We start from the raw sequence: 72,089 nt of genomic DNA, 5'->3' as shown, positions 1-72,089 counted from the left end.
GCCCAAGGTCACACAGCTAGTAAGTGTCAAGTATCTGAGACTGGATTTGAAATCAGGTCCTCCTGAATCCAGGGCTGGTTCTCTATTCATTGCACCACCTAATTGCTCCAAAGATGACATTTCTAATGGAGTATTGCGGGTGTGTGTATGTGCGCAGGCACATGTATGTATACGTATAAAGAAATGGATATATGCCACTCAGATACATATATTTATGTGGTAGTGAACATACATATATGCCCCAGTGATGGTTAAATGATGTTGCCAATGCCAACTATCTGCCAGAAAACAAAGCCAGCATATAGATTCCTTAAAACAGGACAAAAGGAAACACCAGCAGCCTGAATCTGACAGAGCCAACAGCCTGAGTTTTAAATCTCAGTGTGTGACCTTCGCCTCTGGACCTCAGTTTCCTCATCTGAACAATGAAGGAGGTTGACCATATGACCTCTCAGGTTCCTGCCACCTCTAGATCCAATGGTGCTATGACCACCAATATGGTGGAATTGATCGATCAATCAATATGCCAGGTGCTTGGCATCCAAGAACAAATTAACCCTTGCCTTCAGGGGGCTTACATTTAGGTACATGCACACATAAACAAGTACATGCAAATAAACACGAGGTGATATTTTTGGACTAAGGGCACTAGCAAATGGGAGAGGAATCGAGAAAAGCTTCATGTAGAAGGCATTTTGGAAAGCATTACCTATGGAATAAAGGAGCATATGAAATGTTCTTTTCCTTAGCATTTTAGCAGACACAGAAACAGCATCTCAGACCCAAACATTTCCTTCTATTCACGCAGCTATGCCTTAGTTCAGCCTTCATCACTAGATTATTTCAACCTAATTGGTCTTCCAAATTCAAGTCCCCCCCCCACTCCAATCCATCCTACACAGCTGCCAAAGTATTTTTCCATAAGTAGAGATCTGACCATATAGTGACCACTGACTTGAGTCTAGTGACTCTCTTTCTCTTCTAAAATAAAATAGAAACTCTTCTGTTTAGCTTTTAAAGCCTTTCCCAACCTGGCCCCAACGTCTTTCCAGCCTGAGTATATATTACCCCCTTCTCATGCAACCAAACTGGTTCTCTCTCTGTTCCTCACACAATTCACTCCATCTCCCATCTCTGCATTTTGCACTGGCCACCCCCCCCATACACTCCCTCCTCCCTTCCACCTTATAGAATCTCTTTAAGATGTGCTCAAGAGTCACTTTCTACACTAGGGGAATTCTTCCCTGACTCCCACACACCTCCACTATTCTGTACTTACTTATAGCTCTTTTCTTTGTTCTGTATGTCTTTATACCTGTCCTTGTCTTGTCAGCCCCTTAGAACATATACTCCTTGTTTCCTTTTTCCCGATGTTCATTCCATCAGTTGCAATCCTTTACAACCTAATGTCTAATGTGAAGGCATTTGCAGATCCTATACTTGATTGACTGCATGCTGCCATGGGGCATGGGGAATAGAGAAGGGGGAGGGGGGGGAAGAAAATTTGAAACTCAAGGGACTGTGGAACTGAAACTTGTAAACTAAAAGTAAACAAAAGAATTAATAAAGACAAAAATTTAAAAAAAATAAAACATATGCTCCTTGAGGGTAAAGGAATTGTTTCATTCTTTATTTCCGCAGGAAAAAATGTTGATTGATTGACCGATTGATTGATTGGCATGTACCAAGCCCAGCTCCTAAAAAGAGAGCGTTCAAGGCTGGACGCGTCGGGGCAAATGAGGCCGCCAGAGGCAGCTAATCCCGGGAGACCGAGTTCTTCTAATTCCTGACTACAAAAACTGGGAGTCCGATTAATTTTAATAAAACACACAAACCTGATGGGGGGGAGGGGCAGAAATAAGTGCACCCCCTCCTCCTTCGCCTTCCCTGTTTGCCCCGGGCTCCTGCCGTAAGCCTAGGTAAGCATCTCCCCACCTTCTGGTCTGGGGGCAGCTGCTTGGGGGCAGTCTGTCTGGATACTCTCTCTAGTCTCAGTAAAGGAAATGTGTGATTGGCTAGAAGGTCGGAGTGGACGGGGACAGGCGTCACTATCCCACCCAATCTCCCCCCTCTCCATTGCTGACTGCAGGGGGATGGGAGATGGGTCTGGAGAGCCGGCTCGCTTTATTTCCAGGAATTCTGTCAAAACCTTGCGTCTCATTTCCCGACGATTTGCTGCTTTTGTGCTTGTCAAGCTTTCGGTCCCCAGACAGGCATTATTTTTTCATGACGGATGAAAGTTCTAAGAGCATATTCTGTAGAAGAGTGGAAGGGATGAGGGGGGGGGGGGGGAGACAAAACTTAACTTAAAGAACTTTTTAAAGACTCCTCCCCTCCCCCTCCCCTGCTACTCCCCTCTACCTCAAATACTGCCTTAGTCTCCCAGTGAGTGCAACTGGGATTCCAGCTGGAGTGAGCTGGAATTGAACCAACTGTTGAATTTTTAGCCCATTACTTTGTTTTGCAACAAAAGCTGGACTCTAGTGGAAGGTATTAAAGCCTGATAGTTTCACGGTGTGAAATGGAAACTGTCTTCCCACCAAACATCCGGACCAAATAGTCAAAGCTAAAAGGTCTACCTAAAACCTCTTGATTTAGCAATCAAACAGCGACAACTGAAACATGCTATCCACCTCTAAATAGAGAGTTGATGGATGGCCTCAAAAGGCAGCTTGAAGTATATTTTTTTTTTCTTTAACACGTCAAATGCGGGGAAATTGTTTTGCATGATTATACATATTTGCGATGAGTTTTGTTTTTCTTGCCTTTTCAATGCATGGAGGAGAGGGAGAACGGAGGGAAAAAATTCAGAACTAAAAAGAAAACTTAATTTTAAAAATTTAATGTCAAGGATCACAGTTATTTTTTGCCTCCTATTTTCACATTAGAAACCCTAAGTTGGATTGTACAGGACCAAAAGGAAATCTACCAAATACGGGGATTGGACTAAGTGACCTCCAAGGTCCCTTCCAGCTCTAACTGTATGAGCTGATTATTTTAAACAGAAAAAGATCTAATCTAATAGCCTCTCCTGCTCTTTTTCTACCTTACAGGGCAGCTATAAACCTTGACTTTAATAGAAAGAATACGTAGAGGTTGAATTGTGTGGGAGGACATCTACAAGGACATCTCTTGTAGCTAAATTAATTTAGCTGTTAGTTCACTTATTTGGGTCTCTGGCAAAAATGTGCAGGCAAATCTCTGGTCCACAGGACACCTAAAAGGGGGGAAAAGTATTTGGAAAGTTCTTTTTGTGAAAGGGCACTGATATTACATGTTTCTCTTTATCATTCCTAGTGTCACTGGTGATACTTGTGGTGGTAGCCGCAGCAGTAGTAAGAGTAGTAATATTTATATGTCTATTATGTTACAAGTAGTAAGAATAGCAATATTTATATAATGTCTATTATGTGCCAAGCACTGTACTAAGTGCTTTACAATTATTATCTCATTTGATCCTCACAACAACCCCGAGGAGTAGGTACTCTTATTATACCCATTTTACAGATGATGCTAACAGAATTTAAGTGATTTGGCCAAAGACATACAGCTAGTAAATGTCCGAGGATGGATTTGAGTTCATGTCTTCCTGACTGGAGGCCCAGCACTCTATCCCCTGTCACCTAGCTGCCCCGCTAAATAAAAATAGGCAGTAGGGGTGGAGGGAGAGCAGAATAGTTGAAGAGTATAGGAGCAATGAATATTTCTGGGCTTCAAAAACTCATCTGTATAATGAAAGGATAGGGCTAACTGGACACTAAAATTGCTCCCAGCTCTATATTTGTGATCCCATAATCCTGCCTGTTAACCCAGTTGAGAAAGAATAGTGTAGTGAAAAGAGGACTAGACTTGGCATCAATAGAACTCAATCCAGATTCTGCTTCTGACACGAACTGCACTACTTTGAGCAAATCACTTCACCTCTGTGCCTCAATTTCCTCTACTGAACAATGGTAATTTTAATTATTTAATAATGATACTATTACCACCTGCCATTCTTACTTCACAATACTATTGTATGGACTACATGAGATAACATATGTAAAATACTTTGCTAATCTTAAAGTGTTACAGGGAGAAATATATTTCACTTGAAATAATTGAATCAGATTGAAAGCTGATTCCTTTTAAAGAACTCTGATTTGGAATTTTGATCTAGTATTTAATCTAGTATTTGATCTAGTATTATATAAGAATAGCTTAAAGACTGATAAGCATTGGCAGAAGAAATGGACATTCATCTGTATCTTTCCTGGACATTATCTCATTATAAAGAGAATATATGTGTAACTATGTCAATCACCTTTGGGGGAAGGAAAGGTCTGGACCTGTGATTTTACTGGCAGAAGGGACTCTCAGTATGCAAACTCCCTCCATTGTTAAGGATCATCTGTAATTTGTAGTCTTAGAGGGTAATCTGGGGGACCAGTAGGTTAAATTGCTTGCTTGGTGTAATACAGCTCCTAGAATTATTGCATCAGAGATATAATTTTAACTCAAGTCATTTTTATTCCAAAAATATCCCTCAAGTTACTACCCCACACTGCCTCTCATTAATGCTTATTAATGATTTCACCTCCTAATTTTTGTAGCAAAGAAATTAGTCAAACAAGTATTTCTAAGATAAGGAAGAACTCCCAGAAACTTAGAATCATTGCAGATAGAAGTGGGTTTCCAGGGAAGATCATTTATTCCTTCTCTGAAGAGGTTTAAAATGTCAATGGATACTCACCTGGCTATAATGATATAGGTCCACACTTCTGTCAGAGACTGGGATTTGGGATAAATGACTTCAGGAGGTCCTATCGATCTTATAATTAGATGGACTCACTCTAAGGTGGCATGGCACCTACTATTGGACTCTTATGGGATGCCAAGAAAATCTGGGAGTGGAATGTCTCAGTAAAGAGATAAGCCTATCTCTTTGACACTCAGTTAAAAATATCTTTTATTAAAATTCCAGTAATACAACTTGCTGTTTTCTCATAGAGAGGTCCTTAAGGCATTTCTCAGAACTTATGTTCATGTTTGCCCAAATTTTGTATGGTGTCCATATGTTATTATCTGATGCCATCAATTCTACAGCATATTTCTCAAGGGTACTACTGGTTCATTCCAAATAATGGAAAATGCCAAACTAATGTTCTAAGTAGATGTAAAACACTTGTGGGCTATTATTAATGGCAGATTGACATTTATCTTACAAAGCTTTCAGGCATTTTTAGAAAACATGATTAAAGCCCTAGTGATTAATTAACATCCAGTTCTGTTGACTGCTTTGCAATCTATTCTTGAAATCCAATTTACATCTTGTGCAATCTTCACCCACCAAAGCCCACAGGTCAAATTTTGAACTAGTACAGTTATCTTGGACTAAATTTTCTGGACTATGTGGTTAATGATCTTGGCTGTCTGTTAGGGGCAAAGAATATGGGCTTTCAGAAGCCTTATTTCCAAATAGTGTTTTAGTCCTAAGTGAATTACAAAGATAGCATGAATGAAACTGAATACTTTCTGCTTGCCTTTTTCCATAGATGTTACCACCAAGCACCAACTAAATGGAAGTCTATAACAAAAATCTCTCTTTGTTTTTTGCCATGGTTTTTGTTTTGCCGTATATGGATCTAATTCATTTGTTAGCTCTCATTTTTAATAATAATAGCTCACATTTATATTGCATTTTATTGTTTACAGACTTTCCTCTTAAAAATTCCTTTTTTTCCCCCTTAAGGCTAGGTCTCCCTATATCGCCTAGACTAGAAGTGAAGCAGTTACTCACTGGTCCATCTAGGTGCTGATTAGCACAGAAGCTTTCACCTGGGGAGGAGGGGAGGGGTCCAGCCTTATTGCCCCTCCCAGGGGGCTTACAATAGCCCAATTGCAGCTCAGAACTCCCAAGGTCAAGAGATCCAGCAGCCTTAGTCTCCCGGATAGCAGGGATTATAGGAATATACCACCACTTCTGGCAAGTACCCTCTGAGGTAAGTGATGAAATATCATTACCCTTATTTTAATAATAATAAACTTGAAGGCCAAAGAGAGGAAGTAACTTGACAAAAGTGACATAACTAGAAAGTTGCAGACCCTGAACTGGAAAGTTGGCCTTCTATTTTCACTTTTCACATGCTTTCTCAGTTCTCATTATTAGCATAACTGGCCAAATCCTAACAGTAAATATGGGGTGTTTAGAGTTTCAAGAACCAGCACTTCTGGTGTGAGGGCTTGCTGAGCCCTTTTCAGGATTGCTCATCCACCTTTGGTGTCCACCTGTCACCCGACTCACATCTGTGACTCCAAGAAGAGGTAGCAGGGGCATCAGCAAAACCATCTTGGCAGATGGGCTAAACCAGTCTGAGGTTAACTGACAGGCCTCAGTGAGTTAAGAGAATGTCTACCCCAAGCTTGGAAAGAGTCCCCCTGGGAGAATGAATGGATGAGAACAATTTGTTCCAATGGCCAAGAAGATGGCTGAAGCAGGTGCTGTGGAGTGCTTAAAGCTTGGTCAGATATCAAAAATGCCAAGGTCATCCCCTGCATCCCAGGCCATTTCCAATCATCTTAACTAGAACATCTTAATATAGTCCTGTCACTGGACTTGGATGACTCTGGGAGAAAGAATGAGGTTGATGACTCTGTCCAACTCTGTGTCACTTAAATCCAAATCATGAGCAAATGGAGACATCACCTGAGATATCATTGGTCCTCTTTAAAAACAAAGAACAAACAGCACCAGTGAATAAGAATCCCTCAGCACTTAATTAAGCAAGACATGTTGTTTGTTTGTTTTTAGTGCCCCAATCTATCTATGGGAACTCTACAAACAGTTCAACCAATATAGTAGAAGTTTTATTGACCAGTGCTAACCAGTTTGACTAAAAACTTAGGGGATTTAACCTGGAAGGGAGGGATCTCTATAATGTCCAACATCAATTTATTATTTTTTGTCAATCTTCAACTTAGTTTAATGTTATATGAAGAAGACCTGAGAGTTTCTATACTTCTGAAGGGAATTTTCATAATCTTGAGGAGATTATCATAAGATCATAAAATCATAGTTTTAGAACCAGAAGAGACCTTAGAGGTCATTGAATCCAACATCTTCATTTTAGAAATAAGGTGATTGAGGCTCAGAGAGATTAAGTAATTTACCCAAGATCACACAGCTAATAAATATTTGAAGTAAGAGTTGAATCTGTCTTCCTGACTTGAAGTCCAATGCTTTATTCACCATACCATGCTGCCTTACTGATAAGATCTACCTAAGTATTTGTTAGTATATAAGAAATTTGTCCCAAAATTCATTATTGAACATAGAAATTTAGAATATTTTTATCAATCTATAAGTTAAAAATGAAAAGTAGGGGGGAAGAGTCAAGATGGTGGAGTAGAAGGAGGTCCTCCCCATGGCTCCAGTTTCCACCTTCCCCAATTCATGTAAAAGGGGACTCTGAACAAACTTTGGACCTACAGAACCCACAAAATGACACAGAGAAGCTAACCTCCCACTGAGGACAGCCCAGCAGGCCAGCAGGAAGTGGCCAGTGCAGCGCTCTGGGAACCCAGCCCAGCCCCACTCCAAGGTTTTAGCCTCAGGGCGGGTCTGACCAGCCGTCGGCTGGAGGGACCCCAGATTACCAGCAGCTATGGCAGTCCAGAATTATCAAAACATAGATGCTAAGGACAAAGTGAGAGGTCGGAGCACAGGGGACTTTGGGACCCAATAGTTGGAAGTGTGTCGGCTTTTGCCCCTTTGTCGAGAAGCTGCTGAGGACTGCAGCACAGCCCCTGCCATGTGAAAGCTTCAGCTCCTGGCCTGCAGACTGTAGGGGGACCAAGCGTCCAGTCTGAGGGGTAATCGCTCTTGCTTTAACCTGCTTGGAACTGGATTGCAGTCTAGGGTGGAGGTCCTAGGATGTGTGTCCAGCTTGCCAGAGCATGTGGAGGCTTCAGCAAGAGCACCCAACTAATACCTCTGGCAGCTGAGAAAACCCCAGCATTTGGGACGAAGCTCCCCTGTCTGGTAGCAGAGTCCTACTGTGGCAAAAAGCCCAAAAGTCAAGTAATTGAGTGGCAACATGACCAGGCAAAGGAAACAAAGCAAACAGAAGAACCCAACATTAGACTCTTATTTTAGGGACAAAAAGGATCAAAGCATGGAACAGGAGGAAGACAGTGAAGTCAGAACTCCTGCACCAAAAGCTTCAAAGGAAAATACAAGCTGGTTACAGGCCATAGAGGACCTTAAAAAGCAGATAAGAGAAGTGCAGGAAAAATTGGGAAGAGAAATGAGAACAATGCAAGAAAATTACGAAATGAGAGTCAACAGGCTGACTGAGGAAAATCACACCTTAAAAAAATAGACTAACTCAAATGGCAAAAGAGGCTCAAAAAGGCAATGAGGATAAGAATGCCTTAAAAAGTCAAATTTTCCAGATGGAAAAAGAATCTCAAAAGCTCACTGAGGAGAATTATTCCTTCAGAACTATATTGGAGCAAATGGAAGCTAATGACTTTATGAGAAATCAAGGTGCTGTTAAACAGATCCAAACAAATGAAAGAATAGAAGGCAATGTGAAATATCTCATGGGGAAAACCACTGACATGGAAAATAGATCCAGGAGAGATCATTTAAAAATTATTGGACTACCTGAAAGCCATGATCAAAGAAAGAACCTAGAAATCATCCTCCAAGAAATCCTCAAGGAAAACTGCCCTGATGTTTTAGAACCAGAAGGCAAAATAGAGGTTGAAAGAATCCACTAATCACCTCCTGAAAAAGATCCCAAAAGAAAACTCCTAGGAATATTATAGCCAGGTTCTGAAATTCCCAGATCAAGGAGAGAATATTACAAGTAGCCAGGAAGAAACAATTTGAATATTGTGGAAACACAATCAGGATAACCCAGGATCTGGCAGCTTCTACACTGAGGGATCAAAGGGCTTGGAATATTATATTCCAGAGGTCAAAGGAGCTGGGATTAAAACAAAGAATCACCTACCCAGCAAAACTGAGTATCATGTTTCAGGGGAAAATATGGTCATTCAGTGAAACAGAGGACTTTCAAGCATTTTTGATGAAAACACCAGAGTTGAATAGAAAATTTGACATTCGGATACAAGAAGCAAGAGAAGCATGAGAAGGTAAACAGGGAAAAGAAATCATAAGGACAGGAAAATGACAAATGCTGGAGAGGATGTGGGCAAACTGGAACACTAATGCATTGTTGGTGGAGCTGTGAACTGATCCAGCCTTTCTGGAGAGCAATCTGGAACTATGCCCAAAGGGCTATAAATACTTTCATACCCTTTGATCCAGCAATACCACTCCTAGGGTTATATCCCAAAGAAATCATAGAAATGCGAGAAAGACCCATATGTACAAAAATGTTTATAGCATCTCTTTTTGTTGTGGCAAAGAATTGGAAATTAAGGGGGTGTCCATCAATTGGGGAATGGCTGAACAAGTTGTGGTATATGCATGTTATGGAATATTATTGTGCTATAAGAAACGGGGAGCAGGCGGTCTTCATATTTACCTGGAGAGGCTTAAAAGAACTGATGCTGAGTGAGAAGAGTAGAACCAGGAGGAATTTGTACACAATTACGGACACAACATATGTGTGATGACCAACTTTGATAGACTGGACTCTTCTCAACAATGCAGGGATATAAGTCAATCCCAAAAGACGCATGATGGAGAGAAAAACGTGCATCCAGAGAAAGAACTAGAAAGAACTAAATTTATATCCAGGTGGAAGCAAAATACCTGATCTTTTTTGTTCTCTTATTTGATTTTATGTCCTCTATACCATTTTGCATCCCAGCTGGTACAATCCATCCTTATAACCTGACCATTGTATAATGTGAAAGTATCTACAGATCCTATACTTGATTATAAGACGCCATGGAGGGGAGGGGAGGGAGGGGGACAAAATGTGAAATTCAAGGAATTGTGGAATTGAATCCTGTAAATTAAAAGGAAACAAACAAATTAATAAATTAAAGAATTAATTAAAAAATTAAAAAAAAGAAATCATAAGGAACTTATCAAAGTTGAACTATTTACATCCCTACAAGAAAAAATAATAATTGTAACTGATGAAATTTTTCTCAGTATGAGAATAGTTGAAGGTAATAGAAAAAAATATATACATACATATATACATATATATGTCTATATAGGGGGATATATGGGAGTATGAATACATATATGAGTGTATGTATATATGTGTACATATACATATATGTAGATAGAGGGCACAGAACCAATTTAATAGGACGGGATGATACTTAAAAGGTGAAATTAAGAGGTGAGAGAGGAATATAATGAAAGGAGATGGGGAGAGACAGAATGGGGTAAACTATCTCATATAGAAGAGGCAAGGGAAAATGGTTACAATGGAGGAAAAGAATAGGAAGGCAAAAGGGAATGGGTCAACCTTATTCTCATTGAATTTGTCTTGGGGAGGGAATGAAATACACACTAAATAGTGTATCTCACCCTACTGGAGAGTAGGGGAGAAGGGGATGAGAGGGAGGATGATGAAAGGGAGGGCAGGCTGGGGGGGTAAGGAAGTTGGAAGCACCCACTTTTGAAAAGGGACAGGATCAAAGTAGAGAATAGAACAAGTGGGAGGTGGTATAGGAGGGAGGGAATTATAGTCGGTCTTTCACAATATATCTACTATGTTAATGTTTTGCATTAGCTACACATGTACAACCTATACTGAACTGCTTATCTTTCCAGTAATGGTGGGTGACAAGGGAGGAAGGGAATGAATCCGGAATTCAAAGTTTTAAAATCAAATGTTTAAATTTTATATATATATATATATATATATATATATATATGTATGTATATATGTATATACTATTATTAATACTATTTTACATATAATTGGGAAGTAAGATATACAGGCACTGGGACATAGAGATCCACCATGCCCTACTGGAAAAGTCGAAAGGGGTATGGAAGAAAATATGGGAGAGAGCAGATTGGAGGAGGGGATATCCTGTGGGACTGCTATTTTGAGGCACTGGGTAGGAGAAAAACGGGGAGAAAATTTGTAACTCAAAATCTGGCACAAATGAATGATGTAAATGAGAAGTTAATAAAGCATTTGAAAAATGAAAAAAAAAATGAAAAGTAACATGTTCTACCAGTTAAGATAATTTGTTTTCAGATAATGTACTTTATGGGAATGGGAGTACATTGGAGGGTTTGTTGGGAAGTATCTGTTATGTCAAAACAACATGTGTCAATAAAAAAATAGTCATTGTTATCAATCAATAAGAAATTATTAAGCACTAATTGTAAAGGTTGTTGAGTTGACATCCTTTGAGATGACAAGTTTTATTTGAAAGAATTTGACTCACATTCTAATTTTATACCTTCTCATGAATGGCACACTAATTTATCCTCTAGCACCTAGAGCAGACACCAGTAAATGTTTGTTAATGATGATGATGATGATGATTAACTCTTCTTTTGTCTGATTTGGTTTTATTAAGTTACTGTAAATTTCACTGAAGGTAGGACCAAATATCTTTGTTAGCAACTATTAACACTAGGGAGAAATTATATCCGGCTGGTTTTTGAAGTTGAAGTTTTATAATGCCAAAAATTTAGCATAAATTAGCTGAGACAGAATATATCATTTTAAAACACTTTATAGAATTTTAATGGAAAAAATAAGAAAGTGGAAAAATCAGTTTCTTGGTTGTCTACTCTGATGTCTATTAGAGTGAGGGTTTTGCAATTTCTTTAAGAGATGCCATGTTTAAATTGAGGGTATACCTATCAGTTTGGGAAAGGCTAAACATGTTGTGTATATGATTGTGATGGAATACTATTGTGCTATAAGAAATAACAAGCAGGATGCTTAAAAAAACTTGGGAAGACTGATGCAAAGTGAAATCAGTAGAACCAGGAGAACATTGTACCCAGTAACAGCAATATTGTATGATGATTGACTGTGAATGATTTAGCTAGACTCAACAGTACAATGGTCCAAGACAATTCTGAAGGACTAATAATGAAAAATGCTATCCCCTTCTAGAGAAAGGATTAATGGAGTGTGAATACAGATTGAAGCATACTTTTTTACTTTATTATTCTTGGGGGGTTTTGTCTGTATTTTATTTTGCAAAGTGGTAATATGGAAATGTATTACATGTATAATCTATATCAAATTGCTTACCTTTTCAAAGAGGGGAGAGGGAGGAAAAGAAAATGAAACAAGAAAAATTTTAAATGACCATTAAAATTTTTTTTGTTTACATGTAATTGAGAAAAAACAAAATTTAAAAAAATGAACCGTTAAGAGTTTTAAAAAGAAAATAAACAAAAGGTGGAAACAAAAAAAAAGAGGTGCCATCTTTATTTCAGTGTAGTGCTCCTAGAGATTCCTACACTCGTGGTCCTGACAATGGTACTATAATTTTCCCTCAGCCTTCCTTCCACCAGATCCATTCTCTTTAAACATAGACTTAACATTTTTTTTGGAAGGGGGAAGGTAGGGCAATTGGGGTTAAGTGAGTTGCCCAAGGTCACATAGCTAGTTTTTGTGTTAAATGTCTGAGGCTGGATTTGTACTCAGGTACTCCTGACTTCAGGGCCAACGCTCTATTCAGTGCACCACCTAGACACCCCAGCATAGACTTAAATTTTAAAAAATCAATCTCTTTTTAAAAATCACTCGTGGACCTCTTCAGCTGAGTAATAAACCAAAGGATAGAGTCAGTGTCCCCGACTTCTGTTAAAATATGTCTTGAAAGCTAATTTGAGATAGATCAATGCCAACTTGGGAAAGAAATAGGGAAAGAAAAAGAGAATTCATGGAGAGAATCCATAGAGGAGAAGAATCAATCCCTCTCCCCTCTTTGAGGTATATATATATTTTTTAAGCAATTGGGGTTAAGTAACTTGCTCAAGGTTACATGGCCAGTTATTTTCTGGGTGTGGTGCTGAGTGTCTGAGCCCGGGATTCGATCTCCAGGTCAATCCTGACACTGGAGCCGGTGCTCTTACTCGCTGTGCTACCTGACCGCCCCTGAGGTATATTTTTTGAGGCAATTTGGTATAGATTATACATGTAAAAAGCATCAAATGAACTGTTAAACCAAAGTATTTGTAGGTAGTGTAGTCTGCATATGTACAAATGTCTAATTTTTAAAGTATTTTGTCCAAACATCCTTTTGAGAAGTGATTTTGATATATTATTACCATACTGAACTGTGGATGACAAACCTATAGGTTTCTTTGGTAGTTTTCTCGTCTGTGTAAGGGATGTGGTTTAACTACTTCCCACAATTCCTTAACCCATTTACAGATGGATCACCACTTTCTATCTCTGGATGCAAAGTTTAATGGTTCCAGAGGTAGAGTGAAACTGTCAATATGCCTCCTGGCTTTTAAAAGAAAGTAAAATAGAAACCTTATGTTTGAAAATCAAATTTTTTAAAAATGCTACATAATGTTGAAAGTATTTGCCACAAGAGCTAAAGGAGATGAAGATGAGAGACATTATATGCCTTCCCAAGGTCACACCTAAACTAAAAGCCTACCTATAAGATGTACCCACATCTTCAAACAGGTTGTATTCTCAGCCCTGTCTTATTGCTTTCCATGAGTACTTGTTGTATGTCTTTTGCTTTCAAAGAGGACCAATGACATCACAGGGCTGAGTCTTGCCTGTGAATTGAATGTAAGTGAGGTAGAATTGCACAAAGTCAGCAGTTTCACTCTCTCTCTCCCAGAGTCATCAAAGTCCAGTGGCAGGAGGAAAGTCAAGATAATGGCCTGGGATGCAGTGGATAACTTTGGCATCTTTGATATATAACCAAGCTCTAAACACTCCACTGTATCTGCTTCAGTAACCTTCATGAGCATTAGAACAACGTGTTCTCATCCACCCATTCCACCATGGGGTGTCTTCACATGCTTGGGGTAGATATCCCCCTAGCCCACTAAGGAGTTTGAGGCCTGTCAGTTACCCTCAAACTTGTTTAACCCAGCTGCCAAGATGGTTTTACTGATGCCTATGCTACAGCTTCTTGGAGTCACAAATATGAATCGGGTGACAGGTGAACACCAAAGGTGGATGAGCAATATTGAAAAAGGTTCAATGCCTCAACCCTGAAAAGCCCTCATACCAGAGGTGCTAATCCTCCCTGAACATCCCATGAATAGTACTGATTATAAGAAGGGCAACTCCCTAGAACAAAGAGAAAATGTTCCTTTGTTGCAGAGATGGAAGACTATGGATATGAAATATAGCATATAATATGAGATTTGGTGTATATATTGGTTAGTTTCCTTGAACTTTTTCTTTTTGTAACCAGGAATGGCTCACTGGGTAGGGGAGGAGGGCTATATTCAGAAATTAAAATGATATAAAAACAAAAGTGATAAAAAATGTTTTGAAAAGTTTAAAAAGAAAAGGAAGGAGAGAATAAAGAAATATGCTCTATGAGACACTCTCCCAGGAAAGGAAAAAAGGAATAATGAAAATTGTCTTGCTAAATATACAGTATAAGCAGAAATAAATGGCCATTCACAATATACTGTGTTCAACTGGGATTACTGTCAATGGTCTCTAGGTGGCAGAAATCATCCAGTAATGTAGACAGACACTTTGATCTATGTGTAATATTCAGAGCAACTGGGTAGAGCAGATAAGAAATGAGTTATTCTTAGTTAAGGGAAGGGTCTCTGGAAAGCCCAGATCCACTGGAAGTTCCTTGAGGTTTAAAAAAGAGAGAGAACACTAGAGATGACCCTATTTCAGTGACAATAGTATCTTAAAATCTATGATATGGCAGAAAGAACTCTGGATTTGGAATCAGAAAACCAGAAATAAAAGTCATGCCTGACTTCCTCCTGGGGAAATAAGGGATAGAGAAGGTAGCTGTAGGAACTCCAGACATAGAAAAAAGCTCAACTTATAGATAACTTAAGATGCCTATGTAGGACTTCCTTTATGATTAAGTTTAGAAAAGTTTTCTACCAAGACAGAGGAAACTGAGTGCAATCTTTAAGACCTGACCTTGCCATTTATTAGCTTTATGAGCTTGGGATAATCAGTCTCCTTGAGTGTCTGTTTTCCTCATCTGTCAAACGGGGATAATAGCTACCTACCACACTGGACTATCAGAATTATTAAATTGAAATGATTGAATTGGAATGAATATGTAATATACATTTGTATCTATATATGAAAGCATGTTGTGACCACAAAGCACTATATAAATATGAGCTATCATTATAAATCAGCAAGAAATATTAAGTTTGGTGTAAAGATGAAATCATGGTACAAAATATGGGGAAAATAATTTTATTAATTCACATTGATGTAGTAATTTGCAGTTATAAAGTACTTTAAATATAGTATTTCATTTATGAGTTTAATCCGGGAAATTCAGTGCCTATCAAATAATGTTTATTTTAAAATCATAGTATGAACTGTCAGTGATGGAAAGGAACAATTCCAGATCCTGGGACACCTCCAGATATTTCTTGCCTCTGGAAGTGAGGGAATTGGCCAATATGGCTACTAAGTCAGGCTTCTTCTAACTCTAAATCTATAATCCAATGATTCAGGTCTGGGAGCATCACAATAATGGAGCTTCCTTATCTAACTGTAACTTTTCAGAGGACAGAACTTATCTAATACTCCTCTTGTCTAATGTCTAAGTCAAAAGCAAAAAGGGCTTTCCTTTCTCTCTTTTACTTTAAAATAAAGGAAACTCATTACATTTTATTTTTTTAAACTTACTAAATCTTTATTGTGAAATATATGTAGTAGATCATTTTAAGATGCAGAGATATTCAAATGGTGTGACTTCTTGCACGTATACATGAACACACTCTTTTTTCTATATGAGTAAGGTGACTCGGGTAGATATATGATTCCACAAAAAGACATATGTTCTCCTTCCCATCTCTCTTCTCCCCACCCTCCACCACAACACTATGCCTTATCAGATAGAGGGTGTGAAAAGGTAGCCCTGGGGAAGGCAATGGACAGCTACACAAGCAGGCTATAATTCACACGAGCAGGGGCCTGCTGATCTTTACTTGCCATTGACATTCTGCGCCCAGTGCCTGGAGGTAGAGATGGAGAGCTGGAGGCACTGTCATCTCCCCAGTGCTGGGAGTCAGAGCTTTCTGAAACTCTACAAAGGAAACTGGTTTTGCGGCTACCTGGGTGAGACCCTCCTTCTGCTGAGTCAAAACACTCTCTTGTTCTGTCCTTACTGGTCTTGCAGTGAGTAGTCAGGTCTATCAAGGACCTGGTTGGGTTCCACAGACTCTGGGGCTGCTCCCCAGGACGAAGTGTGAGCGAAGGGCAATTGGCAAGGTTGCACATCTGCGGTCTGCAAACAATGTCCCCCCTGCTGAAGGAAGATCGCGGGTGCTGTCCATGGTGCTGATGTTTGCACTGTTGAAAGCGCTGGATGCAACAATCAAGGTCCTGGGGACTAACAGAGCTGAATTGGAGCACTCTAAGATGCTGATCTCTCCTGGACCAATTCTTTTTGCTAGGAAGGGGTGCTCCCTCAGTCTGGTTGTGCTGATTAGGTTGCCAAGCTGGTTTGTGTTCTGTATTATCAATACCAATTACTTGTTGCTCTGGCCAGATGTGTTGAACAGGCTGGAACAAAGGAATGCTCTCATGCAATAAAGAGTGAGTTATACAGGGCTGGGTCACTGAATTTCGATTCGAATGGCAGGGTCCCCTTTCTGTCTCCCTGCTAGACCCTCCATATAATGCCTTCATGATTTTCCTGATTCCCAGGTGAAATATTTCCAAAATGTTAAGGAACAAGGAGATAGCTGCTATGCTGTGCATGAACAACATGAAAATGGTTTTCTCTGTGGGCCTGGACACAAAGCAGTCCACTAAATTGGGGCAAGGAAATTGACTGCACTTGTAAAGGGGATGCATTTGGAACCCATAGAGTATATATTGTCCTATCATGAACCCTACTTCCAAAACAGATCTGGTCAAAATATGCAGTATATAAGTACGTAGCAGGCATCCTTTCAGGGGCGCCTTGTATACCTTCCTCTGTTCTTCTAATTTCCTCAGTTCCCTCTCTATTCTTTGGTACTCCTCCTGGTCAATCTCAGGTTCCTCCAGCTGGGCTCGAAGTTGTACTTTCTTCCTCTGCCTTTCCTTTTCAAAGGCCCTGAGTCTATAAAGTGCATGGCCCATGTACACCAGAGAGGGAGAAGATACAAAGATGATCTGTAAAACCCAGTACCTGATCAAAGAAATGGGGAAAGCACCATCATAGCAGATGTTGCTGCAGCCAGGCTGTTGGGTGTTACAGGTAAACGCTGACTGTTCATCATCCCAGACATCCTCTGCTGCCACTCCAAGCACCAGCATACGGAATATGAACAGGATGGTCAGCCAGATCTTCCCCACTAGGGTTGAGTGGAAGTGTACTTCTTCCAGAATGCTGCCCAACAAGTTCCAGTCTCCCATGTTAAAAATACTTGTGTCTGTAACACACATAAATTCACAGAATGACAGTACTCACAGAGAGGCAGCATGCAATAGTAGAAAGTGTAATGATAGGCAAACATTTTCATGGTCTCAAATACCACATAGAATGTCAAGATCTGTTCTAGTTCTAATATTTTGTGATTTCTGATTATTGAAACAAGCTATTTGCCATGTGGAGGTATATGTCATTATAGAACTCTTCAAATAGGAGAACTACTAGAAAATTTATTTCTACAAATATCCTAGCATTCAAGGCCCTCTGAAATCTAGTCCAATCTACCTTTTCAGATTGCATCATGAACCTTGCACTTTGACTTTACTAGAAAATTTGCTTTACCTTCCACATATTCCTGTTTCTGCACTATTGATTGCTAAACTCTCTATCTTTGATGCCTTCCTTTATCTGAATCCTACCCACTCTTCAAAAAATTTAATTCTCACTCCCTCAGTGAAGTCTTCCCTGAATACCTTACAGCTCACAAACCCCTGACATTACTGTGGTCAACATCCCTCATTTTTAAATTATTGCATACCAACTCATAGAATTAGTTATCTTTTTATCAGTATTTCTAGTCTCTCCAACTAAGCTATAGATTCCTTAAGGGCAAAATTGTCATTCTTCTTTGTATCTTCCATGGGACCTAATACAGTGTCTTGCAGTTACTAGGTACCTGCCAAATATGTGTTGATTAATTTTCCCCTTCAGACTTGAGCTGCCTAATTGGTTCCATAATTAACATATTCATTAATCAGGAGGGGAAGAAATATAATAGTTTCTTAAGTATTAGTGACAGTTTTTATGAAAAGGCTAATGCTACTAGGAAATAGGAAAAAAAGAGTTTGCATAATTGGAGAGGCAATGGTCTACATGCCTGTAACTTGGAGTAGTATTTTATTCTTTAATTTATTCTCTCCCCACCTCCAAACATATCCAAACAGAAGATTTGGATGCTGGTCCCAGCTTTGTGACTAACTGGCTCTGTGACCATAAGCAAGTCATTCCGCTTTTCTGAGTTTCAGTTTCCCCATCGGTAACATGAAGAAATTGCACTAAATGACTGAAGGTCTCTCATGCCCAGGTCAGAATAGCAGCACAAGTAGTATAAGTATATGGAGCCACTGAAAGGAACAACGGACACAAGACTGGGTCAGTGGAGATGTTTTAGTAATGGAAGCTGTGGAAGATTCATTGGCCCATTCCAAAGAGATGGGAACATGCTGTGTTTCTCTGGAAAAATTATGAAGTTTGAGCAAACTCAATGTCTGTAGGAGATGTGCTAACAAAGTTTTGGCTAACAAAATCTGCTAAAATCTAAGAAGGTGAAATTCAATAGGGATAAATGTAAAGTACTACACTTGGGTTCAGAAGACCAACTTCACAAGATCAAGAAGACAGGACTAGGTAAAAGTTCGTCTGAAAGAAGACAGAGGGTCTTCATGGACTGCAAGTCAATCATGTAATAATGTGACAACTTAATCTCCTTTGCAGCATCATCCATTTTACACTCCCTCCTGTTCTTTCTGTATGCTCTCTCTCACATCTGTTTCCATGTCATCTCTCTGCAGATGGCTCCCAAATCTAAATGTCCAGCTTTCATCTCTCTCCTGAACTACAATTATGCATCTCAAACTGCCTGCTAGACTTCAGATGGAAGTCACAAAGGCATCTCAAATTCAATATGGCTAAAACAGAACTCATTATCTTCCCCAGGAAAATCTACCCCTTCTCCTTTCTCTATTTCTCTTGAGGATACCACCATTCTTCTAGTTACTCAGGTTCATGACCTAGGAGTCACCCTTGACTCTCTACTGTTCCTCTCCATCCTTTTATGTTTAACAAGTCCAGAGGCAGCTAGATGGGGCAGATCACTGGGTCTGGAGTCAGAAAGAGCTGAGTTCAAATCTACCCCTAGACACTTACTAACTGTGTGACTCTGGACCAGTCAGATAACCACTGTCTGCTTCAGTTTCTTCAAACATAAAAATAGAGATAACTATAGCACCTACTTCTGGGGGTTGTGTTGTCATAAGAATCAAATGAGATAACATTTTAAAAGTACTTAGCCCAGTGCCTGGAACATAATGGGTGCTTGTTTCCTTCCTTCCTGTTAATTCTACTTCTACATTGCATATTCATCTCCTCTCTATTTACACAGCTAACAGGCTGGTTCAGGTCCTTCTCTCACCTGTACTATTGCAATGATCTTTTCATTGGTGCCCCTGATCCTAGTCTCTTTCATCTTCAATTCATCCTCAACACATAGATTTTTGAGAAATTAATATTCTTAAAGCACAAATCTGACCATGTTATTCCCTTGCTCAAAAAGCTTCTGTGATTGGGGTGGCTAGGTGGTGCAGCAAATAGAGCACTGGCCTTGGAGTCAGGGGGACCTGAGTTCAAATCTGGTTAAGTACACTTGCTAGCTGTGTGACCTTGGGCAAGTCACTTAACCCTAAGTGCCCTGCTTTCCCCCTCCAAAAAAGAAAAAAAAAAACTTCTACAGTTTCCTAGGATAACATGCAAACTCCTCACAATCTTACTGCCTTCTATCATTATAAATTGATGTCACATTGCTTCCCTTCTGAACTCTACATTCCAGGCAAACTGGCTTACTTATCAGTAAGATATTTCATCTCTTGCCTTTATGTCTTTGCATAGGCTTTCTTCTGTGCCTTTCCTTATGACCACCTCATAAAAGCCCCTTTCAAAGTACACTGTCTCCTACAGAGAATCTTTACCAAATCTCTCCAGTTAATTGTCTTCCCTCTCCAAAAAATAATTATTTTGTATTTATGCTCTCTACATATGTATGTATGCATTTATATGAATATCTGTGTATACGTATACATATACAAGTATATACATACATGTGTTATATGTAACTGTCGGCATGTTTTTCCCAAAAAGTTATAAACTTCTGGGGACCAGGGAATGTTTTTTTTTCTTTGTATCCCCAGTGCCTAGCACAGTTTGTGGCACATAGTAGGCACTCTGAAAATGCTCACTGAATTGAACATTGCAGCCAAAAAGAAGAACAAGTGCAATTTTAGACTTCATTAAGAAAGGTACAGCATCCAGAACGAGAGAGGTCATGGTCCCACTGTGCTCTGAAATACTGTGCTCGAGTCTGGACAACATCGTTTGGGACAGACATCGACAAACTGGAGCATTTCCAAAGGAGTGGGACCAGGATGGTGCAGGGATGAAGATAACACAGAACAAAGAACTATTTGCAGGGGTTCTTAACCTGGACTCTGTGAACTTACATTTCTTTTAACAGTTTGATACCTATGTTTCAGTATAATTGATTTCCTTTTAAATTATATGTATTTTGTTTAATACATTAAAAAATGTTATTCTGAGAATGGGCCCATAGGCTTCACTGCACTGTCCAAGGAATCCATAACACACACAAAAAAGGTTAATAACTTTTACAGGAACCAGAGATGTTTCACCTCAAGAAAAAATGACTTATGGAGGGATATGATGGTTGTCCTTAAGTATCTGAAAGGTTGTCATGTGGAAGAGGAAACAAGCTTGTTCTGCTTGAACAGAAGGCAAAATTAAACTCTATGCTATGCATGAAAGTTGCACAGGAGCAGACTCAAATTTAATCTAAAGAAAAGCTTCCTAAACAATTGGTGCTGTCCCAAAGCAGAAGACTGTGACTCCTCAGGAGATATTCAAACACAGACTAGACCTTCGTTTGTAGGTGATGTAAAAAGGATTCCTCATCAGGTACAGGTTGAACCCTATAACCTCTGAGGTTCCTTCCAGCTCTAAGATTCTAAGAAATTTCCAAGGGGAAAAAGATTAGAACAATCCATAGGAAGGAGAATTTCTCTATGCTCTCTGAAGTCAAAGTAATATAAACTATTATCTTGAGAGACTTAAGCATAATAAGAAAAAGATACAGAAGAAAGAGATAGAGAAGCAGGAAAACACCACAAAGGAATACAGGAGTTGTAAGAATAAATACAAGAATCAAGGCTACTTCCTCTTTCCTTGCAAACATATATTAACTTTTTTCTTTCTTTTTTCCTGCTCTTTTTTTGGGGGATGGGGGGGTGCACAGCTAATATAGGCATTTGTTTTGCATGACTATTTATAGTGGGGTTTTTTTGACAGTTTTTATTTTCTTGCCTTCTCAGTGGGAAGTAATGTGATATTTTTTCTTGAGGTGAAACATCTCTGGTCCCTTTAAAAGTTATTAACCTTTTTATGTGTGTTATGGATTCCTTGGACAGTACAGTGAAACCTATGGACCCATTCTCAGAGGGGATGGAGGGATGAAGAAAATTTAGAACTAAAAAAAAGGAATTAAAAAAAAATACTATCTAAGCAGTTCCATTTTTCCAAGAGGTCTTGAGTAAGGAGAGCTGTTAATTTTGTAATAAATAAAGGATCTCTAACTGGAAAAAAAAAAAAGTTCTACATTCTCCCTGATTAAGTGAAAGAAGGTAAAGCGACTCTTCCCTTCCAAAATCCAACTAGGATTCATAAGATAATAAATTTAGATATGGAAGGACCTCAGTGGTCACCTAGTCCAATCTCCTCCATTTAACAGATGAGGAAACTAAGATCCAGAAAGGCAATGTGACTATGTGTGATAGAGATTTATGAACAGAGCACCAGCCCTGGAGTCAGGAGGACATGGGTTCAAATCCGGTCTCAGACACTTGACACTTACTAGCCATGTGACTTTGGGCAAGTCACTTAACCCCAATTGCCCTCCAAAAAAAAATAGAGATTTATGGGTTCCACATATAATCTTTTTTTTGTTCTTTGTATGGTAATGTTCATTTTTGTTAATATTTGTCAAGTTCAGAAATAACAAAAAATAATTTAAAGGAAAGTATTACCAATCTTTGAGTCAGAAGATCTGGGGTTGAGTCCTGGATTGGATTCTTTCTAGCTGTTAACCTAGGTAAGTCATTTAGCCTTTCAAATTCTCATTTTCCTCAACTGCAAAATGAGATTCATAATGCCTCCATCTTGCAGAGTTGTTCTGAGGATAGAGTGCTATAAACTTTACAGTGATATGTAAATGTGAGTTATTGTTATTAGAATCATCTCTGGTTATATTTTTAATATTTGAAGGGCCAAGTGAGGTTAAGAATTTGATTGGTGCTATAATTTATTACATGCTACCTGCCTTCTCTCTAAGTATTTATGTCCTCCCCAAGGAAGACATTCACTTAGAACATCCTGGTCCTTTGTACTATAATTACTTTAGGTGATTTTTAAAAAATTCATTCTTTGGTTTATCAAAAGATCTCCAGAGTGACAGGACACATTCATTTGGAGAAAAGAATTAACATTTATTTTTGGTTTTGGTTAATATTTTGTTTTCACTCACACTTCCCAGCTAATACTCAAACTACAAAATACAGTCCCCCCCCAAAAAAATAAAAACCAAAATATTGGTTATTAAGAGAAAGGAAGGGGTGGCTAGGTGGCGCAGTGAGTAAAGCGCCAGCCCCAGAGTCAGGAGGAACCAAGTTCGGTTCCAGCCTCAGACACTTAACACCCACACAAAAAAAAACTAGCCATGTAACCTTGGGCAAGTTACTTAACCCCAATTGCCCTTCAAAAAAAAAAAAAAGCAAAAAAAATTTATAAAAAAGAGAAAGTAAGGATATGCCCTTTTCCTTTGATAGTTTGATACTAATATTGACAACTGAAATAGACTAGAAATGTGCTGCCTCTGCATGGTGACTTTATTTACATTGTTGTAGTCATTGTAGTTACATGCTATTTTGATTCTTTTTAAAATTATTATTGCCTTTTTTTTGCACCAGAATCATTTCCCTTTAGCCACTCTTTCCTTGCAACAAAGAAAAACACTTAAGCAATGCCCACCAACAGAATTTGATACTTTATACCAAATTCTCTGTCTATAGCATTCACCTCTCTATTAAGAAAAGTAGTACATTGATTTATAATGAGCATGGTGATCAAGGGTTGTGTGTTTCTTTTTGCTACTGTACTGGAAGGGCCTGATCAATATGTTTCTTCCCCAGGTCAGTTGATAAAATCACAGGAGCAAGTAGAGACAACAAGGTATTACCTAACATGTTAAATGAAGTATATATACCCTGTGTATCCCTCCCATTCCCTCAATCCTTTACAAAATGTGAAATTTTCTCTGATGGAAGTATGACAGTTTGCCATTGGCTAGCCAAAGATTAGCTACCCTGCCTTCTATCTAAGTATTTATGGCCTGTCCCTGTTGGACTTTAAAAAGCCAGCCTGCCAGATGTGGAGACAGTTGAAATAGAAAAGTTTTGTGGCCTAGCAGCAAAGAGAGGAGCCTCATATGGAAAAAGAAACTCCTGAAAGGGAGTTAATCTTTTTGTTTCTCTTTAGACATCTTTCTAACTGAAAACAGTGTGGAGGATTTCCCTCTCTTCTTCTTCTCATCCCCCATCAGCTCTATTAATCGAGCTATTTGCCTAGTAGCAGATACTGCACCCAGCAGTGAACAGGTTCAAAGAGTCAAGGAGAAAATGAAGGAAAGAAGCTTTGAGAAATGTGACCCTTGGCAGCAGAGAAGAATCAGCTGTGGACTGAAGAAAGAATTAGCCTCGGCATTCAGGAGGCAAGTTGCAGAGAGGAGTAGCCCCGGAATGTTTTATGCAACCTTAGTAACCGTCTTTGCTTTGAGTTAATTGTATCTTCTAGCTGACTATTAAAAGTAAAAATAACCATAGTGTCTTGTGAGCTAAAGCTTCAAGAGTTCAAAACCAGTGAACCTAAGCAGCTAGTAGTCACCTCCTGCTTGGACTCAACCTGTGAGTTCCAAATTAAGAAAGTAACCCAGAGCAGGTACTACACTACTAGCCCCCACCACCACCGCCAAAAGTTGTTTAAAACATTAGCTGATTTTATTTTCAAATTAAAATTCTGACCAATTCCAACCATTCTGGAAAGCAATGAGCAATTATGAGAGAAAAGTTACTAAACTTCATATCCTTTAACCAAGGAATTGCACTGCTGGGCTTATATCCCCAGAAAGCTGAAGACAAAAGGAAGAGTCCTGTATATGCTAAAATAGAAATAGCTGCACTTTTGTGGTAGAAAAAAAAAATAGAAACAAAGTTCAATTAGAAAATGGTCAAATTATGGTACATGAATATAATAGAATATTATTGCACCGTATGAAAAGATGTCTATAAAAAATTCAGAGAGACCTGGTAGAACATATGATCTGATGCAGGAAAAGCAAGAAGAATCAAGAGCATGATAAGAATTTTAAAAGGGAAAAAAAACCAAACATGGAAAGACATAAGTGTTCTGGTCAGTACTGTGACCAATCATGACATGAGAGGATTGATAATGAATCGTGTCTCTCTCAGTGGACAATGACATATAAGTTGTCAGACATGGGCACTGTGTGTTGATTTGTTTTGCTTAGCTGAATTGTGTTGCAAGAAATGGTTTTAGTGTGTGAAGGAGGGTGATGAAGTGGCAGTCATTGGAAAGAATGATGCAAAAAAGAACATCGATAAAATATTTTTTAAACAGCAAACAAAATGAGTGCCCAATTGTTTGGGGAATGTTTCAATATATGGTGGCATATGAATGTTACTGAACCTTAAGAAACAATAAATGGGGTGGCTAAGTAGTGCAGAGAATAGAGTACCGGAGTACTGGAGTCAGGAGGACCTAAGTTCAAACGCGGCCTCAGATGCTTGACACACTTACTAGCTGTGTGACTTTGGGCAAGTCACTTAACCCCAACTGCCCTCCAAAAAGCAAAAAAAAAAAAACAATGAATATGAGGAATTCAGAGAAACAGAAGATTTGTATGAACTGACACAATAAAAAAAAGCAAAGCCAGGAGATCATATATAACTATAAAATATAAATAAAAACATGATGAGGAGGCAACTGAACTCAGAATAAATGCAAGGACTTATAATGAATCCACAGCTCCGATAACCATGTACGCTGAATGCACCCGCTACAGATACAGTTGCTATGTTGATTTGTTTTGTTGGACTGTTTTTCTTCATTACAAGCAAAGATTTTGGGGGTGGGAGTGAGAATTATATATAGGAAAATAATGGAAATGTAAAAAGCATAAAGCCATTCATTTTTTTTTTCAAATGGACCATTTGAAATAAACCCTATTCCAAAGGGCTTTTAAAAAACCTCTCTCCTTACAACAAGTATAATTGTTTAATACTTGTGTTTAATCAATACTGTTTGATATTAATTATCATAGTTGTTTAATCTATACTCATTCATGTGCCACCTGTTCCAAAACTGTGCCCCCCCACTCTCCCAAAGATTCTCCACACAAATTCATTCATTCTACTTTCTAGGTACTTTAAATACTACTTCATCTTTCCAAAGTACAGGGTTTGTCCCCACTTTCTCCTAAGTAGTCCATTCACCAGCTACTTACCTTGTTGGACAAGAAGCACCTTTCAAGCTCTTAGGGTATCATGGTTTGATTATGTGTACTTCAGGCCAGTATATTTGTCCTCACAAGTTCTCTCTGGAATGGGTAGCCTTGAGTTTGGAAGAACAAAGCCATTAAGACAATACAGAAAGGAATCAGCAATGATTCTAAGAACCTGGCTAGCAGGACTATTGAGTACCCAGTGCCAGCACAAAAGCAGTCTGACCAGATGGTCACAGGGCCCCCAGCCAGAACAGTCACATTTATTTTGCCAAGTGAAGTCTAACCCAGCCACCCCCTAAGGCTTTGCATGTCCTTTGGAGACTTCAGCTGTTCTGTTGATTGTTTCTTCATGGACGAAGGACCAAGGCCACTGCTGGCCAATCCCATTTGGACAATTACATTTACTGAAACAAATGAGGGACCTCTCTTTCTATTGGAGTGATGGGGATACTGATTTAGATTCAGTGGCTTTTCTCACGGTTCATTAGTTTCCACAGAAATCAATGCACAAAGATCAATGGGTCATGTCCGATTTCATAGGCAGCTGCATTGTACTAATTGTACTTTCTGAGGATGAACCAACATGCATAAAGCTGGGTCAAAATGAACTCAAGTGATACTCTCACCCAAGGGGTTCTTGCTCATCATTTCTTGGCTTTTGAAATAGGATGAACATTGATGACAGATAAAACAACATGATGGTGATTATGCATTTCTACAGATGATCTCTTGAAGTACCATCTTTGTTTGCAAGAAACACACCTGAGAAAGAAAATCTACTAGTAAAAACAGAGGGCCTTCCTTCTTCAATGGCAATAATCATAGATATTTGGAGCTAAAATAATGACTCTCACATTTATATAACATTTATGTGTAGTACCCTAGTACCCCTCCATACTCGTATTTATAGGTCAAGGTACTCTGTGGGGCCCCACACCTAAAAAAACAACTCATGAAGCCCTAGGGATGAGTTCGTTTTCTATAATCACCCAGAGGACACAATTAGGACACAGCACTTGCCATGGCAATTGGCACATAGTAGGCATTTAATATTGATTGAATAAATGAATTAGCTCAAAGAAAAGGTTGAAACAGCACAGTAAGAGAAGTACTAATGAGACATCTTCCCCATAAACCTGGGACCCATTCATCCATAAATACACCCAATATCAGCAGGAAGAATTGACATGCCTAAAAATCATTAGACACTTCTCACTTCGGGAACAAATGTAGGTCATGTGGGAAGGGGCAGGTAGGAGAAGGGACAATTCACACCTCCAGACCTGTGGGTCTGGAGGCCAATAATGTTTTTGCACTCCTTCAGCTGGTCTTGGTCTTAGAATATCCAATAGTTGCTGCTATTTCCCTGGTTACTTTCTGGCTGAAGTTCATTTCTAGCATCTAACTTAGCTGAAATAGTACAGGGCAAAGACTGTGTAGAAAGAGGATGTAGGGGAAGCAGTAGAACAAAGGGGAGATTGATGGAGCGGGGATCAGTGGACTTAGTTTCAAATCCTGTTTCTGTCACTTAGTACCTATCTGACAGTGATCAAGTAACTTAACCTCTATAGGCCCTCAGTTTCCTCATAGGAAACTGTTGAATTAGATGACCACAAAGGTTTCTTCCACCCCTAAATCCATGTTCCTATGGCCAGGATCCAAATCCCAAATATAGTCGTTTACATATGAGAGGTCAGGCAAGTAATTTTATCTTTCTGGGGTCAGTTTCCTCATATATAAAATGGCAGAGTTGGACTAGATGGCCTATGAGGTCCCTTCCAATTCTACATGTGTGATTCTGATTTTATGAAATCCCTGGTGGCTGTGCATGAAGGAAATGCATCAGAGACTCTCTCTGTCTGTCTGTCTGTCTCACTCTTTTAAATCTAGTGCCTGGAATTCCAGAGAACTCAAGAACCCTTGAACTTAGGTAACTCGCAAACAATGGTGCTGACAATGGTGCTGTCCCAGAAATCTCCCTTCACTAATAGAAGGCTAAATTCTAGGGAATTAAAAATCTGACCCCCCTTCCCTTGAATTCCCTTTCAGGCAGCATGCAAGCATATGGTTTCTATAGTCATGTGCTGCAGTTGCAAGACAATGTTGTCAGTGGGTGAGGGAGAGAAATCCCCTCCCCACACCCCATCCCACAGCACTCAGGGGCACACAAAGGAAAAGCAAGTCATCAACAGCTCATAACTTCCCTAAGAGTTTTAATCCTTTCTCTGGAGCTTTCTGGACTCTTGACCACAGTCAGTTTTCTCATTTTTAAACTCTCAGGTTCTCGTCTGCCAAGTTAAATGAAAAGGGACTGACAGCAATCCATGCCAGTAAGCAAGTCCATGCTGTTGTTCAGTTTCATATTATTTTAGGGGTGTCCCACTCTTCATGACCCCATTAGGGGTTTTCCTGGCAAAAATACTGGGGTGGTTTGCCATTTCTTTCTCTGGCTCATTCTACAGATGAAACTGAGGCCAACATGACTTGCCCAGGGTCACAAAACTAGTAAATGTCTGAGACAGGATCTCAACTGGTCCTCCTATCCACAAACTTTTATCTACAATGCCACTGAGCACTCCTAAGCATAACTTCCTGACACCCACATACAAATGGAACTCAAAACCTAAAAAGGACAAAGTCTGTCATTTCATCAAGTAGACTGGGAAAATATTGATTAGGGGGAGGTATCTCAGCATCCTAGAAAAGAGAGCTGCCCTCAGACCCAAGAAGTCCCGAGTTCAATCTTGCCTGACACACACTCTGCCATGTGATCCTGGACAAATCAACTTACCTCTCAAGTGCTCTCCGCATCTCTCTGAATTTAAAAAGGAGTGCAACTATTATCATCACCATTTTTATAGATTTGGAAACTGAAACCTAGGAAAGTTAAGACTGAGGTCACACAGTAGCTAGTGAGATAGGGAGAGAATAAAAACTTTACTACCAGGATGATCAACAAATCAAATGCAATCACGATTCACATAAATATCCCCCTCTGAACTGTTAGATGGAGCTGGAGAGGGAGAACAGCATGGTGGACTGGAATCAAGATTCGATGTTCAAATTCTTATGATACTTCCTAGTTATGTGAGCGTGGAAATGCTGACATAATTTCCTCACTTCTGACCCAATTTCTTCATTTATAATTCTATTTGTTCTGCCTATGCAATCAGAATTGTTGTGAGCCTCATGGCATAGTCACTAGTGTGGTAAGTTTGAGTACAGAAAGCCTGGGTTCAAATTCTTCCTGTTAGTTATAGCTAGCATTTCTAGTAGCTAGCTTATTAACTATTTGGCCCTGGGCAGCCTCTCTGAACCCATTTCATCTGTGAAGTAAAGGATTTGGACTAGATGAGGTCTGTTCCAGAGCTAAATCTTATGATCCTATTAGATCATGTTAAGTGCTTTACAAATTTCAAAGCAATGTATCAATATTTTGGTTATGGTTATTATTACATTAGATGATCTACCTTCAGAGAGTCTTCAGAAGATCATATGACTATAGATCTGAGGTGGAAGGAACCTGAGAGGACATTCAATCCCTTTATTTTACAGATAAGAAAACTGAGTCCCTGTAATGTAATGCCAAGGAAAGGCAACTTCCTAAGGTTCAGAATACCAGCATAGGTGCTCTCCATTTTATTCAGTGACCAACCAAGAACAGAGAAGATCAAAACATGACATCATTCAAAATACAGCATTTACTAAACTTGATTAAATAATCTCCAAGTACTACCCCACCCCAGGACCTTCCAATCATTCAATCAATTACAAAGTCTCTGTTCTAAATACTTCTCCACCCCTAGGCTATACCTTAATTAAGTCCACCACAAAGCCCCTCTTCTCAAATGGAGATTAGTTTCCAAACATAAGTAAACTACATTCATTTGCTCAACCACAGAACACAAAAAGGTCAAAAGTTCCCCACCCCTGGATCACAATTGAATCTAACCCAGAGTTGCATCAAGTTTAAACACAGCACTTAATACCCAAATGGAGCTCTTTTCTTCATCTTGACACGAGGCAAGTTCTCAGCAATCTTAGTTCCTGGGGAGACAAGGCTTAGCAAGGCCATAAGATACATTGCCAGTCCCTTCATGAATTTATCCTCTGTCTGTAGAACAGTCCTAGAACCCCTGAACACATTAGCAAAGCCCTCTCCCAGGATTTCTGTAAACATACAACAAGAAAATCCTTCTTCAGGGCTTCTGAACCAACAGAAAGGCTCCCAGACCCCTGCAACAACAGCACTGTCCTTCACCAGTGGACAGTATTCACTCTGTCTGCAGGACAGTCTCCAGACCCCTGCAACAACAGCACTGTCCCTCACCAGTGGACAGTATTCACTCTCTGTCTGCAGGACAGTCTCAGGGCTTCTTAGCGAAGAGCCAGGTTCCAGGACTCCTTCAACAAAAGGACTATCTTTCACCAGTGGACAAATCTGGCAAAACAACATCAAAACAGACAGACAAAGTACCAGCAAAACAGCCATGTCTCCTCAGTCCTTGGCAGCTCAGGGGGCAGGTCTCAAAAGTCCAGGGCAATTCAAAGCGGCCACCAGCAATTCTCTTAGTCTCTCTCTCTCCACGAGGTGCTGCTTCCAAAAAGATCTTCCGCCTCTCTCTTGTCTCTCCAAATCTACGTCACCAGCTCCTCCCAGTTCAGGACTTTCTTTTCACATCAAAAAGTCCATCCCACAGGTGGGATTAACAAGCTCTGGGTTTTAACACAATCAATTTGAAAACCAAGCCAATACAGGGGAATCTTTAATTGCCATTACCATCACAGTCCCAAAACCCATTGTTGTTCAGTCATGTCTATGATCTCATTTTGGACTTTCTTGGCAAAGAAGCTGAAGTGGTTTACAATTTCCTTTCCCAGCTCATTCTACAAATGTGGAAACTGAGGCAGAGTTAAGTGACTTGCCCAGGGTCACACAGCTAGTAAGTGTCTGAGGCTAGATTTCAACTAAGATCTTTCTGACATGTTCTATGTAGGGAGGCCTGTGTCTGAGATATGCCACTTCTTTTTGCTTATGGTTTTTTCTCCTTAACTAAGCAACTAGCAGCAAACTGGAAATGGATGAGTCCAAGTGACCATTTTGACTTTCAAAAGGTCACAGAGATCCTGGAAGGATGAGGCGGTGGCTGCAGTGAGGACCAGAGAATAATTTCAGGTGGCAGTACTAGCTGCTGCTGGCTTTTGCCAAGGGAAAAATTAGCAACAGCATAAAGAGACCACTACAAGATCTGCCTTAGTTGTTTGACCTTACAATGCAAGTGCAGAGGTAAAATGTAAAACAGGTAATTAGCAGTTTCTCTAATGCTATTTGTGATCCTATTAGGCTTAGGTACTGGCCTTCCAGGTGAGAGAGGGTTATTGGGTTACTGAATTAGATTCTAATCATCTATAATGTGTGCTGTGATCTCAATAGCTATCATTTTTGTGCAGAAACAAACTTTTTTTTAATATCTATATATACATTATATATATAATGTGTGTATGTACACACACACACACACACACACACACACACAAACTGATTGATTTGATTCTCCTGTCTTTTGTTTAGGGTTAAACTTGAAGAACTGATACAAGCATGGAAATTAGATGAATCATCTGCCAGGGACCAACCCTACTGTATATAGAAAAAAAAATAAATTGGGAAATTTTAGTAAAAAAGCGGGGGGCTGCCATAACTAATTTTGTCTACACTTTAAAATAGGCCTGAGGAAGGGCAGCACTACGCTGACGAGATCACAGAAGTGAATAGGAAAATCTGAATTCAACTCCTGCCTCAGCTACTTACTAGCTGTGTGACCCTGGGAAAGTCACTTAACCTCTGCCCCAGTTTCCTCATCTATAAAATGGGGATAATAACAGCACCTACTTCATAGAGTTGTTGTGATGGTCAAATATCTAAAGCATTTTGCAAATCTTAAAACATGATATAAATGCTAGCTATTATTACAGAAACAGATTTAGAGCTCACAGGTAAATTTTGTGAGAAAACAAGAGTCCAAAGAAAACTTGTGACAAATGATATGGCAAAGCCCTGGTGATCATTAAAGGAGGGGCCTAATCTGGATCACTATGCTCAAGATCTGGCAGATTCTGCCCACATCACTTAATTTTAGAGTGGGACACAAGCACAAATCCCTCCATGAGAAAACCAAGGACAACCACTATGAGAAAATACCTTAGTCTGAGAGACCAATGAAGAGAAGATAAACCTCAAAGAGGATAGTGACCCCACAAGGAATTCAAGTAAAGCCTGATAGAAAACAAAATGCCCTAGTCACAGGAGATGCAGGAGTATCTAGAGGAAATTATGAGATATAGAATGGAAAAGCTAGGGAGGCAATAATGGCACCTGACCTAAAAGACAGGTAGAGAAATAATCTAAGAATTATTGAATGACAAAAATTGTGAAAATTGTGAAAAAAAATCTTCACATTATAAACGAAAATTGCCCAAAATTCTTAGAACCAAAGTGAAAAGAATCCACCAGTCACCTCGAGAAAAAAATCTGCAAATGAAAACTCCTTAGGAACACCATAGACAAAATTCAGATCTTCCAGGTACAAGAAAAAAATACTCAGTTAAATACAGTTTAAAAAGAAATCCAAATACCAAGGATCCACAATAAGGATTACAAAAGATCTACTAGCTACCACTAGGAGAGGAGTTGGAATATGATATTCTAAAAGGCAAGCAATATTTATAATGAAGGACTATTGGATAGGGCATAAAGATTTCAACAAAAAATGTAGCAAAACAGAAACACTAAATATATAATTTACCAGTTATAATATAATAAAAATTATATTCAATAAGGCCCTTTAAAGAACTTGAAAATAAGTGGAGACTAACAAAATTCTGAAGTATTGATAGATCAGATAGATTAAACACAATAGAAAATTTCAAAGGGAATTATAAAAATGAGACAACACATCAAAAATGCATATAACAAAGATAAAACAGTTCTGAGAGGAAAATTTCCATCTCTAAACACTTCCATGAACAAAAGAGAAAAATAACAAATCAATGAATTAAACATGCAATTAAAAAAACTTCAATAACAAGCCAGAATACACAACGAATATGGTATATGATCGTGATGGAATGCTACTGTTTATTCAGTAAAAAACCAGGAAGACTTAAATGAACTGATGGAAAGTGAAGCAAGCAGAACTAGGTGAACATTGTACACAGTAACAGCAATATTGTAACAACGATAACTAACTGTAAAAGACTTAGTTATTCTAATCAATACAATGCTCCAAGAAAATTCCAAGAGATTCACAACAAAAAAATGCTATCCTCACCCAGAGAGAGAACTGATGAACTCAAGTACAGATTAAAGGATATTTTTTCCTCTTAATTTTTCTTGCTTTTTTTCAATATGGCTAATATGTAAATGTTTTACATGATTTCACATGTATAATTGCTATCATATTGTATTCTCAATGGGTAGAGGGGAGTGGAGGGAAAATTTAAAACTCAATTTTTTTTCTCCTATTTAATAGCGTTTTTTGTCCAATTACACATATAGTTTTCAACATTCACTTTTATATGATTTTGAGTTCTAAATTTACCCCCCTTTCTTCCCTTAGTGGTACTAGATTAAAGGGTATGCAAAGTTTTATAGCCCTTTGGGCATAATTCGTTTTAAAAAATGAATGTTAAAATAATTTTAAAAGTATATTTAAAAATACAGTAAAAAAATCTGAAAATTAAGAGATTAGCAAAACCAAAAGTAAAGAGATGAGTGAATTGATAAAAGGTAGCTTATTTTTTTTTTAAATGAGCAAAAGCAGATTAAACAGGTAACCTGATTTTTTTTAAGAGGAACACAGAATTATTCATATCAAAAATGAATGAGGGGAGGCTAGGTGGCACAGTGAATAGAGCACCAGCCCTTGAGTCAGGAGGACCTGAGTTCAAATCCGGCCTCAGAGACTGGACACACTTACTAGCAGTGTGACTTTGGGCAAGTCACTCAACCCTAATTGCCCTTCAAAAAATAAAAAGCAAAAAAAAAAAACGAATGAGCATTTACAATAACTGAAAAATAAAGGAAATTATCTGAAACTATTTTGCCCAAGTATATGTTAACAAAACTGATAACCCAGAGGAAATATATGAATATTTACAAAATATAAAATTCCCAGATTAACAAAAGGAAAAAAAATAGACCGCTTAAGATAATCAAATATCAGAAAAAGATATTGAATACGCCTAGGACCAGATGGATTTATAAGTAAATCCTATCAAACATTTAAAGAACAATTAATTCTAAAACCACATACACTTATGTGGAAATAATAAGATGGTATGATTTCGACTCTCACTTATGATACAAATCATGGTCTAGCCACCTAAACCAGGAAGAAGCAAAGCAGTAAAAGAAAAGTACTGACCAATATCCCTAATCAACCACTGGTGCAAACTTTCTTTTAAAATAACATTATTAGCAAGGAGGGCAATTTGAAAAATAGAAAAACTTGGGGCAGCTAGATGGAGCAGTGAATAGAGCACCGGCCCTGGAGTCAGGAGGACCTGAATTCAAATGTGGCCTCAGACACTTAAAACAAAAAACTAACCATGTGACCTTGGGCAAGTCACAACCTCCCCCCCCCCCCTTCAAAAAGAAAAAAAAAAAAAAAGAAAGAGAAAAACTATACACTGACCAGGTTGAGTTTATGCCAAGAATTCAGGGTTTGTTCAACATAAAAAACACTATAAATATAAGCAATGTTAATAAACTAAATAACAAAAATCTTATCAACATATACTGGATAGGCTTTTGACAAAACCCAACACTCATTTCTATGAAAAAAACAAACTAGAAATCATAGGAATAATTGGACCTTTTCCTTCATACTTAAATAGTCTGTATCTAAATCCAAGAACAAACATATTTAATGGCGAAAAGTAAGAGGCCTGTTCAATAAGATCAATGGTAAAGCAAAGATGCCCACAATCACTACTACAATTTAACAAAGTGCTAGAATGCTGGCTGTAGCAATAAAGCAAGAAAAAGAAATTGAAAGAGTAAGCACAAACAATGAGAAAACAAAATTATTTTTTACAGATGATAGGCTAGTGTACTTAGAGAACCCAAGAGAATCAACTAAAATAGGAACTTTTTAAAAGATGCAGGATAAAAGATAAATCCATATAAATCACCAGCATTCCTACTTATAACCAACAAAATCCAGCAAGAAGAGCTAGGAAGAGAATTGTATTCAAAGTAAATACAGAAGCTATAAAATACTTGTGAGTGTATCTTCCAAGATTTGCCCAGGGATATTATGAATGTAAGTATAATATACTCTTTGCAGAAATAAGACAGATTTGATTAAATGAAACATTAAATGCCATGGATAGGTTGAGATAATACAATCCAAATTTACTTATTCAGTGCTATATCAATCAAAATCTATTATTTTATAGACGTAGAAAAAAATAACAAAATTCATAGGGAAAAACAAAAAGTCAAGAATTGCAAGGGTAACAAAAAAGAAGTGAGAAGAAAGGGTATTTGTACCAGATTTCCTAGTGTACTACAAAACAAAATCATTAAAATGACTTGGTAATGGTCAAAAGAGAGACTGATCAATAGATCAGATACACAACATACAGAAGCAAACAAATACCATTGCTTGATGTAAAATATTCTGAAAGGGGGAGACTAGGTGGCACAGTGAATAAAGCACCTGTGTCCTGGAGTCAGGAGGACCTGAGTTCAAATCTGACCTCAGACACTTAACACTTACTAGCCATGTGACCTTGGGCAAGTCACTTAACCCCAATTGCCCTGCCTTCCTCCCTCCAAAATAAAAAAATTCTGATAGACCTCAGATAGTGGTAGGACTTACTATTTGACAAAAAATTCTAGGAACATTAGATAGCACTCTGGCTGGAATTAAGCACCAAACATCAAAATAAAGTTTCAAACAAAAACATGACTTAAGATATAAAAAGTTATATCATAAATTAGAAAACTAAGAAAATTACCTATCAGATTTATTGATAAAGGAAGAGTTCATAATGAAATAAGTGACAGAAGATCAGGTAAAATGGACAAAGTTTTTGTATTAGAATTGTATTGTATGGTAATATGGTAAAAATTCAAGCGGAAATAAGCAAATGAGAAAATCTTTGCAACAAGATTCTTATGTAAAGATCTCATTTTCAAGATATATAAGAAACTGAATGAAAAATTTATTTGACTAAGAGCTAATCCCCAAAAGATAAATGATCAAAGGACATAAAAAGACAGTTTTCAAAGAAAGTGAAAGTTATTAACAATCATATGAAAATAAAATAAGATGCTCTGAATCATGGGAAAAATGCAAACTAAAGCAATTTTTGTGGTTCTACTTTAACCCATCAAATTTACAAAGATGACAAAAGAGGAAAATGACAAATGGTAGATGGGGAGGCAGTATTAATGAACTACTGGTGGAGTTACAAATTTGTAACATTATTCCAGATAATAATTTGGAATTATGACTAGAAAGTTACCATACCATGTATACTAGCACTAAAAGGCCTATGCTCCAAAAAATCAAAGAGGAAAAGAATCTACATGTACAAAAATATTTATATGTATTGGTAACTCAAAATTGGAAACTAATGAGTTATTCTCCTATTGGAAATGGCTAAAAATTGTAGCACAAAAATATAATGGAATATTTTGTCATAAAACCATTTTGTGCAAAAGTTATCAAAATTCAGAGAGAAACTGTGTATAATTAAGCACATTCTAAAAGAACCAGTAATAAAGATCCAAACAACTTTCCAAGTTTTATTTTGTCACATTACTGTTACAGTAATCAAACTTAAATTATACAAAAAAATTTGTACAGTTAAAAATCTTTGGCTAGGCAAAGCCATATATGTATATATAATATATATGTACACACACACACACACACACAACATGGGTTTTTATACATCCATACATGGATTTATACATATTTACAGAAACATTTTAAAGAGTTTTTACAATTTATCAAAGTAAAAGGAGACATATAAGCAGAAACATGAAAAAAATTGTTATAAATCTATAAATACATTTATAGTTAAAAAACCAAACCCCATGAAACTGGGGGTGGTGAGTTGTCAGGTGCGTTATTTTGAAAAATCAAAGGCAAACTTTTTATACAGTCAAAGTGATGCCTCTTACATTTTCATACAGATATGATCATCTTAACATGTTAGAAAATAACGATGCCACAGAAACATGTAAATTATTCAGCTAGAACCATGAAAAAAAAAATAACAGCCTGACTTATATCAGGTTTATCTGTCACTGAAATAACTAAAAAATCGAACTAACTCAGTCAGTGAACGAAAAAAAAAATAGAAATGCCACAGAGGAATTAAAGCCTACTTTTTTAAAAAAAATTCCACAAACTTTTCAGTAGATTTATTTACAGTACAAGGATTTTGAATTTCCACATAGTACAAAGTGTCGATTATGACTCCCAAGAAATTCAGCAAATTATCTGTAAAGCAAAGAAGAGGTTAAATATTATTATCCTATCTTTCTGATACTCAGATTTCTTAGAGGGTGGTTCTTTTGAATAGACAGATAATGGATTAATAGATAATTTAGATAATGGTATTAAACTTAGGATTTGAATAAAAAGGCCAACTTTTGATTTAATTTTTTTTACTCTGTCACCAAGAGACTAACAGTACTTGCAATGTAAGCCAGTCTAAACTTGTAATAATACAGTAAGAACAAAGTAGCATGATAGCCCAAGTATAGTGAAATTAAGTCTAAAATAAGAAATTAGTTTAAATTGCAATATCATAATCTAGAATAAAAATAATTTAACAAACATATGTTCACAACTGAATGTAGTATGTACTTTCAGATAACATCTAACTGATAATGAAAACTCAAAGGTCAAGAGAGATTTTCAAAATAATTTTCGCTCTAGACCTGTGATTTTATTGTTGTAGGGAGCTCCTCAGAGAGAAAACTCACTGTCCTAATGCAGATCTCCATCTCTGCTGCTACTTAAAATCTTAGAGAATTTCCAGTGGCCTTGTGAATTTAAATCAACTGACCAGAGTCACATAAACAGTGTAAATGAGAGGCAACATTTGAATTCATGTCTTCCTGGCTTTCTCTTTATCCACTACTGTGTGTCTCAATAAATCAGAATAAATCTTTGCAAAAATCTTGACAACTTTGTGACAAATACAAACCACAACAGACTTTTTAACAGTTCTTTAGAAATCTCTCCAAACTTAGTATTCAAGCATATCTACTCAACTCTATAACACATTTCTAAACTTATGTCAGTTGCTCTGTTTGACCTTTCACAAATTCAATTTTATTTCTGAACCAGGGGTGTCAAACTCAAAAAAAAAACAGAGGCCACTAATCCATACATATAGATCTTTGCAGTCTGCATACTCATTTAGTTTTAAATACTATATCATCTACGTTTTACTTTATTTATCGTATTAAATATTTCCCAATTACATTTCAAAGTGATTCCGACCCTACTTGGGAATGTTGTAGGCTGTGTATTTGACACCTCTGTTCCAAACTATTCTGGAAGTAGTTTGTAAGCTACTTTTGGGAATTTATGCAGAAAGCCAGTCTCTCTGAACAGAGAAATTGCTGAAGAACTCAGTCTGAAGACTGTCAAGAAGCAATAATTACCTGCATTTTGACTTTTCAAAGAGCTTCATTAATTGCTGGAATCTTTCTAAAACCTGAAAAATTTTAAAAGCATTTTAATACCCAAGATTTCAGTAACAATTACAATTTTTATTAAAACTTCCTATGATGCCACGATCTTGTCTCTAAGTTTAACATTTACTATATGGGCATGAATTGCAACATGAAAATAAAACTACCTGTTCCACTGATTTCCAGAGCATTTATTAGGATCAGATGAAATCATGTATATGGTAGAGTGTGAAACCATTAAGTGCTATTATTAATATAAGGTGGTAGAAGAATTATTAATAGTAAGGTCAACTGATGGGTACATATAAATCTTTAATTAATAAATGTGAATTTATGCATTTATGTTCACAAAAGTAATGAAATATAATAAGAACAAAGTTTGAGATACCTGATTTGGGTTTTTATTCAACTTGGTAGCTAGGACAGTAAAAGTTTTTGCTGATGGTCCTCTTTTCTGACACTCCAACAGAATCTCCCTGTCATCATCTCTGAGCAGGAAAAAAAAAACACAAATATTATTTTGCATAAAACATATATATATATATATATATGTGTGTGTGTGTGTGTATATCAGATCAAAGAAAAACTACTATAATGAATTAAAAATTCACATGTACATTTAGTCATAGTTCTAGGTTCTAGGAATGCCAAGTTAGCATTCTGTAGATGCTCTAGTTTCCCCAAAGAGAAAATTTCATGAGAAGATTTACAACTCTACACAGGAACTCATGCTCTGACAGTAGTGATTTAACTAGCTCTATGACCCTGGGAAAGTAACTTAACCTGTCATCTTCACTTTCCTCATCTGTAAAATGAAGATAATTATAGCATCTACCCTAGGGGATTGTTGTGAGAATCAGTGAAATATATATGCAAAGCACTCTATAAACCTTTAAGTACTAGATAAATGTTAATATTATGTTGCAAAAAAGAACAATTGTCTTCTTATTGAATTTCAGAATTCAAAACAAGTATGAGACCTTACAAATGTATAATACTTGGAGATCCACCATTAGCTACAGATGAAATATGGACACTTACATAGGGAGAATAAGTGTCAGTAATAAATTCTAGCAGTTTTACCCCCAAATAAATGATCTGAGAATAAGCCATTCTATAATAGAAAAACAGATTAGCCACTGGTATAAAGCTATTACTCTACCTAAGTTAGATATAATAACAATCCCTCTGGAAGTCTATTCTTCAACTGTGTGGAGAAGGAAAGTATAATGGCATGGCTGTCCCTCCCCAAATACATTAATTTTATAGTTGAAAATTCTCAATCTATGAAAATATATTTTTAAAATATACATATATTAAAATATCACATAAAGCACCTTACCTGGTCCATGAAATCACAACTTCTCCCTTTTTTTTAATAACATTCTTTGCCGAAAGACTTGTAGGAGAGGGAAAGGTTGATGAGGCATCTTTATTCTCTGAAATGGCTTTTTTCTTAATAGATGTCTTTTGGTGAGCTGCATCACTGTCTTCAGAACTTTCAGTACTTTTCTTTTCTCCGATGGATAATTCAGTTTCAATTTTTTGTTTTTTAGTGGAATAAATTAGATCAGAATGGCTTTTTCGCTTTTTCTGCATGTTTACTGAAACTCCATTACATTCTAAATGATCACGATTTAATTTAGATTCTAATCTAATATTATCTTCACATAATATATTCTCACTGGGAGAATCTACTGTCAAATCGATACATGTGCTCTCAACAATACATTCCAAAGATCCATTTATAAGATGTTCCTTTTCTTTTTTACTATTATCTTCATCTAAACTTGTCACAGGCAAGGCAGACTCATTCTCATTTACTTTACTATCATTTGAAGTCTCTTCTGTCAGATCAATGAATATATCTTTAGCAACATGCTGTAAAGGCTCATGTTTAATTTTATCTTTATCTAATCTGTCTGCTGGACATTCCAGCTGATCAATATTTAAAATAGAGTCTGCTGCAAGTTTCCCTAGATTTTCAATCTCAACAGAAGAAGGCTTTGTTAAGTCTCTGTATGAGCTCTCAAGACTACACTCTACATGGTGTGGAACTTCCACAACTGTAGTCAACTCTTTGATGCTTTCGGGAACCTTTGGTTCCCACATTTGATTCAATTCAAAACATTCACCAATAATTCCACTCTTGTGATCTACTTTATCTGATGGGTCTTTAAATAACTCATATATATCAGGAACTTGTGTTTGTACACTAGAACTCTGATTTTCGACAGTCAAGTTATCAGTATTTACATTTTTCTTAGAATTTTCTGATTCTTCCACAGACTGAATTGTAGAGTTCTGACAAGAAATACTTTTTTCTACAGTTCCACTGGTTTCTTTCTCCACTTCATGTAAAGTCACTGCAGACTGTTCATTTGTTTTATTTTGGTCAAAACCTGATGAGGAAGGTGGTACTGCATGTCGAATTTTAACAATGAAATGATCATTGGATTTTTCCATTATGACGGCTTGCATTGGTAGATTAGGATGATACTGAAAGCCAGGAGCAACAGGTCTGCTTGTCCATGATGATGAACAACTTGATCTACTGCTTGAATTATCAGACTCCAAGGCTAAATGAATATCTTGTTCAGTGGCATCTTCTTCTTCAAGTAGTGCATCTTCACTAAAGTGGGCACTAATAACTTCCTCAGGAGTTGAACTCGATGAAGTTTCAGGCTTTAGAAAACTAAGATGACCATCTGACTTCAGAGGTGATGGTACAGTTAGAGAGACTGCTAAATCTTCAAGAAGGATTGAAGAAATGCAGGACTTACTCTTTTCTGAACTGCACGCATTCTCTTTACTCAAAGCTACACAAGTTGAAACCTCAAACATACAACTCTCATCTAGCACATCAGGATGAACTGGCAATTGAAGTCTGGATGAAAGAGATGGAGTCTTTTCAAATGAAGAGGAAGACCAATTAAGATCAACAATTGTTTTAAGACTTGGAGAAGACACACCTGAAACTTCTTCTATATGACAACCTGGGATAAGTTCACTCTTCTGACTCTCTGAAGGATGTTTTTCTGGTGTCTTCAATTCCCACTGACACTTTTCAACACAATTAACACTCTGATCCAAAAGATCAGAACCTTGCAACAAACTTTTAAATATTTCACCCATCTGGGCATCACTTACTAAATTAAAAGTCAGACTAGATGCCTGTTGCTCTGTAAGAATTTCAAAACTATGTTCCACTTTCTTATTCAAGTTTTTAGCTGTCTCTGCAGTTCTGGCAGTCTCTTCTATTATGTTTTCAGTAGTTTTTGTAGAAATTAGAGTACTAGGAAATTCATTTTGTTCTACAGATGACACTTTGGATAGAGAGTCCTTTGTATTGTCTATAGAGGTATTTAAACATTTTTCAGTACTTTGTTTCACTGCACTGGGTTTGGGGATTTTTTGATCTTGGTGATGTGTTTTTTCAGGTTTCTGCCATTCCAGCGTTGATCTGTGGTAGACTGAATTCTCTGTCTTTTGGGATTTAACTTTCAAAGATCCTTTATTAGAATTATCTATGTTCTCTCTCTGACTAATTGAGCATTTTGATTTATCTTTATTTGCCATGTCAAGTTTTCCCTCATCACTGTCACTTCCCAAACTTATGGAATCACAGAACTTTATCAAAATCTTCTTCAGTTTTGAAAACAAATAATCCAGTTGTTCTTCTACAAACTTCCACAACTTCTTTTTCATATCTGGCAATTGCTGTTCAAATAAACGATTAACTATGCCATTCTTTTTAACCTGCCTAAGTTTAGATTCTATAACTTCACAGAGACTCTGTTGTAAAGTATCTACTGACTTAGATATTTTAGACAAATTCAAGTATTTGATCAATGATGTAAAATTCAAAATTGCAGATTCAATAATCCGTTGAAATTGCTGTAGTGAAAATTTTATCTTGAACTTCATATAATTTTTCCTAACATGTTTTCTTATAACTTTCAGCATTTGCATGACCTCTTGAACAGAAGAGGGCTCAACAATAATCTGAACTATCTTTTCCAGGCGAGAAGTACTCACTGTTTTTCCTTTATTTTCTGTCTTTGAAAATTTTGTGGAATCATTTGATGGTTTATCCTTCTTGTTCTTGATTTGATGGACTTTGACAGAACCTTTATTTTCAGTGCCTTCATCCAAATGTGTAGTGCTAGTTTTTCTGATTTGAGGACTATTATTTGTGTTCTGTGCTTCAGCAGTTGTTCTTGGTTTGGCATTTTTATTATTTTCAAAATTTCTTTGTGGTTTAGATCTTTCACTGTCACTTACAATTTCTCCTTCTTCAAGTTCATCTGAAGACAAATCTGCATGGGGGTTTATTTCTGAACATTTATCAGGTTTGCAAACTGGCTTTTGATTTTCTTTGTTGAGTTCATTTGATAAATTCTTAGATGGAGGGCTAACCATGTTTGCTGGAACCAAATCTATAAAAAGAAAAGTTTAAGAAACATTTTATTATCAGTAGTCTGTCTTTAAAAAATTAAGAAATATAGGTAGCTAGGTGGCACAGTGAATAGAGCACCAGCCTTCAAGTCATGAGGACCTGAGTTTAAATCCAACATCAGATACTTGGCAATTAACTAGCTGTGAGACCTTAGGCAAGTCACTTAACCCAACTGCCTTGCCTTACCCCCTCCAAAAGAAAAATTAAGCAACAGTCCGTCATTTCCCAACATTTTTTTAATATCAGCATTTACCTATTTAGCACATATCTATCATTGATCTTCAGGAGCATGAAAATATGCTGTTTGCTAGGCACAGTGCTGGTACAAATTGCTTTGCACAAAAGTGCATTAACAAATATTTAATTAAGTGATTCTATAGTTTAGATATGTAGTTACTCTGTATTATTTGTAGGCTCATCATCCACAACCTGATTTATCTCTGGCATATTTTGCCTTTAATATCTTGGTGGCATTTCCACTTATACCCTATACCTACTTAATTGTACTTCTGCCACATTCTTGTTATCTTATGCTCTTATTTTATGTGTTGCCTGTTTTTCCTAAACAGCACCTTAAAGAAAAAGAGGTAAGAAGTTCTCACTCCTGGCTCTGATACCAAGAAAGACTGTGTAAATTAACATACTTAAGCATTCACACAGACAGCAAGACAACCAAATCTATAAAAACATGCCCAGCAAAACAAGGGCAGGGAGGTGGGGAAGAAGAGAAAAGCAAGAGTGTCTATTTTGTTTAGACACAGAGGAAGTAAATGGAGGCAGTATTAATGACATGAAAAAATGAATTCAAATCCTATCATCTTTCACACAAGCTATGTGACAGGGAACACACAACTAAGACAAAAGGTTTATAGATTTAGAGCTAGAAGAGACCGCAGATGCTTTCTAATTCAATCCCTTAGCTTTATAGCAGAGGAAACTTACGACCAGAGGGGTCAAGTGACTTGCCCAGAGTCACACAGTATGTTTCAGAGGTAGCACTTTAACTCAGGTCTTCATGACTCTGAGGTCAGCTCTCTTGCCACTAGGTCACGCTGCAAAGTAACAATTCTTAAACATTTATGCAGTTTATATTTTTAAAATAAAGTAAAACAAAATAAACAATCACCCTTATGGTTGTTTTTTAACACCGGAACTGTGCCTGGGCTTTCCATCCTTAAAATTTTAGCTGCAGGACGAATTGGACTATTCAGCGGACTAATGACGTTTGGAATAGGCCTCATATGATTGAGATCAATGCTCATAACGGAATTTTCATCATCATGGTACTCTGAGTTTGTTTCTCCAACTTCTATTCTACTGTCCATATTCATTTGAAGATATGGTTCTAAGTTTTGCTTAGGTAAACATAGTTCCACATTACAAGCATTATTCTCAACAAGAGGTATAGCTTCAACAGGTGGCTCAGACTTAGAGTCACCAATCTTTGATGAGAGTGCTGAAACTATGGGATGTCTTCCAGTAGGAAGTTTTAGATTATTCTCACCAGGATCAGTCATCTCCACTGAAGGGTTTGACTTAATACTATTAATATTTTCAGGAACAACAGAGGAGTCTAATTCATCATTGCTTATATTCTCCAATTCCAAGCCAAAGTTGCAAGGAACAGCTACATGTAATACATCCATTAAAACAGGAGCTGCATTCTCATTCATTGTTTCTAGTATTTCCATTTGTGGTTGAAGTTGTGATTCTTTACTAGAAACAGGCAAATCACAAGGCACACTGTCCCCAAAAGATTTTACTAAAGAATCATTTGCATTCTTTACTTTGTTTTCAGAAATCTTGACTTTAGATTTGGAGCCTGACAGTATAACATCATTTTGTTCCAGTAACCATGACTTAGTTTCCTCTTTACGATCAGTATTCATAGGCATTGATAGTTTCACTGGTTTTACCTGCAACGAAGTTTCAGAAGCATGTGTGTCACTGGATTTAGGGGTATCATTTACTTTAATCTTATCTTCCTGGCACAGAAATTGCTTTTTAGCAGGAGAAAGAGTTAAATTTAATTTTTCCATAAAACTTAACTTTAGGTTACTTTTTGTTTCATTCTGGTCATTTTCAACTTTCTTAAGTTCTTTCTTATCTTTTCCTTCAGAAATTTCTTCTACCTTTGAAACTTCATTTTTGTCATTTTGTTCATTCCTTCTCTTTGAATCAACAATAGTTTTCTTAATTTCTTTTTCAGTCTTTTGTAAATGTTCCATGGGTATTTTTCTTTCACATCGGGTATGTCTGTTTTCATGGCTTTCTTTATCTCTTTTCCTTTTATCTTCAGTTCTGTGCCTTTCTGTTTTTGAATATGTATGGTATTTAGTATCATCTTCCTTGGAGTCAAAATATTTGTGTGTCCTACTGCTTGAAATAGAAGGTGGAGATCTTTTGTCTTGAAATCCATAATCATTTATATTTCTGTCTCTTTTAAATTCTGTTTCCCTTCCTCTTCTATCTTCTGTATGGGGTTTAACGGATTTATGAAAATTTCTTGCTGTTTCATTCCATGAATGGGGAGGGGGTACTCTTTCAAATCTTCTCCACTGTTCATGATCCTTTACTATCAATTTAGATTTTGGATCAACTTTTCTATCATCTTTATCATATGACCTAGGTTCTTTTCTATTTAAGTTCTGTGACCTTTCACTTTGCCTTTCTAGTCTTTCATCACTCTGAGAATCTATTCGAGTGTGTGACCTTCCTTTAGGTGCCTCTTTTTCCCAGGAAGAGTTAATCCAGTCACTTCTATAATCTGAATCTGGGCTGCTTTTCAATTTTGAATTCTTATTTTCTGACTTTGGCTCAATTTTACCACATTTATCACGATGACCTTGTGGTCTTCGATCAACATCTATGTTTCTCTTTTCTCCATTTCCACTGCTACTATGAAATAAGCTTTTTCTTACTCTATCAGCTCCCCTGTTATACTGTTCACAATTTTTTACTTCTTTTCTTCCTCTTCTACCATCATCATTTGAACTATCCTCCATGACCTGATTATGCTGATTTGACCAAATGGCACCATTGTAATGCTTTTCAGCAGATGTAAGTAAATGTGAAGTGCTTCTTTTTTCACAGTGTGATTTAGCTTCTTTTTCCTGGTTTGGTGATAAAGTGCTATGATGTACATCTTTGGAAGAGTCATTTTTCACTCGATGATCAGCCTTGGGAGTATCATCTAACCGTGGAGATCTGAATTTGAGATCTTTTGTTTTATCTTTTGTTTGATCTGAAGACCTTGAATTTGCTGATCCTGGAGGGTTGACTCTTGAGGGATTATTTCGAAAATGTGGAAATTCTGAAAGTCTGTTTAGAAAACAGAGATAATTAGAAGAGAAAAATTACTTGTATATACAGCAACATTATATTTCATACAAATTACTTGCCATAACTGAATAATAGATTTGTAATTGTAATTAGAGGACTAATTTTCTGGTCACTGAATTGGCAAAGTGTTTTTCTTTGGTTAAGAGAACAATAAATTACAATATTTAACTATATGTAGCAGTTTTCAAATCATGCAGCTCTGTCTTTCTCCTTAACTTTCCTTCTTTCCAATCTGCTGCAAAGCCTCTTAGTCTCAATCTTTCCCCAACAACCACCATATAAATTCTCTTCCTCCTCTCCAGAAGTACTATGTTTATATACTCTTCTACCCTCCTATCTTGCACATAAAAACCTTAGTTTTACTTCTTCTGCAGCATGAATTATGTGCTTTTCTTGCACCTATTCACACCTACTCCCAACTCTAAGTGAAAGAACAGATTTAGTGGAACTCTGATAGTGTCAGTGACATTCATTCAAAAACCATGCATTAAGTACTACTATGTTCAAAAATAATACTAGGAACTCAGATATAATTAAGATATGGTCTCTACCCTGATGGAGCCCACAACCCAATAAGATGAATATCACACACATAAATACATGCAGTAAATGTAAATTATGGAATCAAACAAAATACAATAACAATATGTGAGTGCTGTGTGAGGTCAGAGGAAGAAAAGATCATTACATTGCAATAACTGATACAGAGCTAAATACCCCAAAAGGAGCTATTTATATGACAGCTACAATAATGTAAATGAAAACAACCATGAAAGACTTCAGGACTTCAATTACTATAGTAATCAATGAACTACAGAGGACTTGACAATGAAACACATCTTCCAGTTGTCTGGAGAGAGGTAATATAGGTACAGAATAAAGCATATATTTTCTGACATGGCTAATATATCATTTGTTACAAGAGGAAATTCTACTGGAGTTGGGGGTGGGTGGGAAATAGGAAATAGATTATTGGGAAATAAAAGTAAAGTAGAAAAAAAAGTATCAGCAGGACATTTAAACTGGAGGCTGAAACTGTAGTTTCATTGATATGGAGAACTAAGATGGACAAACCTCCCATCAATGTAGCTTATCACCTCTGCAACTTGCTCAGAGCACTGACAGGTTAAGCAACTTGACTAACCTCATACAGCCAGAATATATCAGAGGAAGGACTTGAGCCAAGGTCTTCCTGGATCTAAGGCCTGGATTCATTATGTGACACTGCTTCTTAAAACATTTAAAAAGGGTGAAAGTAAGGAAAGAAATAGAAAAGATCATTACTATTTGGGGGGAAATCAGAGAAGGGTTCCTGGAAAAGGTAAAATTTGAGCTAAACTCTGAAATATAAATAAGATTATAAGGAGATTCCAGAAGTAGGGAACTATGGAAAGTTATAATGTTATAAGTCAGAAAAACTAAATTATAAAAACTAAAAAATATGTAAGAGGAATGATTATTTCAACTTAGCTCAAAATCAACACTTATGAATGGTAGTATAACCCAAGTACAGAAAAGTAAGAAGGGACCAGATAGCTGATAGCCTTGAAAGACAGTGTAGTATGGAATTTATTCAAATGGCAAGAAGTATTTTGAGTGGGATCAAAGTTATCAGATACCCTTTTTTGCCTGAATTCTTACCCATTCTTAATCAAATGCTACTCTTTCATAAAGTTTTCCTTGATTACCCTTGTCAAAAAGAATCTTCTCACTCAGACTTCACAACGTACTTTCAACTATACCACTCTAAAGCACATATGCATCATAGTTATTTGTACGTAGGTCATTTTCTTACAAAACACTAAATTTCATGCAAACAGGGATCTAAAATTTGTACCTCTGTCAACACCTAACACAGTGCTCTGCACATATTAGGCACTTAAAAAATATTTGCTGAATTTAAATGAAACTGAAAAGTAATCTGTCTATAATATGGAAGATGAACCAAAGAGAGAAAAGACTGGAGGGAAGCAGACTTGATAGCAGGTTACTATAACAATCCAGCAAAATGAGAATGAGGATCCATAATAAGATGACAGGCGTGGAAAGAAAAGGATTGGTTACAAGAAGTATTGTGGAAGTAGAATCGATATGACTTTGCAAATGACTAGATGTGAGAAGTGAGAGAAGATTCAATGACTGTAAGTTTAAAAAAATTGTAAGAGACATCTAGGCCAATTCCCACCCAAATCATGAATCCCATCTACAGTATCTTGAACATCCTAGATGTGATGACTTCTAGCAATGGAGAACTCATTATACCTTGCGGCAGTCATATGTCAGCACAATAAACATCAAGATATACATTATGGATGACTGAGTAGAGAGTTGCAAGGAGGTAAGAAGGCAGAATGGTATAATGGAAAAGACAGTGACTCTGGAATCAGAGGACCTGAGGGCAAAATCTCACTTCAGATAACTGCTACCCAAGGGACCTTTGGCAAGTCACAACCTCCATGAGCCTCAATTCACTCACCTGTAAAAGAAGGGGGTTAGACTAGATAACTGCTGAGGTCGCTTTTAGCTATAAAACTAAGATCCTGTGATCCTAAATACCACTGGAAGAATTTTTGAACATGTTGAGTGTGAGCTGCTGCCAGACTATAACAGAGATTTCCAGTAGACATTCAGAATCATAAGTCTGGAGTTCAGGAAGGTCTGAAAGAGAAATTCATCTAGATATGTAGAAGAAAGCACCAAAAGAAAAAGTATAGAAAAGAAACCAGTGAAGAGAGAGACTAGAGAGACAGAGCAACTAGCAACTAAGAGAATTAGTTAGCATGGAAAACAAGGAAAGAAAATTAAACAGGTGGGAATAAAGATTATTGAAGGCTGCAGAGAGATAAAGAAAGATGAATTTTGAAAAAAGCCAATAAATGGGCCTGCAAATTAGGAAGCTAATGGTAATCCTTGAAGAAAAAGCAATTTAAAGAGAAAAGTTTCGATGGAATTCAGATTACAAGAAGCTGAAAAAAAGACCTGAAAAAGCTGAACTGGGTATACATAACTTTTTCTAGGATTTTTGACATGATTCAGCTTAGGGAGGTCAAAGGACGCTTTCTCAGCATTAAGGACATTGTAGGTAGAACAGAGGTGATAGTAAAAAGATGAAAAATTCTGGATATAAAGGGGAAAACTACTAGACCAGTATCTTAGAGGAGGCAAGAGGGAATGGGATCAAGGGTTCAGGCAAAGAATTTAAAGAATACCTATTATCCTGAAACTAACAAGAATGAGCAATAAGCCTGAGAAATGTTAAAGAGTAGTAGAGAAAGAAAATGGGAACACTAATCCAAAGGCTGTCTTCTCAAAGATAACAGAAGAAAACAGATGAAGTCAATTACACAAAATAAGGACACCATACCAAGTTGTTTTTTATTTATAGTCTACAACACTGAGTACATTACATTAAGATCGCAAAAATTGTTTTTACATGCAACCAGGAAATAAGATATATAGGCAATGGGGAATAGAAATCCATCTTGCCCTACAAGTAAGTAAGGGAGGATGTGGGAAGGATATAAGAGAGGGCAGACTGGGAGAAGGGGTATTCAGTATGCTTGCCATCTTAGGGTGAGGGGTAGGGAAGAGAAGAGGAGAAAATTTGCAACTCAAAATCTTATGGAAATGAATGTTGAAAACTAAAAAGTAAATAAATAAATTTTAAAAATTTTTTCATATTTACTTTTAAACAATATAAATGCCAAAATGTTTCCTGAAAAAAAATATTTATACCTTTCTTTTAACTCTGTATTTTAAATCCCAACCTACAAGCACAAGGATAAAAGATACTCAAAAAAATATACCATGGTCTTAAAAAATTTTTTTGGTATGGTCTCAAAAGAAAAAAAAAGATAAGAGCCAAACAGAGAATGATCAAACAAACTGTGGCATAATGAGTACAATGGAATATAAGACATAGTAATAAATGATAAATATGAATATTTCATTTAGATGAACTGATGACAAGAGAGTACACCCAACCACAACATCATAAATAGTAAAAAGGTCACTAAAAGAAAGCCCAGTTCTTTTTTTTTTAATATTTTTTTCTTTTGGAACTTTGATTTTAATTTTTTGTTTTCAACATTCACTTTTATAAAGTTTTGAGTTCTAAAATTTCCCCCTCTCCCACCCCTCTCCAAGAAGGCATGCAATCCGATATAGGTTATATATGTACAAGCATCTTAAAGATATCTTTATGTTAGTCATGTTGTGAAAGAAAAAATCAGAACCAAAGGGAAAAACCAAAAGGGAAAACAGTATACATCGATCTGCATTCAGACTCCATAGCTCTTTCTCTGGATGTGGACAACATTTTCCATCATGAGTCAGGAAGCCTAACTTGAGTAAATTAAAAACTAATAATAAGGGGTAGCCAGGTGGCACAGTAAGTAAGAGCACCGGCCCCAGCGTCGGGAGACCCGGGATCAGTTCCAGCCTCAGATACTTGGCACCCACACAAAATAACTGGCCGTGTAACCTAGAGCAAGTTACTTAACCCCAACTGCTTAAAAAAAAACTAATAATGATCATGGAAAAAAGAAAATTAAATATGCCTCCCACTTCTTGGTAAGAAGGCAGCAGCAGTCAATGAGGGCAAGAGGTTGGATACACTGTCAAACCCCTTAGTAGTATATTGTTTTTACCTACTTTTCTTGTTATAAGGGAAGACTGAATTAAAAGTAGTGTGAAAATTACAGAAATGACCATGATAAAAAAAAAAAAGAAAACCCAGCAACAAGGTGCTTTTTTGAGGGAAAAGATTAAGTTGTCCCCTAGAGAGAACCAAAGATTCCATTGTTTAAACCTTACCCTAAAGATATCATGAACTATCTCTACAAATATTCACACTACTTCATTTGTAGTTGAAAAAAGTTAGAAATAATATGTCTAATAATTGAAAATGTGCTTGACACGGGAGCGGCTAGGTGGAGCAGTGAACAGAGCACCGGCCCTGGAGTCAGGAGGACCTGAGTTCAAATGCAGCCTCAGACACTTAACACTTACTAGCTGTGTGACCTTGGGCAAGTCACTTAACACCAATTGTCCTACCTCTCCCCCTCCAAAAAGCCAAAAAAAAAAAAAAAAAGGGAGAAAATGTCCTTGACAGTACTATTGCTTTCTAGTGATGGTGTTAAGAAAAGGATTCCCAAACCAAATAGAGAGTACAACCAAATTATTCACTGCTTTAGACTATCTGTGCCACTGTGCCTTTCTAGTAAAGTAAGTAACAAGAGAAGCAAAAACCATGAAAGACATGATGTGGCTTTTGACAGCAGCAGGGTCTTTTCTAAGGATGGGCTTTCATAGTATTTACAAATGATTTGCTAGTTTCAGTGACATCTTTAGGAATATCAACCCTCATTTGTTATAAGCATGTTATTTTAGAAACAGTTAAAATACAAAAAGGGGACGGCTTGGTGGCACAGTGAACAAAGCACTGGCCCTGGAGTCAGGAAGACCTGAGTTCAAATCCAGCCTCTGACACTTAACACAAAAACTAGCTGTGTGACCTTGGGCAAGTCACTTAACCCCAATTGCCCCTCCAAAAAAAAGTCACTGAAACAATAAATGCACAGAAGAGAAAAAAAGTTCAGAAGGAAGCATAGACAAGCAGGACTGTTTTTAAAATAGTATGTGGAATTTATTGTATACTCTTTTAAAGCAAATTTTATAAAATGGAGACTCATAGTATTACGTACAAAATCCTCTTTTTTGAGTTCTACTGTGTGTGGAAATGCTCCTCCTTTTCAGTTTTTAAGTTCAGAATTAACCTTTTTTTTTTTTTTCAAGTTTCTCTTCCTACTCAAAGATTAGGAAGTACTGATCTAAAGTTTCTTAACTGACATTCTTTCACTAAAACTCTGCTTTTACAGAGGGACTGCTGAGCTAAAATAGAAATGTCCCTGATTTGGGGTGAAAAGACTCAGGTTCAAATTTTAACTCTACAACTTACTGGCTTTCTGTCCTTGGGCATATCATTTTTTACTTCTTTGGGATCTGTTTTCTAATAAGTAAAATGGAAATTACAAAAACATGTACCACCTACTTCACCAAGGTTGTTAAAAATCAAACGAGAATGAATGAAAAGTGTTTTCTAAACAATAATTTTACAGTAGAAAGAAGCTTTTCCTACCATCATTATCATTAGCCTAAAATTCCTAATATGCCTAGGGCTGCTTATTTGCCAAGCTCTGCTCTTAACTCAAATGATACTTCATGTAAGTCAAATCCATAAAGGTTATAGCACAACAATCTCTTCTCAAGTCAAACCACTGCAAAAACCTTGTGCTATTTGACTCATATCTCAAATCTTAAATTAAAATTTTCCAATTTTACAAAAATACCTAAATGAAGAACTAAGAGTAAGTTTTGCAGTAATAAGTGATCTAAGCTATGTCACTTCATTAAAGCTATAAGCTACTAAGGGGGAGAAATGACATCATAAATATTCTACATATTGCCTGCATGGGTATGATGCATAAAGCATCAACAATATGCTTTTCTTATGAAAATGAAGTTTAACTTTAATTAATTCAAATAATACCAAGACTTCAAAATTTAAGCATTTAAATTACTAACATATTATTTCTTCCATTGATGAATAATGTCTTACATCAAACATCATCCAAAACATGATTTTTAAAAGGCACAAATCTTCCATAACTAGCACAGTCCGTTTCTTTTATTTAAACCAATAACACATGGGGAAAAAATTGGCTTAAGATAGTTGTAAAGCTCCAAATCCAAGGGCCAAAATCCTATAAATTTCAATGTTGCAAAAACTCTTGAGACAACAAATCACTCTTAAATCTTTAATATAAAAGGTTCTAGAATGGAAATTTGATATATAATGCTACACATATTTGCTATGTAATGCAATTGTGTATACCTGTATACACAATTGTATATAAATGTATTTTATAAAATTTTATATACATTGTATATAAATGATTGTAACATTAAGTCCAAGACAGAAATATCTGCCATGTTAAAACAAATGATACTTTATCAACCTCTAATTACACTGGTAAAAAAAAATTATGTAATTAGGAATATACTGTAAAACTTACTATGAGCAAATAGTTATTACAGCAAAAACAAAAAAACTGAATATTTGACAAAATTAATGTATTTCATTCATTTCCACTTAAATATACAATACAGTCACCAAATAATGGTAACCCCCCCCAAAGTTAGATAATTTACAAAACTGGACACCTAATTTAAATTTTACCTTTGGTGGAGACTATTAATTTCTTCATCCTTGCGATTTATTTCCACCCTGGCAGTTTTGATAAGTGCTGAAATATTCTTCTTAAGAGATTGGTTCTCACTTTGTAGGCTAAAATTCTACATAAAAAATATAAGTATAAGACTTCAAAGTAACTTTAAAAGTTAGTCTTTTTTTAGAAGAATGAATTGAACACTATGTAAGTCAAAAAGACCTTTTAGATTATTTTAAATAATTACATGAGTTAAAATTACTACAAGGTACTATTTAGAATAGGGATCTTTTTTTTTTTTTTTGCTTTTTTGGAGGAGGGAAGACAGAGCAGTGGGGGTTAAGTGACTTGCCCAAAGTCACAGGGCTAGTAAGTGTTAAGTATCTGAGGCCGGATTTGAATTCAGATCCTCCTGACTCTAGGACTGGTGCTCTATTCACTGAGACACCTAGCCGCCCCAGATCATTTTATTCTTTATTTTTATATTCCATAGTGTCTAGCATGCTGCCTGGCATGCACATTAATAATAATAATATAAAAGTTCATATCATACATTTCATTTAAATTTTCTTACTTCAACACTGAGGGAAATGTTAACTTCTAGAAAGGAAAATAGGATCCTTATATTCTATATCATATTCCAATCATCAGAAATCAATGACAGGCAAAATATTTAACAATTTTAATAATTTTAAAAGGTAACTTTAGTTGAGAATGAGTAGCATAAAAATCTGGACAGTGTCATAGGGATAATTAGTTTTATATCCTTGTGTTACTTGGTAGGGAATTTAAGAAAAGTAAAGTTTCAGTACATCTATTAAAAATTGTATCAAACAAAGGAGGAGTCAAACTGGAAAGCATAAAAAACATTACTTATTCAACAAGACTTATTTACATATCTACTATGCACCAAGCATTGGTGGAGACAAAGAGAAAATGACTATTTTACAGTCTCTGCTCTCAAGAAGCTCAAATTACATTGGGAGGAGAGATACATTTGAGGAGGAAACAAATAATGTGTGTGTATGTATGTATATATATATATATATGTATATATATATACACACACACACACACACACACATACAGATACATGTACGCACATGCATTCAAACACACATAATATTGAATACAAAATATATATAAAGAAATTTCTGGGAAGAAAACTCTGGCAACTGGAAGGTGGGGGAAGATTCAACATAGCCTTCCTGTAGGCCTTACTTGAGCTTAGTTTTAAAGGAAGCTCAAGATCCAAGGAAATACTGGTGAGGAGGGGTGGATTCCAGGCATGGTAGAGAGACAGAAGATGGAAGGTCATGTATGGGGAACATCAGGTAGAACAATGAGGCTGAGATATGGTACATGAAAAGGAGTAATATGTATTAAGTCTGGAAATGAAGGCAAGAGCCAGAATGTGAAGGCCTTTAAAAATCAAACACAGGAGTTTCTATTTTATCCTAGAGGCAAGAAGGAACCACTGAAAAACTTCTTCTTGAGCAAGTGAGTGATCAGATAAATGCTTTTTACAACTCGTTTGAAAACTACCAAAAGTATCAGTTAAATTGTTTCTGAAGACAAATCTAGCACTTAATTTTTTATAAAATACACAAAAATAAAAATCATAACATGCTAAATATGGTGCACCTGTGTCTGTATTTCTTTATACTTCTTCAGTAGCTCTTTAATTTGCCTCTGACATTTTCCAAACTCAAGCTGCAACTGTAAGACACAAAATAATTTAAATTATGACTACTTGAAAACATTTTCTTTAAAGTGTTCTTAGAAATTAATATATATGAAGAATGGCATAATAAATGATACTTTTATTAAGAAACATTTAAAAAGATCATTAATTTAGAATTAGAAGGCCCAGCAGGTACAGTATCTTGTTTACTGGACCATGTTTATCCTAGATACCTAAATTTAAGGTATAAAAAAGAAATTGTCAATTTAGCCCCTAACAATCATTTCTCATATATTTCAGTAGGTTTATTATCTCACTTGACAAATCATTAAAAAAAAATGTAAAAATATCATTGGTCATACTTTGGAATACTCGCAGTCTATTCTACTAATGACAAACAAGTTATAACTATTTAAACTTAGCTTGTAAAAAAAAAAAAGCACCATCACTGAGAGTAGCATGGTACAGTGAATAGGAGGCCAGCCTTGGAATTAGAACAAGCTGGATTTAAGTCCCACCTTAGAACATTCTGACTATGATCCTGGGCAAGTTACTTAACCTCTCAGTAACCCAGGTAATTCTATGTCTCTAAGTTACAGAACAGTGGTTGATCTGCACTAGGAGAGGGAGTTTCCTCACCAGGAAAATCCACAGATTGATGATATTACAAGTTCAGACCAAAAATAAATACATAAAATCACATTCTTTCTTATTAGAAAGAACAGGAAATTGGGTATCAATTCATCTGTATTATATCCAATCTAAAATAATATGTAGTCACATATATTTGTTCAGTTTAAAACATTAGAATCCTGTATTTCAGGGGTCACAAAAATCATAGCTTTATCTCTTTCTAATAGTGCATACGTCATTATATGTTGCTTCCTTTGCAGTTCCTTCTTCAGTCAAAATCTCCTCATACAAATCTAAGCAATTCCTCGATGGTGGGCACAGTTTGGAAGAATTATCTGAAACAAAAATTAATAATATTTGACTAACCTATTAGATTATGCTTAGAAACAAATACTGCAGAATCACAGAATTTTAGGAGAGGGCAGGTAACTTAAAAGATTATTCAGTCCAACCTCCAGAACAATAAAATGAGTGTGAAGTTTGCAAAACAGGGGAAAATATATTTATAGTCATAAATATTAGCAAGAAAAGATCAAATGAGGTTGGCAGTGGGAAGAAACGCATAAATATTCTTTATACAAGGGAAAGTGTGATATGTCCAAAAGGAAAAACAAACCATGGGTTCTTAACAAAGGACCTGTGAACCAGCTAGGTAGTACAGTGAATAAAGCACTGGCCCCGGAGTCAGGAGGACCTGAGTTCAAATCTGGCCTCAGACTCTTGACACACTTACTAGCCATGTGACTTTGGGCAAGTCATTTAACCCCAATTGCCCTCCAAAAAGCAAAAAAATAAAAAATAAAATTAATGGGTGTGGATGAGTGTGTATCCATATGTATGAGTATATCCACATGTATACACAGCTAAGTGGAAGAGTGTGTGCCTGAAGACAGGAAGACTGATCTTTGTAAACTAAAATCTGGCCACACTAGCTGTGTAACACTTAACACTGTTTGCCTCAGTTTCCTCATCTGTAAAAGAAGCTGGAGAAAGAAATGGCAGTTTCTTTGCCAAGAAAATCCCAAATGGAGTTATGGAAAATCTGACATGACTGAAATGACTGAACAACATATACAATAAATACACATACACACCCCATAGCTCTATGTCAACGGGCTATAAACTATTAACAGTCAAAGGGATTCATTACATTTTTTAAAATTTGGAAGAATCTTTGGTCTAAGTTATGTGCTATAAAAAAAAATTAAAGGAGTAGCCATGTTCAGCTAAAGAAGAGAGAAGGCTTCCTGGGAGAAGTGGCACTTAAATTAAATTTTGAACTTAGAGAAGAGGATGATGATCATCAGAGGCATGGAAGACAGCACGGGCAAGAAGTACATAGCCGAAAGAAAGGACAAAAACTCTGGACAGAGATTAATATAACCTAGCTAGAATATGGAGTGATATGAGATAAGAATGGAAAACTAAGACAGAGACCATTGTATAAAGGCCTTGGATACACAGAATTGAAAATGGATGCTTTATCTGGTAGCTAAAATTTTTTAAGTAGACTAGTGCTACAATCAGATAAGAGCATCAGGGAAAACTATTTAAGCAGCAGTATGAAGGACGATTTAGAAAGCATAAAATGGAGGAAAAAAAGACTATAGAAGGGATATAACCTTTATAATTTTAACAAAGTAGAAAAGAGGAAATGCAAATCATTTGGAATTTATGCACAACCACTTTTTATTTTGCTTGTTTACATGAATTTTTTTGTTGTTGAGAGAAACTAAATTTAAAATAAAATTATTTGTAGGGGAAGACATCAGTTACTGCAGAGGTGGATCTGACAGTAGTTAGTAGTACCTGACTGAATGTCTTGAATGAGGAAAGGGGAAGAAGAGTCAAAGATAACACTGAAATTAATAAGCCTAGGAGGTGACTAGTAAAGGTGTGGTGCCATCAAGAGGAAACAGATCTAAGGAAAAAGATAAATTTTCAGTTTTATGGGCAAACAGGACATCCAGGGGAAAGATCTATCAAGCAATAGAAAATCTGCCCGTTAAGAGCTACAAAAGTAGGAGTCATTTGTGCAGAGGCAAAAATTCAAAAGAAATAGGGGAAAGCAAAGAAAGTCTTTAAGATGAGAAAAACCAAGAAGAGAGGGAAAATGTATAGGGGAATTACTGGTGAAGCAGGGTCAAAAAAAAAAAAAAAACAAACAAGGATAGAAGGGAAAGTGAAAGATCACTTCTTTCTTTGAAAAGAAAGAATGAGTAAAAAAAAAATACATAGCAATTTTGAAGAATGGATAAGGTAAGTTGAGGGAGTTAAGGCTGGATGGCCTCAGCCTACACAGAGAGAAAGGTAAAGTTATATCCTCAGAATGATGAATAAAGGGAAAAATTGGGGGCTTGAGAGGAAATAGATTTGGAACACTTGTAATATTTGATAAGAGATTAATTAATAAAGACACAGTTCAAAAATATAAATATGTAGTGGACCTAAGCTGCATGACTTGCTCCAGCAGCACTTGGAAATGGGACTGGAAGATGAGTTACAAAAATAAATTACAACTACATAGAGGTAGAGTTCCATGGGCAAAAATGGCATATGGTAAAATGGGATAGAGTCAAGAATGGAGGAGACATGGTACTGATATAACAGTAATTATTAATACCAATATAATTTAAATGATTTTCACTTATGTTATTTGTAATACAGTGATATCTTCAAAAGTTACAGAGATTCACTATGCTATTTACCCTTATACCCAACCTCAGCTTATCATGCTTTTTGAGTTCTTGTCTATTTTTTACAATATCTTCTCTCACTATTAACTCTCACTCCCTGCTATTGTCAGTATGGTTCTTTTTTACATCCAACCAGATCCACCCTTTATTCCGAGCTACTAAAGTAGTGCTATGATATGTGACACAAGATAACCAAGCTTGTCCACAAAGTGTGTATAAATTAAAAATAATAGGCCATAAGTGAGGTTCTGAGAGAAAGTACTAGTTTTAGTGCATGTACTCTGGGAGATAAATTCTGGCTACTCAGAGGCTCTTTTTTGTTTATTTTTACTTCTAAACCTGTGTACATAGTTGGTGTTGCCAATTAAGTGGAGTGTTCCTGTTTACAAAGGTTTTATCCCACCTTACAAAGAATTAAAAACAGCAATTATTTTGCAGGCTAACCACAGGAACAAAGAATTAAGAGTTGGAAGAGAACTTAGAAGTCAAGTCATAATAGGCCAATACCCCAAAGAGATCAAAAGAAAGAAGAAATATTCCTATATGTACAAAATCATTTATAGCAACTTTTTGTTGTGAGAAAATACTGGAAACTCAAGGGGTGTCCATCAATTGAAAACTTGCTCAATAAAGTATAATAAAATATGTCCTGACAAAGATGTGGACTAACATGGAGAATGAGACATACATTCTGGGAATGACCAATATGGGAATTTGTTTTTCCTGTCTATATTTATTTGTTATAAAAGGTTTTTTTTCCTTTGGGGAACGGAGGAGAGAAAAGAGGAGAAAAGAAAAAAAAATGCTTGACAATTGAAAAAGTGAAATAAAATTTTATTTTGAAAAATTTTAAATTAAAGTCCTGACCTTCCTAATTTTCCAAACTAGGAGAATGAAGCTTAGAGGTTAAGTGACTAAATGATTTCAGAAAATCTTGAGTAGGAGGAACTAATGCTGAGTGAAATGAGAAGAACCAGAAGAACAATAATTTTGTCACTTTAAAAAGAAAGAGACAAATTATTTGGGAGCAATTCATGATGCAAGACATATGCAAGGAGTTGGTATTCATGTCTTACACATTAATATAAAATGGGTTTAAAAATCTGTTTTAGGGGCGGCCAAGTAGCACAGCAAGTAAGAGCACCAGCCCCAGAGTCGGGATGACCTGGTATCAAATCCAGGCTCTGATACTTAGCACCACACCTAGAAATAACTGGCTGTGTAACCTTGAGCAAGTTACTTAACCCCAATTGCTTTAAAAAAAAAATTTGTTTATACATTAAACTTACCAGTTAGAGTATTATCCAGTCCAGCATAAATGTCCAATGAACTCTCATCATTATTCTTAAGAGGAGAAGCTACAAGAAAAGTTAAAACCTTACTTTTCAATGATCCTGCAATACAAAGTTAGCCCAACTGTCTACTATTAAAAAGGTTATAAAGAAAAAAAATCTGTCAGTTAAGAGAGGAGACAACTTCAACCTCAATAGAGACACAAGAGGCTTTCCTATGAACTCACCTGACTCTGATTTATATGCTAAAGAATTTACTTATTAAAACTTTTTGGAGGGGGGAGTATAAAGAAAGTACAATTAAGAATATCATATACTGGTAAAGCTTTCTATATTTCAAATCAATCCAAACTGGAAAAAAATCAGAGTTCAAACTATAAATATAGTTTTGCTATATATTGATTTTGAATGCATATTTACCGTGTTTCCCCGATAATAAGACACTATCTTATTTTTTTGGACAGAAAAACACCAGAGGGCTTATTTTAATGAACACTGACAGCAATTTTAATAAACAGGTAAATGTTAACAAAAAAATGTACCTTTATTCAATAAGCAAATCACTGGGGAAGAACAGGATGACGCGCTCACTGCTACAGCTCTGATTGGATGCAGCTCGGAGCGCGGCATGCGTTTCACGGGGGGGGCAGGGGGAGGACGGTGCATACAGAGGGTACCGTAATGTAGCATGTAGTGCAGGGGATCACCTTCACTACAGTAGCAATCTCAATAGGGCTTATTTTCGGGGGAGGGCTTATTTTAGAGGAATCTTACACAGTAAGGGGAGGGCTTATTTTCGGGATAGGTCTTATTATCAGGGAAACACGGTATATCATATTCTATGATGACTACTCTATAAATTGAGAACAACCTTGAGAAAAATCAGAGATCAAAATTATATAATAGTATCTAATTTGATTATCCTTGTTATTGTGGATTACTTTAATTACTTTCATCTTAAGACATGTTTTATAACTGTTACCTTTTAATAGCACTAGTGACAATTTATTGAGGTTCTTTACAAGCAAGTAAAATATGTCATTGTAGACCAAAAGGAAAACATATATTGATCCTTGGAATATTATAAAAATTGCGAAGTTATGTCTGTAATCTGGCCTAAATTCTTTTTTATTTTTGTTCATTACCATATTAACATTTTAAAAAGCTTCCCCTCCTTAGTCTTATCTCCTTAGAATCTTAGTAAAAAGAAAAAAGAGGAAAACATTCTTTACAGGTAAAAATCCTGGTATGATTAATTCACAAAATGTATACAATGATATTATAATAGAATGTTAGCAACTAATTAACACAGAAATCATTTTAAGAAATTAGAAGAAATCGAAGACAGAAATAAAGGTGCCATGTATACACCAAAAATAAAATATTCATAGGAGCACCTTTTGTGGTAGCAAAGAACTGGAAACGATATAGATGCCCAGCACTGGGGAATGGCTAAACAAATCAGAGCACTGTTACAGAAGTCAAGAGAAGAGAGTATCCAGGTAGAGGGAATGGTCAAATAAAGTCAAAAGCTGAATACAGAGCAAAGAGCACAAGGGCTAAAAAAGAAGCCATTGATTTTTACAGTTTAATAATTTAGAAAGCAGTTTCAATCATGGGGAAAGGGTACAAAAGGCTGCAAAAGACAGAGAAGCAAGATCAGAAAACAAAAGTAACAAGTGTAGATGATCCTTTGTAAGAGAATGGCAGATGGCCAATTTGCTCAGTAACGTTCTGGAGGCCCAGTCACTGATATGGGGTTTCAGAGAAAAACTGGTAGATAATTAATGTTACTTGGTGGCAAAAAAAATAAATAAATAAAGCTGTGGAAAGTTCTGCTCTATCATTTACTAAAAAGAAAGCTCTTTATAATTTCAGATTCTAAATGCCTAATACTTACATGGTAATTTGACCCAAAGAGGACACTGGTATTTTGTAGAATTATTCTTTACACTATTGAAATAGCATTCCTATACAGAACTACTTTTTCTAACAATTGATATAATAGCACTTTACCTATAGTGGTTTCTAATACTTTCAAATTCTGATGAAGATTTTAATGTACAAAACACATGAAAGTTTACTACAGATAGTACTTGAAAATTATGTTCATGTTGCTAGTAATAACATTGCTTTTTTCTACTAGACATTTGTTATTTACTTTCATTATGGTTCATTACCATAAAAATTTTCCCCACTAGCTCTTTGCTAAAAATGCTATTTAAGTTTTCCAGGTAACAAATATACATATATGCAACTATATATTCAATTTTAACAAATAAAAATTACAGAATCATTATCAATTTAGTCAAAATAGATCATTTGAAAGCATGCATTAAAAAAGTGAAAATGTAAGTTTTCAAATACAAACACTGTTGGATTTTCTTACCCAAGAGGACATCAAATAAATCTGTTCTATCACCATTTTCATCATCCGCTGCCATGATCCTAATCACCTTTGATGTTCCCCATCTATAATTATTTAAGAACATATTTTAATTGATGAAATTAATTTTTCACAATACAGGAAATAGGTTTTCAAGATTTATATGGCAGAAAATTTCAAAAATTCAATTTAAGGAGGTGTAATGGGAATGCAAATTTGGAAGATCTTCCCTGCCCCTAGGCTAAAGTGCACCTGAAGCCTGGGGTAGGAGGCTTGTTTTTCAGTAGATACTTCTTGATTGGCCAGTGAGTCAATAAGGTTGTTACATTCTCTGAGCCAGGAGAAGGCTATATAAGCCCTGATGTGTAGCTTTGTTTTGGGGGCTCACTTTGAGAAGTATTCTGTGATTTGATCTGTATTCTGGGAAGCCGTTGTCCAGAGCCCCCCCCTTCCCGCTTTGAAAAACCCAGATGTGGAAACCCAGATGTTGACTGGGTATGGATGTAATGGTTGGACAGTTTGGAAATCTGTCTACTTGATCTGTTTCTGTCTTGATAATTTTGCCTGTATACTTTGAAGTTCGGGGTGCTGACCTTTTCCCCTGAACAAGGTAAACATATATGTCTGACTGATTAAAGTACGCTTGTTAACCCATTTTGAGTTGCTTTCCTTTATCAAAGCAGATCCAAGAACCTGTGGTAGCTGCAAACCCTGAGGACGCTTGGGGTGCTTGCTGCTACAGGAGGCACACAATCTAACATGACCACCCAACCTGCACCAAATCACTAATTATATCATTTAGGATAAAATTATACTTTTAGAGTAGCATCTCACCTTTTATAGACAAAGGACAAAATTGAGGGAGAGGAACCATTGTTAAATTTGCCAATATTCTTAAGACATACAAATAGTAATAATAGTGCACATTTATATACTTCTTTACTACAAAGTACTATACAAATGTATAGGTGGTACATAAATGCTTTTGCAAAAGAATATTAACAAAGAAATCAACACCCTAATGCAATGAAAAACCACAATTCCAAAGGACTCATGGTGAAACATGCTACCCACAACTCCTGGAAGGTAATTACGGTCTCAGGGTGCAAAATGAGACATATACTTTTTGGACATGGACAATGAAGAAATTTGTTTTGCTTGACCATGTGCATTTGTTATTTTTCCCATTCAGAGGGAATAAGGTAAAAGAGAAATTTTTTTTAACAGAAAAAAAAGAGGGGAAAAAAAGAAATTGTAAATGTCCCAAAATGTAATACGAAATCCAAAAAATTATCACTATGGAAATACTTTATGAGGTAACGACTGTCAGATGCCTCATATCCTCTTCCTATTTTAAGAATTATTCTTGGGCGCAGCTAGGTGGCACAGTGAATAGTGCACCAGCCCTGGAGTCAGGAGAACCTGAGTTCAAATCTGGCCTCAGACACTTAACACACACACACACACACACACACACACACACACACACACACACAAACTAGCCGTGTGTCCTCGGGCAAGTCGCTTAACACCAATTCCCCTCCAAAAAGCAAAAAAGAAAAAGAAATGAGGAGCAGACAGACTTCATAATAAACTGGAGACTTATATAAACCGATGCTGAGTGAGAGCAGAACCAGAACTTTGTACACAATTACACACACATCGTATGGGTGACAACTAACTGATAGATTGGGATCCTCTCAGCAATACAAGGGTATAAGACAATTCCAAAAGACTCATGATGGACAGGGATATCCACATTCAGAGAAAGAACTACTGAGTATGAATGTAGATTGCAGCAAACTACTTGCTCTCTTTTTTGTTTCGTTGTTTCATCTTTCTCATTGTTCACTGGTTATAATCCTTCTTTACAACTTGACTAATGTTTAATGTAAAGGTATTTGTAGATCCTATATTTGATTGCATATTGCCATGGTGGGGAAGGGGGAGAAAATCTGAAACTCAAGGGATTATGGAACTGAATGTTGTAAACTAAAAGTAAATAAATTTTTAAAAAATTAAAAATGTAAAAAAGGGCTTTATAAAACACTATGCCACTATGTTTTGCCTGTTTCTACATGTACACCTAAACTGATCTACCCACTGACTTTTTAACCAGTACCAAATTGTTTTGATGATTATTGAATTTGAGACATGGTACTTCTAGGTATCCTTCCCTTTTCATTATTTCCCTTGTGACTCCTGACTTTTCTGTACCTCTAGATCAACAGTGTTAAATGCAAATAGAAACAATTACTTGCAGGCTGCACAATGACTTAGAAAACCACAAATTGACATTATCTACTTGCATTTTTATTTATTTTGTTAAATATTTCTCAATTACACTTTAATTTCAATTATAATTTAATCCCACTGCTGCTACACTCTAGCAGTTTGGGCCCAAATTTTGTAACTTTGCTCTATATGATCTTTGTTATTTTTAACTTGGTCTATAAAGAATCCTTTGGAAGGCTGAATAATAAAGCACTGAATAAATAAATCAATTTAAGGAATTATCGTTTTTTGCTATAATACATGGATTTACCATAAATAAATATATTTCTCTAATTATTTAGGTCTTTATTTCTGTAAAGTGTAATTTGTAATTATATTCATATAATTGCTGGGTACCTTTTATTAAATAGACTCCTAAATAATTTACATATGCAATAGTTATTTTGAATAGAATTTCCCTATCTTTTCCTGATGGATTTTAGTGGTAGTACAGAGAAAAGTCAATTATTTCTATGGGTTTATTTTACACCCTGCAACACTGCTGAAATTGTTTTTTGATTATTTCTAATTTTGAAGGATCTTGAAATAAACCATCATATTACCTTCAGAAAATCATAGTTTGTTTACTCATCCCCTGTGCTTATTTCTTTAAATATTTTTTGTTTCATTCTTATAAACTAGCATTTTTTTTTTTAATTATAAGCAATCGGGGTTAAGTAACTTGCTCAAAGTTACATGGCCAGTTATTTCTGGGTGTGGTGCTGAGTATCTGAGCCCAGATGTCATCCAGACACTGGAGCCGGTGTTCTTACTCACTGAGCCACCTAGCCACCCTAAACTAGCATTTCTAATACTACCTCAAACAACAGTGATTATAATAGACATCTTTGACTCTAACATCTGTCCATTACATAGAATGTTGGTCCATGATTTTAAATAGATAGTATTTAACATCTTAAGAAAATACTCACTTATGTATAGGCTTTTTTGTATTTTCAAGAGAAATAGGTGCTATATTTTATCAAAAAATTTTTTATTAGGGGGGTGGATAGGTGGCGCAGTGAATAGAGCACCAGCCCTGAAGTCAGGAGGACCTGAGTTCAAATCCAGCCTCAGACACTTAACACTTACTAGCCACATGACCTTGGGCAAGTCACTTGACCCAAACTGCCTCCCAAAAAGAAAAAAAATGTTTTTTATTACCTAGTGACATTATTTTATCATTACTGTTATTATTACATTCATCTTAAATCCCACCTTTATAAAAGTCATTCTTCATCATTATTACCTTCCCTCTGAGATTATCTCCCTTTTACACATTATACATCTTGTATGTAATACAATTGTTTTTAACCTTTTTTTGGATTTCTAGGACTTGATACAGTGCAAAGCATATAACAGGTATTTACTAAATGCTGATGACTGAATGGCCCTTCTTTTAACTCTGTATAAAACTTAACATTTCAAGTGTTTTTCATGAAGCCTGCTATCCTTAATTTTATGAGCGAATTCATCCTCTTCACATAAAAGGTTATGATTGCTAATTGTATGTTTCCCTCCATTCTATCCTCTTTTTTTCTCCTTACATTCACTGCCCCTCTTTATAAAAAGAAGTTAGTGACAAAGTGTACTCAACAATAATGGACAACTGGAGGAAGTTACTCTAATAAGGGTCACATTTCCACAACACAGAAGAAACTGATTCAAATTTATAAGAATGATAAATACATTCCCCAACTGATAGATGGTCATAGGATAAAAACTGGTAGTTTTCATATGGAAAAATGCTTCACATCAGTAATCATTAGAGAAATAATAATAAAAAAAGAAACTCTGAGGTTCTACCTTATACCCATCAAATTGAAAAGAATGACAAAAGAAAAATGAAAAAAAGGAGGGGCTGTGGGAAAACAGGCACATGATACACAGCTGGTGAAGCTGTAAACTGGTATAACCATTTTGAAAATAACTTAAAACTATGCCAAAATGTTATTAAATTGTGCATACCCTTTGACCCTATGAATGGATCAAGATATCCTTGGTTAAAGATACTGGAGATGCCCCTGGATGTCTCAACAAGCAAAAGGGAAGAATAACAGGAAGGCATGGAAGACTCAAAAATGAATAAAGATGAACATTATCAGAAATAGAGAACAAAAAAAAAAGAGAACTCTACTAAAGACAGAAACCTGACAGAGTTGCCTTTTCCTACTAAACTTATTTTTTAAACTGGAAAATAGCTTAAATTTATAATTTTATATTTATATTAGCCACAAAATAGTTTAGTATTTACCACCACTGTGGGAAAATATTAAAACAAGTTACATGGTAAAAAATGTTTTAGGGGCAGCCAGGTGGCACAGCAAGTAAGAGCACCGGCTCCAGTGTCGGGATGACCTGGGGGATCCGGGCTCAGACACTTAGCACCCACCCAGAAACACCTGGCCATGTAACCTTGAGCAAGTTACTTAATCCCAATTGCTTAGGGGCGGCCAGGTGGCTCAGTGAGTAAGAGCACCGGCCCCAGTGTTGGATGACCTGGGGTTCGAATCCCAGGCTCAGATACTTAGCATCACACCCAGAAATAACTGGCCGTGTAACCTTGAGGAAGTTACTTAACCCCGATTGCTTTAAAAAAGAAAAAAAAATGTTTTAAAGTCATCAATGATTCATTGCCTACCAAATAAAGTTTGAATTTCTTAGTTTTATATCTAACAGCCCACATGGTTTTAACATACCTTTCCATCCTTATCTTCCAAAACTCCCCTTCAAAAATCTATACTCCAGTCCAACTGGACTATTTACTATTTCCAAATATGCCTTGCATACTTCCTCTTCTGAGCCTCTGGAAAACCCTTCTCTATATGTCCATCAGACAGCTCCTGTACAACGGCTGACCTCCATTTTAAGTCTAACTACCAAATGATGAATTTTAGGGGTGCAGCTATTCATGGAACTTTACTAATGTGAGGAGAGATTATTATCTGAATTGCTAAAAGAAGTATACATATCAGTCAATGAATAAGATCTGCAAATTAGATTTCTACCTACCTCACAAAAATAGAACCAAACGAACAACATTTAAAGCTCTTTGTAAATATAACATTAAATCAATGTAGATTTTATTATTACTACTACCAGAAGCTATGTGAAAAGAAGTCAAATTATTTTTAAGTGATATTACATGAGGAATAGCTCCTAGCCATGCTTAGAATAAAACAGGAAAGTGGGCAGCTAGGTGGCACAGTGAGCAGAGCACCTGCCCTGGAGTCAGGAGGACCTGAGTTCAAATCCAGCCTCAGACACTTAACACAAAAACTAGCCATGTGACCTTGGGCAAGTCACTCAACCCCAATTGCCCTCCAAAAAGCAAATAAATAAATAAATAAAACAGGAGACAGTCAAAAAGTAGGAAAAGTTTCTCTAATTCTTTGAAACCGTCAGAATGTCTTATGAAGCAGGTTATATAGAGTCCACCTTTTTCAGTAACTTCAGAAAAATGACAGTAACACATTTGCTCGGGATGACTTAACTGTAGTGCTGCCAAGAAATATAAAGATGGGGCAGATATGTATTTGCAAAACTTTTTAGCTTTGGGAACTAGACTTGAAAAATTTCAAAACTCAACTGTGACTGGGGAACTTTCACAGTCAAATCACTCAGAATTTATTCCCTTATCTCCCCTTAAGTGGTAACTTTACCAATGTTTCTTGCCCTTATATTAGGGATGACTTGAATACTTTTTGTTGTATACCAACAGACAGGAAAGCATTCTTCAAAAATCTCTAGCATTCCTGAGTTCTCATGTTCCCTCACACTCCTATAAGATATAGGTCAACTGGGAGATTTTTCTTCTACTTCCGTGGAGCACATAATGGATAGAAGGCTGTACTTGAAATCAAGAAGACCTGTGGTAAATCTTGCCTCACTCATACCTGTGTGACCCTGGACAAGTCACAACTGCTTTAAACCTCAAATTCCTTATCTATAAAAAGAGTTAATAACAGCACTTACCTAACAAGGTTCTTGTGCAAATCAAATGAGATAACATATGTAAGAACTCTGTAAACCCTAAAGTCCTACATATAAATATTACCTGTGATTATTTTTATTACGAAGGAAAAGCATCTCAGAAACAATTAATTTACAAAAAACCAAGCAACAATATCGTCCCTAAGTTTACAACTAAATTTCACCAATTTCCAAAAGGATGGCCCAACCTAAATGACTGTACTAAATGCACAATGTTACATCTAGTTGCGTGTAATTCTCTATGAAAAATAATCTCCAATGGGGCTGTAGAAGCTGCTCCAAAACTACTAAAACATCCATTTTGACTACATGGTTATCACAGAAATGTTAAAAGTTAAACCAAAAACTTTGCCTGGAAACAAATGTATATAATAAAACCAGATTGAGCTCTTTAAGGTGGGGAGGGATGTGGCTATGTTAGCTTATTATAATGGGTCTGACCCACAATCTGGCACCTCTCTACTTTCCTAGCTTTGTATCACATAATTCCATTATGCTCCAGCCAAACCTCTGTACTCTGATACACTCTATTGACTAGAATGTCTTTCCTGTCACATTCCTCCCAACATTTTAAAGCCCAAATGAAATGCCATCTTTCCTCCAAAGCTTTCTATCCCTCCCCTCCCTGTCCTAGCCCCTAGTCTACAAGGCTTTTCCTTCTACAGAGAAGGCATAGCACTTAGCTACTACTGTGCACTGCAGATATACAGTATGGATTTCTGTCCAGAGAAGCAGTGTGGTGAGACGGATAGAGAGGCAATTTGGAAGTCAGGACAGAATGAAGTTAAAGTCTAGCCTAGGAAGTAGTGTGAACCCTAGGGCCAGTTACTTAATCTCTCAGTGCCTCAGGCAACTCAAGGCCCAGTGATTAAGTGAAAGAGCAGGGTTGTTTCTCTACACCAATAAAATCACAGGTCAGTCCATAAAATCGAATCTTGCCTCAGTCATTAACTAGTTGTGTAAATCCCACAATTTTATACTTGTGTGTGTTTATGTATACACAATACATATAATGCATACACCTACATACCTATGTGTGGTCTCCCTACTGTATTATAAACTCCATTAAGACAGGTACTGTATTATCTACACTTTCTCAAACCCATGACCAGTACATCAGTTGTTGCTTCCCTAAATCAATAAAATCACAGGTCTATAAAATCAAATCTTGCCCCAGTCGTGTACTAGTATAATTAAGTGTGTGAACACACATATATACACATGCACATGTATGCATACATAACATTTATGCAGGGCTTTAATGTTTACAGAGCTCTTTACAAGTAATTTCATTTGATTCTCACAACCTTGCTGAACAGATACTACATATATATGCACGTATATGTGTTATCTCCCTAGTATATTATAAATGTACTATATTGTAAATTCTATTAAGACAGGCACAATATTATTCCACACTTTCTCGAACCCAGTACTGTGCCTTTGCCCACAGTAGGCTCAGCCGATGGAAAAAAATGAGATTGTACTAGGTAACTCTCCAAGTCTCTTCCTACTCAAAAATGCTAAGAGCCTCATCCCGTTTCCTCAGATCAACTTCTACAATGGAATTCCCTCGAGGAACTGAAGTACCAGACGAAGGCACGTGCAATTAGGATAGCTTTTGCTTCTTCTCCTCACTTCTCACTCCCCACCCCACCCCCAAGCAGTCAAACATCCAGAGCCCCAAAGTTCCAGGCTCTACCCTGAGCTTGGTCGACTGGGTAGAAGGGCACTGGATGGGGTTAAGGTTGGAGCGGGCGCCCGGAAGGGGCCCGGGACTGGGGTCCGTCAGACGCCCAGCTCCCTACACCAGGGGACCAGAAACTCGCGCTCTGGGGGCTGAGGGCTCCCTCAGGGAGAGGCTAGAGGGGGAGGGGGGGGGCGGTTGCCCGCGGAATCGGTCAAACAGGCGCGGCCCCTCCCCCAACTTCCCTCTCCCCCCGCCTGGTCCGGACTATTGTGGCTGAACCCTGGGCGGGCCCCCTCAGCGTCCCGCGTATCCGCTGATCCCCACCCGCCCCCGGTCTTCTGGAACGCCAACTGCCCTCCCCAGCCCGAAGTCTTTTCCCCTTCCCCTGGGAGGCAGGCAGGCTGATGAGGAGCACAGGGCGCCGAGGAGTCTCACCCGATCGTCCGTACCCGGTCAGCAGCCCAGGATCTTCTCCCGACGTTGCCGTCTTGTTGGTCTTTCCACCAATGCTAGCACCCGCTCAGGGGACGGAGGCGGGAGTCGGAGCCCAGGACCAATCGTAGAAGACGCAAGGCACGTCCATGGGGCACGTACCTAGTTCCCGCCTCTGGAAGGGAAAAAAATACAGTTGGCGCGAAACTCGGGCACTGAGTATATCACCTGCAAGCTCGCAAATGTCAATATTGTAAAAGAAAGGGGCGGGGCCTGGGCTGGAAGGAAGGGGGCGGGGCCTGAAACGACTCCGCTGGGGAAAGCAGACAGTGAAAGCTAATAACAGGTCATCCTCCTCCCTGTCAGGTCTGTGGCCAAAGGGGAACCCGGACCACACGGAAAAACATCTAGAGGGGCCCACTTGAGCAAATCCAATCTTGCCATTGGGGAAAGTCTGAGCCGCAGGAAACACCCACACCTGTGTGATTTCCCACACCTTCACGCTATTCAATCAACTAGCATTTCTTATTAAAAACCTATTGTGTGCCAGGCACTAAACTAGGTGCTGAGAATACAAATACAAAAATTAAGTACCTTCTTGCGCTCCTAGTTTATCTGGGGAGAATACAGATCTTTAATATTGCTATAATATTTATATCAAATATTAAGTTTATATTGTTTTTATTAAGTACTTACTAATTACAAGATAATCTTGCAAAGGTGAGGGGATGCATTAGCAGCTGGGGAATGAGGAAAGATTTTATGCAGAAGGTGGCATTTGAAATGTGTTTTAAAGGAAACAGTATTCTAAGAGCAAGGGTGAAAAAAGAATGAATTCCAGGTATGGGGGAGGGGGGAGTTGTGGGGAGCAGCTTGGGCAAAGTTACAGAGATGGGAGGAACAACGAGGCCAGTTTGGCTGGACCAAAGAGCGAGTTAAAAGGTGTAATGTGCAATAAAACCAGAAAGGTAGGTTGGAGCCAAGTCAAGAATAGCTTTAAATGCCAAAAGCAGTTTGCATATAGTTCCAGAGGCAATAGGAAACCATTGGAGTTTGCTGATCAGGGAAATGACATGATCATGCATATACTTTAAGAAAATCGTTTTGGTAGCTATGTGAAGGATAGACTGGAGAGAGAAAGGAAGAGGCAGGGAAACCATTTGGGAGGCTATTGTTGGAACAAGGCTAGAGGTAATGAGGGCCTGAACAAAAGAGAAGCTGTTTGAGAAAATAAAAGGGAGAGGATGTGGAGAAAGGAGAATGCACAAGACTGGTCAGCTGATTGAAAATGTGGGCTGAGGACGAGTGAAGATGTCAGGATGATT

At 36.9% G+C, this 72,089-nt stretch overlaps 2 protein-coding genes across 4 annotated transcripts; both read right to left on the bottom strand.

Moving 5' to 3' along the window:
- Window positions 1-15,920: 15,920 nt before the first annotated feature.
- On the bottom strand, window positions 15,921-17,495 carry GJA10 (gap junction protein alpha 10). The gene has a single exon (XM_069065057.1). It carries the CDS (start codon window positions 17,493-17,495, stop codon window positions 16,029-16,031), a length of 1,467 nt encoding a protein of 488 aa, XP_068921158.1. The 3' UTR covers window positions 15,921-16,028.
- A 19,225-nt stretch (window positions 17,496-36,720) lies between these two features.
- Window positions 36,721-70,900, bottom strand: CASP8AP2 (caspase 8 associated protein 2). 3 transcript variants are annotated; one of them, XM_069065151.1, is made up of 11 exons: window positions 70,768-70,900; window positions 62,379-62,461; window positions 59,987-60,055; window positions 56,236-56,336; window positions 55,329-55,403; window positions 53,696-53,811; window positions 44,240-46,434; window positions 39,997-43,093; window positions 39,043-39,142; window positions 38,625-38,677; window positions 36,721-37,449 (listed from the first exon to the last, which is right to left on the bottom strand). In XM_069065151.1, the coding sequence occupies exons 2-11, from the start codon at window positions 62,431-62,433 to the stop codon at window positions 37,446-37,448; spliced, it is 5,865 nt and encodes a 1,954-aa protein (XP_068921252.1). In that variant the 5' UTR covers window positions 62,434-62,461; window positions 70,768-70,900; the 3' UTR covers window positions 36,721-37,445. The 3 variants fall into 3 exon arrangements, with proteins under 3 accessions (XP_068921252.1, XP_068921254.1, XP_068921253.1); XM_069065153.1 differs by having other exon boundaries at window positions 70,782-70,861; XM_069065152.1 differs by lacking the exon at window positions 36,721-37,449 and having other exon boundaries at window positions 38,621-38,677.
- Between the last annotated feature and the right edge of the window lie 1,189 nt (window positions 70,901-72,089).

Source organism: Petaurus breviceps, unplaced genomic scaffold, assembly GCF_028583685.1.
Source record: "Petaurus breviceps papuanus isolate PSGF00001 unplaced genomic scaffold, PetGlider_PUasm1.0 90667, whole genome shotgun sequence".
Taxonomy (NCBI): domain Eukaryota; kingdom Metazoa; phylum Chordata; class Mammalia; order Diprotodontia; family Petauridae; genus Petaurus; species Petaurus breviceps.
Note: the sequence above shows the minus strand (reverse complement) of the source record. Positions and strands in the feature narration are given on the sequence as shown.

What these genes read in the sequence shown, in the direction of transcription:
- GJA10 (XM_069065057.1), bottom strand. Translation starts at nt 17,495, where the DNA reads ATGGGAGACTGGAACTTGTTGGGCAGCATTCTGGAAGAAGTACACTTC.
- CASP8AP2 (XM_069065151.1), bottom strand. Translation starts at nt 62,433, where the DNA reads ATGGCAGCGGATGATGAAAATGGTGATAGAACAGATTTATTTGATGTC. An exon ending in ACTGGATAATACTCTAACTG is followed by an intron (nt 56,337 to 59,986) that starts GTAAGTTTAATG and finishes TTTTTGTTTCAG; the next exon opens with ATAATTCTTCCAAACTGTGC. An exon ending in ATAAAGAAATACAGACACAG is followed by an intron (nt 53,812 to 55,328) that starts GTGCACCATATT and finishes TTTTTTATGTAG; the next exon opens with AATTTTAGCCTACAAAGTGA.